Source organism: Cibotium barometz, chromosome 5 (assembly GCF_041138505.1).
Source record: "Cibotium barometz isolate CiBa-2024 chromosome 5, ASM4113850v1, whole genome shotgun sequence".
NCBI lineage: Eukaryota > Viridiplantae > Streptophyta > Polypodiopsida > Cyatheales > Cibotiaceae > Cibotium > Cibotium barometz.
The window spans coordinates 39,779,232-39,851,320 of NC_141050.1; the positions used below are offsets into that span (position 1 = coordinate 39,779,232).

At 40.6% G+C, this 72,089-nt stretch overlaps 3 protein-coding genes across 4 annotated transcripts in view; 2 read left to right on the forward strand and 1 right to left on the reverse strand.

The window, feature by feature from the left end:
* The first annotated feature begins 461 nt into the window (after positions 1-461).
* Positions 462-5,043, forward strand: LOC147638473 (triose phosphate/phosphate translocator, chloroplastic-like). Its single transcript, XM_086798384.1, has 13 exons — positions 462-618; positions 1,367-1,787; positions 1,972-2,046; positions 2,590-2,655; positions 2,744-2,822; positions 3,000-3,120; positions 3,250-3,345; positions 3,503-3,615; positions 3,709-3,786; positions 3,901-4,017; positions 4,112-4,211; positions 4,490-4,590; positions 4,678-5,043. The coding sequence occupies exons 2-13, from the start codon at positions 1,411-1,413 to the stop codon at positions 4,705-4,707; spliced, it is 1,353 nt and encodes a 450-aa protein (XP_086654510.1). The 5' UTR covers positions 462-618; positions 1,367-1,410; the 3' UTR covers positions 4,708-5,043.
* A 38,580-nt stretch (positions 5,044-43,623) lies between these two features.
* On the forward strand, positions 43,624-44,706 carry LOC147638474 (NAC domain-containing protein 96-like). Its single transcript, XM_086795807.1, has one exon. It carries the CDS (start codon positions 43,746-43,748, stop codon positions 44,301-44,303), a length of 558 nt encoding a protein of 185 aa, XP_086651933.1. The 5' UTR covers positions 43,624-43,745; the 3' UTR covers positions 44,304-44,706.
* A 16,655-nt stretch (positions 44,707-61,361) lies between these two features.
* Positions 61,362-72,089, reverse strand: part of LOC147638475 (SRP72 RNA-binding domain-containing protein) — an 11,754-nt gene continuing 1,026 nt past the window's right edge. The window contains exons 4-8 of one of the 2 annotated variants that reach the window (XM_086798386.1): positions 63,917-64,278; positions 63,096-63,192; positions 62,711-63,001; positions 61,530-62,592; positions 61,362-61,457 (exon numbers count right to left, since the gene is read on the reverse strand). In XM_086798386.1, the coding sequence (XP_086654512.1) occupies positions 61,570-62,592; positions 62,711-63,001; positions 63,096-63,192; positions 63,917-64,278 (1,773 nt within the window). In that variant the 3' untranslated portion in view covers positions 61,362-61,457; positions 61,530-61,569. Of the gene's footprint in view, positions 62,593-62,710; positions 63,002-63,095; positions 63,193-63,916; positions 64,279-72,089 lie in introns of both variants that reach the window. The other variant, XM_086798385.1, reaches the window with a different exon arrangement.

The following is a 72,089-nucleotide window of genomic DNA, read 5'->3' on the forward strand; positions in this document are numbered from 1 at the left end:
TAAACTATGTATATATTCGAACCCCCATTTCTATCTCCTCTTATGTGATCTTCCCCCTTTTTTCTGTATAAATTATGTATATATTCCCTAGAGAGACCTTCTTTTTGGCACTCTCCACTCTCTAAGAGACCCACCCTTTATCAATTTTTAGGGGGACCAATATATGACTAAGGGAGTGGAAATATTAGCCTAATTTCTTAAGAATATATATATTATCTTCCAAAGAATGATTAAGAGGATTTGGCAAAAAAAACAAAAAAAAATTCACTGTAAGGGGGGAAATGATGTGGACCAGGCAAAGTAGGGCTGAATAAATAATCCAACGTGGTAGGTGTGTGTGCCAGCTAGGCAAAGGCAGACAGCAGACCCGAGATAGGGGGGTCAGGGAGCACTGGCCCACGTGGCATGAGCCAGAAGAGGAATATGGCTAAACAAATAAATAATTAAAAATAGTTTTACCTGTAAGTGGGCAGAGTTTTTGTATTGAATGGCAAGTATCCTCGTGGGCTTCGTTTTGTGTTAGGGTTTTCCTCTTCAGTTTTGCGTCGTCTTTCAAGTCGACCCATCTTAGCGAGAGGATCTTCAATTCAGGTCGTTCTTTGGGCGATCTTCGACCAGGTAAGCAGATTGCTGTCTAGCTTTTCTTCGATTCCTTTCGTTGAAGCTCATGATTGGGTTATTTAACTACTGGTTTAGCATGCATGGGCAAACTTTCTGCACTTGCGTTCTTTTTTTTTTTTTTCCTGCCTCAGCATGCCTTCTTTGCGATTCCTCTCTTTTAGCATGCAGTCTCTTGTTGCGCTAATCTGGTGTAGCTCAATTTTCTCCTCATTCTACCCAATTTTCTCCTGATTTAACCCAATATTCTCCCGATTTGGCTCAGTTTTCCCCTGATTTAGCTCAATTCTCTCCTGATTTAACCCAATTTTTTCATGGTGTAGCTCAGATTTCACCTGATTAACTACATTTCTTGTTAGGTTTCCTGTTTTAGCAAGCACATCTTACTTTAATATCATGAATTGGGGGTATTTTCTTGTTGGGTTTTTGATGTCTTCTTTTTCAGCGCGCATGCGAGCATTTTTCTTATCGGGTGGCCGTTAAGTACTTTGTTCGTGCCGGGCGGTTTGATTTCTTCTGTTTTAGCACAACCTATAATTTTGAGGGCCTAGAACTTAAGATTAGTTTAAATCTGAGATATGCTGGCTACTACACATTTTTGTCTGTTTTCTGAAGCTTGAGCTACTCTCACTCTGCAACATCGGGTTTCCTTGTTTACGGAATATATGTCACTGTCATCAAAATCGGTCAGCTCGACTATGATCGGCCGATCTTCTGCTTGGTATGACCTGCTTCTTAATTTGTGCAGATTAAGAACACCCCCTCCCTGGTTGGGGAACGTCCAAGGTGGTCATGGCTTCTGTAGCAGCCTTTTCAAGCACTGTGACCTCCTTGTGCACAAGACACCATGATTCTTATGCCGAGGGTCTTGCATGCAAGGGTGTGTCGGCTTCTTGTTCCATGGCAAGGGGCAAGCTGTTTGCTCCTGTTTTGAGGTTGAACACAATGGAGGCAATCCGACTTTCCCTCAGGCCATCGACATCAAATGGAAACGCAAGTACTTCTGCTTCTGTCAAATCCAGCCCCTTGAGGTCATCTATACGTGGAGTAGCTTTGTTGGCTCATGGTCCCTCTTTGCCACCATTAAGAAAGCTCAGAAACAAGAGATGTGCATCACCTGTGTGTATGGCTGCTGCAGCTGATGCGGAGGGAGGAGACGCCTCTACTGCGTGAGTAGCTTGTTTCTCATCAATTTGCTCTATTTTCTAAACATTTGCAGAAATAAAGGTTTTTGCTGCTGTTTTTGGATGCTATGAATGCAATGACAATGTATTGTGAGTCTGTATCCTTCTTGGGCTTGAATGGGTGAACTTTGGCATCTGATGGCATGGTTCTACTGATTAATTCGTGCAGGGCCATTACTGAGAAGTCTGAAGGTTTTTTAGCGAAAAATCCAGCATTGGTGACTGGATTTTTCTTCTTCATGTGGTGAGTTCTTTGTTGTATAATTTAGCTGCATGCTTCCTTTGAAGGATCTTAGTATAACAAGATGTTGCATGAAACAAAAGCAGAAATGAGAATAAAAACAGCTTATGTCTATGCAACAGAAATGGTCTAAAACTATGAAATGGGAATGGCTAGGAACGGGAGGTCTTTAATTTTATCTAGTACATGTGAAAGATAGAACTATAAATGCATAATGAGGGGAAAAGTTGAGAGTAGAGGAGAAATGTGGGGTGGATCATAATTTGGAGATATCGAGGAACTTTGGGAAATATCAAAACCTGTGCGGGGTAAACCTTGAGAGGAGATTAGGAAATGGGAAACGGAAATGGAAATGGCAACTCGAGAAAAATGGTGTTCCTGTATTTTTGGCTAGGAAATGGCCGCTTCATGTTACTAGGATTTGCTTAGACTGTCATTGGGTACAAGGCTTGTAAAATTTTGCACATAGCTTTATGCATGTTGATTATGATGGTATCGATGCTCTAGCTGCTTAAGCCTCTCCAGATGTTGCACCTGCTTTTTCAGGTATTTTTTGAATGTGATATTCAACATACTCAACAAGAAGATATACAATTACTTCCCCTACCCATAGTAAGTGTTTAGCTTCAGCTGTGCGGGATCTTTTCGGTGATATTTTATCTGAAATAGGCCCATGACTGCCACCTACCTTCCCTTGCAGTTTTGTATCTCTTATCCACTTGGCGGTGGGCGTCACTTATTGTGCAGTCTCTTGGGTTTTCGGCGTGCCAAAGCGTGCTGTAGGTACCTCAACATATGAAAGAGTTTACAGTTATCTATGTACTCTTGCATAAGTATTAGAACTAATAGATTATCTTACTTTAACGGGTATGTCTGCTGCTGTGTAATAATGGCAAGCATTAAAGAGCAATGAGCACAGCAGTTGGATTCATTAGATTTCATGTTGTTATGGATAGCCTCTCAATAAGGAGCTTTTTGGGCTATTAGTTCCAGTGGCCTTCTGTCATGCTTTGGGTCATGTGATGACGAATGTATCCTTTGCAGCAGTGGCGGTTTCATTTACACACACGATAAAAGGCAAGTTTATACTTTCTAGATGCTAGCTACTAGTGCTTTGCTGTGTCTTACTTATCAAATTGATGTTTGTGGTAGTGTAACCTTATTGGACCTTGGAAACCAAAATCTAACTATGAGTTATGCTACCAGCTTTGGAACCGTTCTTCAATGCTGCTGCTTCACAGTTTGTGCTTGGCCAACAGATCCCTTTAACGCTGTGGCTGTCTTTAACTCCTGTCGTGCTTGGTATGTGGCATTATTGTGAATTATAGTCATTGCCAGTTGTCTTATAACTTGTATCAAGGCATCTGAAGTGAGTTGAAAAGTTCATGGTGTAGTGTGTAAGTTGTACGGGCTATGTTGTAAGAGGTTTCTCTCAATGTGTAAAAGTTGTTATCTGCAGGTGTCTCATTGGCTTCAATGACAGAGCTATCTTTCAACTGGCTTGGCTTCATCAGTGCAATGACTTCTAACATTGCATTTACGTATCGAAGTGTCTATTCTAAGAAGGCAATGGTAGGGGTTGTGTAACACAATGCTTTCTTTTTGACACTGATTTTGTGGGCATTAAACTTGAGATGCCAGTTAACTTTGTGGTGTCGTTTGCAGACTGGGATGGACAGCACAAATCTTTATGCTTACATCTCAATCATAGCTCTGCTGTTCTGTATTCCACCAGCTATTTTGGTTAGTATTTGGTTTAAGTTAGCAGTGTGCCGTAGGTTTGATTTTAGTGTGGGCAGAGCCTAATACATGTTGATAGAGTCTGCTTAGTCTCACTGCAACTCATTGTAATTACAGATGGAGGGTCCTGCCCTTATGCAGCATGGCTTTGCCGATGCCATTGCAAAGGTTGGTCTGACCAAATTCTTGTCTGACCTTTTTTGGGTCGGAATGTTCTACCATCTCTACAATCAGGTAATGTCATTCAGCCATGGTAATTAGCTTAGTATAAAGACTACAAAATGATGATGAAGTTTCTTGACATTTGATGTTTTTTTTTTGGCTTTAGCTGGCTACCAACACGTTGGAAAGAGTTGCCCCCCTTACCCATGCTGTCGGGAATGTCTTGAAGAGGGTGTTTGTTATCGGATTCTCAATCATTGTATTTGGTATGATTTAAATGTTAGGCTTCTTACACACAAAGGGTGTGCCCGTGAGGGGAACACCTTCATGACCGTCTGTTTGCCTTGGTCACGCAATGTTACCCATCCAAGACCCTGCTGGTGCTACGCATCGGGGTTTATGTGTATCAAGCCTTAGCTGCTGGTCAATTTTCATGGCTTTTAGTGAGCCTGCGGAAACAGCCAACTATGCATTTGAATGTTCTGAGTATGAGTTTGGTTCGATGTCCACTCACTTTAGCTAAAGGAACCTTTGGTTATTGCAGGCAACAAGATCTCTACTCAAACTGGTATCGGTACTGCTATTGCCATTGCGGGTGTTGCACTCTATTCCTTCATCAAGGCTCAGATGGAAGAAGCAAAGAAGGTAACCTTTGATTCTGTTTTTTATTGATGTCATTCACATTATACTCTTTGAAAATGATGAAATCGACTCTCTTGTGTCATCTTGCAGAAGGCTCCACCCCCTGTGAAAACTGCATAGCTTCTTTGGGTGGTTTTGCATATCCAATTAGCTTTTTGTTGACATGACACTCAAGGGAAACATTACTGGAAAATCCCTTGTTTGCAGCATTAGGTTGCAAAGAGCTCTCTCTCTCCCCTGTCGGGTTTCATTGAGGTAGTGCCATTCAAGTGTCAACAGATGCTCATGTTTTGAGGGAGCCAGTTTTGGCAAATAAAAGGTTTTGGATATCTCAGGACGACCCAATCGTGAAGAGGAAGTGAGGTGTCAGAAACAGTATTTCCTGAATTTGTGATTTTGACGAAGTTGTTTAGGTAGGCACAGAGGCATGAATAAATAGTTCCTGAGCATGTCATACATGTGGTTGTTCCTTCGGTATATTTACATGTGCAGAACTGAAGTGCTTCCCAAAAAAATAATAAAAAGAAAAGACACAGCTGTGTGTGTACATGCATCTCTGTCCCTCTCTCAATCCTTTTTGAGAGAGGATGACATCTACCTAACCTTTTTGAGTGACAATAGTAGTGAGGCTTAGCGGAATCTTCATGCAAGTTCTTGGAGGTGTCATTGATGAAGTCCGGCCTAAGGGGCAGGAGGTTTATTGTTGCATCATGAGCATCCACAAGACCTTTGATATTGTATCCTGAGTGCTTTTGAGATGCTTTCAAGAGTTGCCATTTCAGTGGAGATGACGTGGAGATGTCATGTTTCAAGAGTTGCCATTTCAGTGGAGATCATGTGGGGAGTCGTGACATCGTATGGGTTGGTGACTGAGCACCAAGAGAAATGTTGGATGTGATCACTAGCACCACACGAATCAAGCAAGGGTTGCTCTTTGGCCTTGGTGGGGTGGGCTCCACATTCAGTTGACATAGTAGTCAACTCTTAACTCATTCAGTTAAGGGGCTAGAGAGACACTTAGTGGCATTGCATGCCTCTTGTCAGCAGCGGGATGTTACTTCCCTAATTGGGCTTTGGGATAGTAAATAGGGGTTAGGATATCGTGGGCTTAAGGTAACATGCGAACTTAGGATCTAAGATTAGGGTCAGGGCTTAGTTGAGGGTGGGGACTTATAGGATTGTAATGGTTGAAGTACAAAGGGTAACGTTAACATGCCATGAGGGAGTATATGGTGGGCACCTTGCACATGAATCCACATTAAGAAAAGTATTTATTGTACGTTACTTTTGGCCAACCATCATGCATAGAGATGGAAATGTGCAATAGTGGTGCAAAAACATGTCCACATTGCTACATGTTTGGAGTGAGGAAGATGATAAATGGTACATTGCATCCTATCATAGCTTGTGATCCCCTTGAGAAAAAGAGATCTTATTTTGTTGGTGTCTTGCCACATTCATCAGTAGGTAAATATTAGTTGAACAATATGTTTTGGTTGATGGAGATTATATGACAAGGTGGGAAGAGGGTATGGCATCTTTTAAAGTTGTGAAGGTTATATTTGAAAATGGTTGCTCAGATTTGGTGTTAGGATTATAACTAACTAGGGGCCAGGATTTAGAGAAGACATTTTAAGATAAATTTTGACCAAAGTGTTTCAAACATAGGCATTTGTGTCCATACTATCCTCAGTGTAATGTCATGGTTGAGAAAACCAATGGTATCCCCAATGTAATGGCACTCTAGTCCATACTATCTCTAGTATGCTAAGGGGCTATCAAGGATGAGGTTAGGATTGACCAAGGGTTATTCTAAAGCTAACTAGAGGCTAATTATAGCTAACAGCCTATAATAAAAGCAATGGGATAATAATAAGATGGTTATTACTACATGAGTGAGTTTGGGCTCACTCATGATGATTACGGGGTATCCATGTGGAGAGAGTGCACAACCTCGGGGCTAGAGTAGTAACCAAGGTCCAGTCTTAGGGGGAATTGGCCATTCCTCCTAAGGCATGTGTATTTGACAGAGGTTATAGGGTATGTCTTGGAGGTAGGGGATGCCAAGACCTACTTCATGTAGGGTCCCTTGATGCTTTCTAAATCTTAAGATTGGGATGCTCTATACCTTTATGGATAGCTAATCTTGGATAACCGTGCGGGGTGGTGCCAATTTGTGGCATCTTATTCACTAGTGTTATGTGACTCTCTTGGGATTCCGGTCAAGGTGATTCATGAGCTAGTTAGTGCTTTGAGAGCATCGGATTTATTACATACTCTCTCTTGTGACGGTGGCAAAATGAATGTAATACCCCATGTACAAGAAGGTACTCTTAGTTGTACATGAGAGAGAGAAGTTTGAGAATTTCTAGGTTTGAGACTTTGAGTTAGTGACCATTTGGTTGTGCCCTAGGTTTTGGGACAACAGTGACTTACCAAATTTGTGAGACTTCTGCTTGAGGAACCCACAAAGCTTAGTGATGCTCTAAGGTGGCTATGGTTTCGTGAAGACATCTAATGCTCCAAGTGGATGAAATTCCATGGGTGTACTTGATGCCTTTTGATTCTACTAGTGAAAGGGAATTCCACTTATCTTTTGGGGTGCACACAATGGACATAAGATGGGTAAGTTTTATACTTCCTAAAAAATGAAAGTTTCGTTTAATTAGAATAAGGGCTTCATGGTAACTAGGGCCAATTTTGGTGGAATGATGATGGAGCAGTAGGGTATGTTAAGTGTGTTGAACCTATTTGTAACTTCTAGTCTGTTTGCGTTGTTGGCAAAAGGGATCTTGTGATTGGATGGAGGTACTTTTGGGTACCTATTGTTAGTACTTGTTTGCGGGGCAACATGGTTTACTTTCCAAAATATTTGGTTATACTAGAAAACTTTTATCGAGCATGGACACATGCATCACATGGTGGAACCATCATGGCTTTGAGAAAGATCTATTGGCAAGTTGTATAATTAGTGCTATGGTTCAAAGGTCAATGCTCGAGATGGGAGAGTTAGCAGAATGTTGTGAAGTTGTTGGGTGATGGCCCTAACACCACCAACACACACAAGAAGAAAATGTAAAGGGACCAGAATTACGGGACACTAAAATCAGAGCTCCAAGGGCACTGATCAACTCTGCACTTATCCTCAGCCTTTTAGTTGGCACAATCGGACACCTCAACTATTAGATTACCGTAGCACCACTACGGGCGCTACCACAGGAGGGGACGGCCTCTGGCTCACCACCCAGCCACAGAGGAAGAATGAGGATTGCCCCTCATCCCCCTGGCTATATAGTGTGTGGCCTGTCGTCCACACTAGCCTGGCTGCCCATGACTCCGCATGGGCATCCTCTCCCACTGAACTCCGGATGGCCACGTCCTCGGCGCTCTGGCCGAGGCGTTGACGCTAAAGCCCCGTCTGGCCATCCGGTCTGCCGTCGATCACAGGCGTTACAGCCTACGTGACATCAACACTCTCGAATCTGACCTAGCTGACTCCTCCAATTGTCCTCCCAAGTCAGATCTAACCTCCAACGCCTTTGATCTTCAACTTGCTGACCTAAATCCTCCCGACCTGTGTGTCAGCTGACTGTAAACTAATTCAAAAGGCTAATGTTGATCCCAGTTAAAAATGAGTCCTCCAGGTTCTTCTATAATTCTCCAACATTAGCTAACCTTAAACTCACAACCCCAGAAGCTTATTAGACACTTTGCTGATGCTTTGCTAACCATCTGTCGACACCTGTCTCATTGAATTGATCAAAACTGACGTAGCTGACCGAAAAAGAACCCAACTGATTCAGCTATCTGGATTGAATTAGAAACTTTCTCTCATGTGTCTTTTGACTCTACCTGGCCCTCAGGCTGCTCTAATCTCAAAGACATATCACACTAAGGACTCTTTGCTTACTGCAGTCGACTCCAATTTGATTGTTTTGATCAAATTGACTTGGTTTACTTAGCTGGATCAGACTTGCTCTTCTCTGTGTCCGTTGACACCTTTAGACCAAGGATCACATAAGAGTTTTCGTCCTCGAAAACAAACTGGGGAAACCTCTTGGAAATTGCACTACGACGTTTCCAAGTAGCTGCCTCCTCATCCCTGTTTGTCCATTTAACAAGTACCTCCTGGTACACTTTATGTCGGGTTTGTCTGTCACGATACTCTAGAATCTTTTCAGGTTCATGTGGTATCTTTGGTGGCTCTATCAAGTCCACCAAAATCTCTGGAGAAACTGCGCTCTCTAACCCGTGAACTGATTTCTTCAGTTTACTGACATGGAAGATAGGATGGACTTGAGAACTCTCCGGTAACTCAAGTTTTTATGCTATGTCCCCAATCTTCTTAAGGATTTTAAAAGGACCACAATATCTTGGAGAAAGTTTATCACACTTTCTCGTTTTCATGGTCTCTGACTGCGCAGGAACCTTGAGGAATACAAAGTCACCTTCTGCAACGGTCACCTTTCTACGTCCTTTATCCGCATAAGTTTTAGTGCGATCCTGAGCGCTACGAATGCTCTCACGTGCGGCTCTGAGCATATCATTCATATCTTCAAGGAATTCCTTGATAGATTGAATCTTGTCCTTTTCTAGGCCTACAGCCATCGGAGATCTTGGCTGGAATCCATACATTAACATGAATGGTGTAAATCTAGTCGCTGAGTGTTTGGAGCTGTTATAGGCAAACTCCAATAAGGGCAAGTACTCTTCCCAATTAGATTGCTTCTTACTAACATAAGAACGCAACATATCCTCTAGAATTTGGTTAACTCTTTCAGTTTGACCATCAGACTCCAGATGATCTGCCGTACTCATACTCAGAGTAGTATCCAACTTTTTGAAGACTTCCCTCCAAAAATGACTGTTGAACTTTCTATCTCTATCCAACACTATATCTGCGGGCAGGCCATATAGCTTGTAGAGATGTTCAATAAAGAGTTTTGCCAACTCTGGCGATTTAATAGTTTTATTCGTGGCGATCACCTTTGCCATTTTAGTTAACCTATCCACTACCACCCACACCGAGTCATTCCCTTGACTCGTCTTGGGTAAACCGGTCATGAAATCCATGGAAATGCTTTCCCATTTCCCCTGAGGAATCTCCAGCGGATGGAGTAGTCTTCCAACCTTAAGATGTTCGTGTTTATTGACTTGGCACTTATTGCATTTTAGCACATAAGTCTGGACGTCCTTAAACAAACTAGGCCAATAAAATTGTCTTTTTACTAGTGCATAGGTCTTCTGAATCTCGGGATGACCTGCACTTGGACTATCATGACTTTCTTTAGAATTTGGGCCCGAAAGTCACCAATAGTTGGTACACATACTCTGCCCTTGTAGAGTAAGTACCCGTCGTCAATAGAGTAATTAGCATATTTCTCCCCCCGACAAAGTTTATCACCCCCCTTTGAAGCCGTGGCAGTCAAAGGTGATAAAGGGCCTACGTCAGAGCTCTCCGGCTCCAAACCATACCCGGAAGACACGGCTTGTCTCTCCGGACTAACTCTTGCTTCCCTTCCCGTTGCACCTTCGGCCAGTCTTTCCGGACTAGCAATCCGTGCCAACGAGGGAGGTGGTCGCATCTGTGAAGAAGTGCGTACGCGTACAGCGCGCCAGACCTCTGCAAAAGATGGATCGTGCTCACATAAACCACGTAGTGACTCCAAGAAATCATTCTTGACGACTGTGAAACTAAGTTCATTAACCTGTGGCATGCGACTAAGTGCATCTGCCACCACGTTATACTTACCTTTCTTGTAACGTATCTGAAGGTCAAACTCCTGTAGAATCTCCGCCCACTGAGCCCTTCAGTTTACTTTGACTTGAAAGCCATTTCAGACTTTCATGGTCCGTCCGGACCTCAAAAGAAGCACCATATAAATAGTGTCTCCACTTTTTCAGTGCATGAACTATTGCTAGTAACTCTCGCTCGTAAGCCGAGTAGTTACGCTGCGCACGATCTAACTTTTTACTCTCAAATGCAATTGGGTGTCCCCTTTGCATAAGTACGGTCCCAATGGCCTCATTACTAGCGTCTGTTTCCAAGACAAACGGCTCATTTGGATCGACAATAGTCAAAACAGGACGGTCATTTTGAGTTTATCAAAGCTCTTCTGTTGGGCTTCCCCCCAACTAATGTTTTTAGTTTTTGACCGTAACTAGTCAGTCAACGGGACTGCGATCTTCGCGTAGTCCTTCATATACTGTCGGTAGAACCTCGACATGCCAAGAAAAATTTGCAATTCCTCGAGATTCTTCGGCGCTGGCCATTTAAGAATAGCCTCTACTTTTTCTGGCTCCATCCGCGTACCATCGGCAGATATAATATGGCCAAGGTAGTGAATTTTTGTTTCAAAAAATTCACATTTGCTCTTCTTTGCAAATAGTTTGTGCTCTCGCAACAACTCAAACACTAGAGCCAAATGCTCTATGTGTTCTTTCTGTGTCTTACTGTACACAAGAATATCATCTAGAAAAACTACTACGAATTTTTCCAGATATGGACGTAAAATGCTATCCATCAGCGTCATAAACGTTGCTGGAGCATTGGTTAGCCCAAATGGCATAACCAAAAACTCAAAATGCCCGAAACGGGTCCTAAATGTTGTCTTCGCAACATCTTCTGCTTTAATTTTAACCTGATGATACCCTGATCTCAGGTCTACTTTTGTAAAGTATCTCGATCCATAGAGTTGATCAAACAACTCATCCATGCGTGGCATCGGATACTTGTTCTTAATCGTTATCTGATTAAGAGCCCTATAGTCTGCACATCCACATAGATCCGTCTTTCTTCTTTACCAGAAGAATAGGCGATGCCCACAGACTTGAACTAGGCCGAATGAAGCCTTTGTTCAAATATTCCATCAATTGTTTTTCCACCTCTTGTGCCTCAGAGTGGCTTAATCTATAAGCAAGTTTGCTTATAGGTTTTGATGCTGGCATAACTTCGATGCCATGGTCTACTTCTCTAGATGGTGGTAAGCCATCTGGTAAATCATCAGGAAAAACATCCTGAAATTCCTCTAATAAATTCATTAAAGTATCTATGTACTTTTTCTTTAATGTCTCTTTCACCTTGGATTTTTTCTTGTTTGAATCGCATGCATGCCAAACAAGGTTTTCAAACAGTGGGTCTCATCCAAGGCTATTTTGTTTTCCTTGTTTGTTTATGCAAACATCATCTACAGTTTCATCTATAGAAACAGAATTTAAAAGAGGGTAACAAGCATATACCTCTACTATATTTGGCCTACGGACTGCTGTGCACAGCTCCATGGAGGAAATAAGTGGTGTGGCAGGGAGAGTACGGTCGCCTTCCTGCAGGGTAATGACTCTACCTCCATGCTCAAAACGTAGCGTATTATGTAGGTAACTCCGAGCTAGACTAGGGCCCAAGCCATATATAGCCACTCCTTGCCTAGATATACGTCTGCTCTGGCTAAGTGCATGACCTGAAAGTCAAGCGGAGCCTCGTAGTTCTGCATAGATAATGGGACCCCCAATACTACGGTATTCCATACCGTTTTGTCATACCTGTTGGCTAGGCCAACAGTATACTCATGATCGCTCTGGGTCTCAGTCAACCCCAACTTCTTGACTAACGAGTAGTTCAAGAAGTTGTGGCTAGCTCCATCATCGACAAAAACTGTGACTTTACGGATCCAAATGAGCTATTTGTCTTGGAAACAGACGCTAATAAAATGAGCAGTGGTGGTGGAGAGAGAATAGTCACCCCCCTTATGGTCGCTTGCGAGTGTCGTAGACTGTCGATTTGTGTTGCACTGCGAGCCTCTACAAGCGTCGCTACTCTGGGATGCTCCGATCCGAGAGAAAGGTGCCTGCAACTCAAAAAAAAAAATTATTCCCTGCGGGAACCTGTGCTTGAACAACCCTGGATTATCCCTTTACCTCCGGGATTATCCCTCCACTGTCGGGAGAGGTGTTCATTTGATTTTTTAAAAAAAATAAAATAAAAAAAATAAAAAATAAAAATTCTTGGGGCCGGCCGCCGGCGCCGGCGCTAGTTTGGTTGGCCGTCGGCTGCGTTGGTATGGCTGGCAACCTGTGGGTTGGCTGCCAACGTTGGCCTGGCTGGCCGCCTGTGTGTTGCTGACCGCCGCCGGTGTGCTGGCCTGGCTGGCCGCCTGTGGGCTGGCCGTCGGCAGCACCAGCCGCCTGTGGGCTGGGCCGTCGGCAGCACCAGGCAGGCCGCCTGGTGCTGGCCTAGCTGGCCGCCTGTGGGCTCGCCGTCGGCAGCACCAGCCGCCCGCTGGGCAGGCCACTGGTTCCTTTACAAGATTCGCTCCATAGAGTTGGCAGCACCAGACACACACAGTCGACCCTCAGCTCCCCATAGCTCCAGACACACACAGTCGACTTCTCTTACAGAGAATTAAACACAAATTAACAAGCTCCAAAGCAAAAAACAAAAATTGCTTACCTGTAATTTTCCGCTTGGGTGTGTGCAATTTTTTGCTTGGGTGTGTGCAACGGCGGAGAGAGAGAGAGAGAGAGAGAGAGAGAGAGAGAGAGAGAGAGAGAGAGAGAGAGAGAGAGAGAGAGAGAGAGAGAGAGAGAGAGAATAGAGGGAACCTTCCTTCCAGCTATGGCCAACCTCTTCTCCTCCACGACTTCTTGCTGTAGGACCTTTGGGATAAGGTTATCCCCCCAAATTTGATTGAGAGCCAATCATTAAACGGCTGGGCCCGCTTCGCACGCCACTCGCGATCTCGACGCCAAGTTCTGATACTAATGTTAGATTACCGTAGCACCACTATGGGCGCTACCACCACAGGAGGGGACGGCCTCTGGCTCACCACTATGGGCACTACCACAGGAGGGGACGGCCTCTGGCTCACCACCCAGCCACCCACAGAGGAAGAATGAGGATTGCCCCTCATCCCCCAGGCTATATAGTGTGTGGCCTGCCGTCCACAATAGCCTGGCCGCCCATGACTCCGCATGGGCGTCCTCTCCCACTGAACCCCGGATGGCCACGTCCTTGGCGCTTTGGCCGAGGCGTTGACGCTAAAGCCCGTCTGGCCATCCAGTCTGTCGTCGGTTTCACAGGCGTTACAGCCTACGTGATATTACTCACTAGCTTGGCCGCCCATGACTCCGCATGGGCATCCTCTCCCACTGAACCTCGGATGGCCACAACCTCGGTGCCCTGGCCGAGGCGTTGACGCTAAAGCCCCGTCTGGCCATCCGGTCTGTCTTGTCGGTCAATAGGCGTTACAGCCTACGTGACATCAACACTCCCGAATCTGACCTAGCTGACTCCTCCAATTGTCCTCCCAAGTCAGATCTAACCTCCAATGCCTTTGATCTTCAACTTGCTGACTTAAATCCTCCCCACCTGTGTGTCAGCTGACTGTAAACTAATTCAAAAGGCTAATGTTGACCCCAATCAAAAATGAGTCCTCCAGGTTCTTCTATAATTCTCCAACATTAGCTAACCTTAAACTCACAACCCAAGAAGCTTATTAGACACTTTGCTGATGCTTTGCTAACCATCTGTCGACACCTGTCTCATTGAATTGATCAAAACTGACTTAGCTGACCGAAAAAGAACCCAACTGATTCAGCTATCTCGATTGAATTAGAAACTTTCTCTCATGTGTCTTTTGACTCTACCTGGCCCTCGGGCTGCTCTAATCTCAAAGACATATCACACTAAGGACTCTTTGCTTACTGCAGTTGACTCCAATTTGATTGTTTTGATCAAATTGACTTGGTTTACTTAGCTGGATCAGACTTCCTCTTGTCTGTACCTTTAGACCAAGGATCCAACCTAATAGACACTTAGCTGACTGCAATTGACACCTTTAGACCAAGGATCCAACCTAATAAACACTTAGCTGACTGCAATTGACACCTATCTGACTGTATCCGATTGAAACAGACTTAGCTATCTGAAACAGACCTAGCTGATTCAATTGAATCAGACTTTGTCTGCTCTGTGTCCTCTGGTACTCCTAGATCCTCAAAACACTCAAATCTCACAAGGATCCAACCCTATGGACTCTCATCTAACTGCAATTAACTCACAACTGACTCTAGATCTTCGTTCTGTCCCCACTAACCTGACAGTCTAACTGACTACTGTGAGACAGTCCTTTGACTATCAGACCTGACTCAAAACCACTTCCCTCTAACTCAGATAAACCACACCTAGCCCTCTACATCTTCAGCTGATTGTACCTGATGCTCAGTTGGCCTTGTCTAACTCTGTATTCTCTCTCATTTGGTGTTCCATCTTCATGAACTCTATCAAAGCCACTCATTCACCACAACTAAAACATCAAAACAAAGGATTTTGCATCCATTCATAACAGACACAACCCAAACTTTTTGACTTCATAAAAAAGACAAAAACACATGAGTATCTCAACATCCCTGTTGGGGCAGCCTACGACTGCACTACTTCATCTTCACCACAAGGATTGCTGAGAGATCCTTCTTCTCCACCCAGCCATAGCCAAAAAATACATGACCCTCTAAGACTGGACCAAACTCCTTTTATCAGCTTATTGCTCTTCACATGTGCCCAGCCACTCTCACTAGTGTCCGGCCACTCGAGTCTGCACCTGGTCTTTTTGGCTCCCCTAAAACCCGCCTGTGACTTGCTCGGACGGTCGAGCTCTCTAGGCTCCCACTAATTCTGTTGTCATGACATTACTCCCCCCTTAAGAAGAGTTTTCATCCTCAAAAAACGAAATTCGAAAACCTCATTCTAAGTGTGCTTACCTTTTCCTAGGTAGAACCTTCTTCTGGTCTATCCTTCCACTTGACTAAACACCTTTGTTGTACAGAGTGTCGAGTTCTTTTCGCTTGGAAATCCAAGACTTTTTCTGGTTCATGTGGTAAGGATGGGGGTTCGATAAGTTCTACTAGGATCTCTTGATTGACGAGTTTATTGTCATCACCCAGCTTCTTTTTTAGTCTAATGAAAAACTGGATGAACTTCAGAGCTTTTTGGTAAAGCTAACTTATAAGCAACAATACCTACTTTTTTAAGTATTGTAAATGGACCACAATACCTTGGAGATAGCTTCGGGCTTCTCCCCGTTTTCAAAGATTCAGAATGTGTGGGAACCTTTAAAAACACTTTATCACCCTCCTCAAAGATGATTTGCCTACGATCTTTGTCGGCATAATGTTTAGTGCTCTCTTAACATTATCTTTTTTGCGATTTTAGGCATCTCCCGAAGATCTTGAAGAAAATCTTTAACCTTTTGTATCTTTTCTTTCTCGAGTCCAACAGCCACTGGAGCTCGTGGTTGAAAACCATACATCAACATAAATGGACTAAATCCCGTGGTTGAATGTTTGGTACTATTATAAGCAAATTTTAATATAGGTAAATATTCTTCTCGATTGGTTTGCTTTTTACTTACATATGCTCGTAGCATGTCTTCCAAGACTTGGTAGACTCTCTCAGTTTGACCATCACTTTGAGGATGATCAGCCGTACACATACTTAGCATGGTGTCCAATCTCTTGAACACAACACGCCAAAAGTGACTGTTAAACTTTATATCTCTATCACTAACTATATCATTTGGTAAGCCATATAGTCGATAGATATTTTCAATGAATAGCCTTACTAACTCAGGCATAGTCACTATCGTTTTTGTTGGAATAAATTGACACATTTTAGTCAATCTATCTAACGACCACCTAAACCGAATCATGGCCTCTGTTCATTTTATGTAATCCAACTATAAAGTCCATTGAGATACTCTCCCACTTGCTATTTGGGATCTCTAGTGGACTTTGTAAAAACCACCTACCTTTAGGCATTCTGCTTTATTGACCTGACACTTTTGGTAATTTAAGACATAGTCTTGGACGTCCTTACTTAAGCCAGACCAATAAAATTATCTCTTAACTAGTGCATATGTCTTCCGTATTCCAGGATGATCGACACGTGGACTATCATGACATTCATATAAAATTCGGTGCCTAATGTCTGATTCCGAAGGTATACATACTCTACCTTGGTAAAGTAGGTAACCATTATCGATGGAAAAATTCTTTCAACAATTTCTTTCATCACTCGTAAGTGACATGTCTCCTTGAGACATCTCTCGAGACTTACCGCTGGTGGAAGTATCTATCTTGTGAACAAGGCTATCTTTATTTGTAGTCAAGGGATCCCTCTTCTCTACGACACTCCACACGTGGGCATAATGCGGATCATCAACGCACTTTCCCTTAAGTGATTCCAAAAAACCACTCTTAATTTGAGTAAAATTCAACTCGTTAATCATGGGCATGCCACTCAATGAATTGGCTACCACATTGTAACGTCCTTTTCTATATCTTAGTTGATCTCAAATTTAGTACCATATAAATAATGCCTCCACTTCTTTAAGGCATGAATAATAGCATATAACTCCCTTTCATAAGCGGAATAATTTTGTTGAGCTCTGCCCAACTTTTTAATTTCGAATGCAATAGGTTTCTCCCCTTGTAAGAGGACTACTCCTACTGCATCGTTACTCGCATCCGTCTCTACCACAAAGGGTTGATTCGGATTGACAACTTGGAGAATGGGAGTTGTAGCTATAGATACCTTAAGTTTTTCAAAAGTTTTTTGCCGGGAATCCCCCCAAATGAAGGTCTTTCCCTTTCGTTTAGCTGATCCGTCACTCATGGGAACATCTATCTTAGCATAATCTCGAACATACTTTCTATAAAATCCTAATAAACCAAGAAAAAATTATAATTCTTCTAGGTTTGTGGGATGTGGTAATTTCAATATGGCTTCCACTTTCGTTAGATCCATACGAATACCATCTTATGAGATTATGTGGCCTAAGTATTGAATTTCTTTTACAAAGAATTCACATTTACTTTCTTCGGCATAAAGTGAATGCTTCCTAAGTAACTCAAATACTTGCCAGTGTTCGAGATGCTCTTTCTTGGTATGACTGTAGATCAATATATCGTCTAGGAAAACCACGATAAATTTTCCTAAATAGGATTTCAAGACACTATCCCCATGAGTGTCATGAATGTGGCCGGAGCATTAGTCAAACCAAAGGGCATGACTAGAAACTTATAATGACTAAACTTAGTTCGAAAAGCTGTCTTTTGGACATCCGCTTCCCGAATTCTCACTTGATGATATCTGGATCGTAAATTGATTTTCGTAAAGTACTTTGCCCCTTGGAGTTGATCAAACAACTCATCTATTCGTGGAAAGGGTACTTATTCTTAATCGTGATTTGATTCAAACCACAGTAGTCTACACATAACCGCATAGACCCATTCATCAATATAATTGGTGAAACCCAAGGCGAAGCACTTGGTCTAATGAATCCACTTTTAAGATAGTCCTTTAACTGTCGTTTGACTTCTTGTGCTTCCTTAAAACTAAGCCGATAAGGAGGCTTACTTATTGGCTTTGAGCTAGGTATCACTTCCATTGGATACTCAACATCGCAGACAGGAGATAATTCTTTCAGTAATTTATTTGGAAACACATCTGACCACTTTTCGTTCATCAACAGTGTAGACTTTGAAGTGGTTTGGTACTGAGAGCAAGCTTGGTTTATCCTCATTCTCACTTTTTGTTTTAGCCATGAATTTCCTGCTTGGCTTCTGCCAAAGCTTTGTTCCATTTTCGATGCCCAGCTTTTGTAAGCTTAGGTGTTTCTGGCTCTTGAAGGATGACTCTCTCCTTATGTTTCCCTTCAAGTGATATCTTACTCAATTCCTTACCCCAATCCTTAGAAAACTCATTGTGTACCTTAGTGGCTTCGAGATATCTCAACCACTAGGCATCTGTGGGTTTTCTTTGTAATAGGGCATTTTGACGCGAGCAATATATCGTTTCTTCTTTTGCCATCTTCTAAGGCGTTGAGCGCTAGTACAGCCTTGTGATCCAGTCCCTTCTATGCTAGAGGCCTCCTCTTCTGATTTTTCATCAATGGTTTGCCAATTGACCATACAGACAAAGGTAGTGGGAACAGTTCTAGATTCCACATATTGGGTCCCTCTGGGTTGCATCACATCTATGGTAGCTAGCACATGCATCCAGTTTTCACTGAAATTCGGAGAAGGAAGTGATGCAAATATTTCTATTTCCTCTTCCTCTTTGGAATTTTCTACCGTGGGCTGGCATATTTATACGAATGTGGTCCGCTCAGTTTGTGACCGAATCATTACCAAACAGTTTTCCTTCCATGGGGTGTGCTCTCCACATTCTCAGATCTATCTTTAAAATTTGTGAATCCCTACGCACATACACGATCTAATGCCCAATCGTGCACTAATTTGGATTCCCTCATGAAGGGTCTCCCCAATATTATGTCATATGAGTCTGGTTGGCCCAAGAAGTCCATTACCACAAATGTATGATGGTAGTGAAACGTAAAGAGTTTGAATTTAACATTCTCCAAAAGCCCACTGGGTCTTGAAGACGTTTCGTCTACCATTTTAACGATTAGATCTGCTGTTTTTAGATCAGGTTTTTCCCAGTTTTTCTAACACCGTTTTGTGATGATGCTAACCCCCACCCCACTATCCAGGATAGCCAGTGGTACCCATTATGATGAATCGAGATTGTAGCATTTGTGTCGTCACTTTCGTAATAACGTCCCAATTGATTAACTGGTATCTTGACAACTCTGGTTTCCCTTGTGTGTTTTAGGGTTCTTTCTGCCAAAGGTGACAGAACATCCTCTGTAGTGTCGCTTGGCCTTAGTTTGCCTTCTACCCATTCCTTTATGTCTACCCATAGTGTTGGTGAACTACATATCAGGTGTCCCAATGGCATTTGCACAGACATGGATAGTACAGCCGCGAGACTTCCTATGTCTCTGGGTTCCCTGGAAATTGAGGGTTCCTTCCATGGGTGTGACTCGTATCCATCCCCAGGGAACGAATGGATGGACTCATCCTGCGCATATTCCTCAAACATTCTTGACATTGTATTCCCTTGAGATCATTCTTCCGTCTCTTCTGGAATTGGAGTAGGTATGCCCAATTCTCTTTCCCTTGTTGGCTCGTTTCTTGAATACATTGTGTCCCTGACCTGATTAATTGGCTTCATGAAGTCGTTGACATTCTTCCACTAAGGCCCTGGTGTCTTCAAGCTTCCTTATCTCCTCTTCGGCATTTGGGTACTCCCCGACTCCCTTATAGGGATTGATGGTCTTTCCCCTTACACCTCTCGGTCAGCAGGCTCTTTTTGATTGACCGCTTGATTCCCTTCTTCTCTCGATTGGGTGGATCTGATGTGTCAATTGTATCTTCTTTGGATCGATCTTGGATTGTGATCCTGGTGTCATCCTTACCCAATTTTTTCACTCTTCTTCTCCGGCCAGTTCTGGAAGTGGTCGCATCTGCTTGGTTCTTCCCCTTGTCCCCCAATTCGGTCTAGGCTCGTGTCAGGACATTGAGTGGCGTGATATTTCCAGGCTGCACACTAATGGTCCGTATGGTGACCTGGTTAGAAGCGAAAGTCGAACCATGTTATATGCACATTATGTGTGCATATACTAGGAGGCTAACCCACATTAGGCTTGTGAGCATGGGAGCATGGGAACAAGCTCTAGTGGAGCATGGGTTAGGACTAACCTTAATGGTTAAGGTTAGGGTCAGGCATCCAAGGGTCACACATGGGAAATGGAGAGTCAAGAGTCACTTGAGGGCCCTCCTATATAATAGGGGCATGGGGCACACTCAAGGGAGGCTTGAAGGCTATGTTATCTTGAGGCTTAGGTTATGGTCTCTTGATGTTAGATTGAGGCTAGGTTATGTTATGCTCTCTTGTGTAGAGGATCATATCTACTCACCTACCATTTTACACTATAGTTACATGCTATTGGATTGGAGTTATACCTCTTGATGGTATGGGACATCAAGGTAAAGGTATGATGTACATCATTATAATTCATGTGTGCATCCCTTGGCTCGGGGGTGATCGGGTGGATGAGTTTATGCCTAATTTATGCATGCTTATGCATAATAATTATCTAGAAAGATCTTAGGATTTTAACAGTGGTATCAGAGCAATCTCTAGTTAATTGTTGTTGATTTTTCTTTCTTATTGTAATTTTTGGTATTTTTTTGAAGTAAATTTTAATATTTACTAATAAAAATATTATTTTGTTGATTTGTGTTGATAATTTGCACACTTGGATCATTGATATGGCGATTGGAACACGTGTTACTACTTTAATGGACGAATCGACATTGTGGGAGAATTTCGTGAATTTAATGCTATTTTTTTCTATTTTTTATGGTTTAAAATAAGCATTAATGGAATTTTTTTACAAAAATACCACATATGTTATTGTGGATATTTTTGGTAGAATGGATTCCCTAAATTTCTAGAATTTTTAGAATTATTTTTCTAATTTTTTAGAAAACTTTTTGAGCATTTTTATGGTTAAAAATATATATTTTTATACATTTTTGCAGGGTTTTCCGCAGGTATGCGATCAAATTTCTACCGATTTTCTGCTGAAATGCAGTAGGGGGCAGCATGTTGATACATGAAATGCTCTCCCATGTGCGTGGGACCCTCTTCGCCTCTCAAATCTGATTTTTCTCGTCTATTTTCCTCCCGTCCATGTGAACGTCTCTTAATAGGCAAAAATTGATTAAGCTTTCATCATAATTAATTGATAATTATGATTAAGAGTGGTTTAATTAAATCAAAATATCAATCAAGTTTTAATCCTCCTCTCTCTGATTACAGAGAAGGAGGGGGAGGAGAGAGAATGGAATGGAGAAGAAGGAGAGGAGAGAGGGGAGAAGAGAGAGAACTCCATCTCTCTCTCTCTCTCTCTCTCTCTCTCTCTCTCTCTCTCTCAGTTTTGGCCCACTGGGGAGGGGGATGCTATCGCTGCAGCAGCAGGCGATCGACGAAAAAATGCCATCCCCCCAAAATTTATTTTTTAAAGGTTTTTAAAACAGCAAGCTTTTAAATATATTTATTGTAGCTTTTAAATATATTTAAAAAATAGTTTTAAAAAAATTCCTAAAAAAAGCTTTTCAAGGCTTGAAAAAAAAAGCTTAAAAAAAGAGGGAGAAAATATGAAATTCGAGATAAAAATTCTTTGAAAATTTTTGAATTTATTTTCTTGGAATCTCTTGGCTTTCCGCATTCCTGGGAAACTTTTTGGCTTTCCGAATTCCGGAAAATCTTTTGACCTTTCGGATTTCGGAAACTTTTGACCTTTCACATTCCGATTTATTTTTTTTGTCTTTTCATTTTCTCGAAACTGTTGGCTTTCTGTATTTCGGAAAAACCATTGGGATTCTGAAATTTTTTAACCATTCGTGTTCTAAATGCGTTCGGGGTTAATTAAAAATTTTAAAAAATTCTCGAAAATTAGTGAAAAAATAGGCAAAGGTTATTTTAAATTTTGAAAAAATGTGGGATTGGTGTTTGACGTGTGGTGTGTCCATTCGGGCACCCATGACCATTCAAATTCATTTTAAAATATATTTTTTGATCCAAAAAATTAAAAAATTCATTAAAATTATAAATTTTCATTGGATTTGAGAAATATCGGGTAGAATTGAAAATTTCATAAACGATGGGATTCTCAGAAAAAATTAGGAATATTCTAGAAATTATTTTTAAAAATCTTAAAAATTGGTATTTTTAAAATATTAATGGTATTATGACAAATCTAATTGCTAATTTTTTTAAAGAAAAATGTAGGTTTGAAATACCATAAGATAAGTTTGGTGGAATTTAAAATTATCATATTTTGAGGCCCTATAAAATTAGGAAAATTTTGAAAAAAATCATGATAATTCTTTTTCTTGAGAATTTAATATTTTCGAGAGTTATTTAATGTTGAAGTATGTTTTCTCGTGTTGCTGACATTAGATAGATGTGGGTTATTCACATATTATTAATACGATTATATCTCCTATTAGTAGATATTTCTGATTTCATGATTTTTTACCATTGTTTAGCCATTCTTTTTGGACATGTTCCTTAATTTCTTTTGATGGCTATAATCTGCGTTCAAAGTGTGTTTCACCTTTGACACTTTTCCATGATAATTTATTTTGCACTTATTTAAGTGTGGTCTATGCTTAATTTCTTAAGCCTAAGATAAATTCTATCATGGGTCAGATGATCGGTTTGTTTTGGTGGATTTTATTGCATGTTTTCCAAGTTTTATTTGGACTCATCAGGTTCTGCCTAGATCACTTGTGTCTAGGGGTTTTTTAATGAGTGCTACACACGTGTGTTTTCACTTGCTTACTTTGGAGTTTTGCTTGAACGACACCACGTTCATATACTCTGGATTGATGAGTTGGCCACCAATTTTAATGCTTCTTTTGGCATGATTAATGACCATTAGATGGCATGCATTGATTGTTATGATCAACTATGGTTTTCATGGATTTGAGGAGCTTCTATGCTTTTATCCATGGTTTTATAAGGATCTTTTGATCTTTTAGATAATTTCACGTGCTTTGAAGGTAGCATTTACCTTTGTTTTTTGCACATAATTTTGGAGTATATTGCTTGTACTCTTGTACATATTCCAACTCGGATACCTAGTTGCTTATATATCTAGGTGAGTTACTTTTCTACGCTAACTTTATTGTGTTTTGGGTAGTTATCATTAGAAAGGCGCTAATAATTGAATTTCTTTTCTAATGATGTACTAGGAAAGAGTTATTCCTTGATGTAGTCTCAGGTATATAGAGACAGGTTTTAGTATGTGAAAGTCTGGGATAAGGCCATCTTATTTCTTTTATACAGGATTTTATTCATATTTCCTAGATGGCATACTAGGGAGTTTCAAATTGTTAAGGTATGTATGGGTGGTATCATGGTGGTATGGGACGCTAGTGATCCCTCACATATATTATCTTATGGGATAATTTGGGCCCAAGATTATTGCTTTGCTTACATCACTTAGCATGTTGACCTCAACATTCAAAGACAATCTCATTTTCTAAATTCACTAGAAGTTATAGTGTGGGCATTCTCTAGATAAACTTCTTTTATCTATAGCCTATATGTTTTGATGAGTGTAATCTTGTTGGCATTTTCACTTGTTGAAATCTCTTTCTTTAGAGTTCGAGTTTATCTTGTTGTGTTCGGATTAAGGAAATTTGGACTTTTCCTTTGTATGCATTTCTTTCTCTAGTTCCGTACTTTAGGTGATTTATATATACAGTCAACCTGATAGGTTTACGGATGAACATATGTAACTCATCGAGACGTTGATGACTCTCTATGTTGATATGGATAACTTGGGACGTCGATAATTCCATGTGCAGATGTGGGTACGTCGGGGCGCCGATGAATCCCTGGTTCCTGCTATTATAATGCCATGTTTTCCTACTTTATTCCGAATGGTTTACAACGAGAAAAATACTTTGAGTATGAATTCCTTTGATCATCCGTCGGCCACAGTCTGATGGTGGGCAAACAGAGCGTATGAATCAGATGGTAGAGGATATGCTTCGTGCATCTGGAAAAGCATCAAATTGGAAAAAATATATTCCAATCATGGAATTTGCCTATAACAGTTTTAAATATACGGCTATTGGTTTTAGTCCGTTCATGCTTATGTATGGGTATCAACCCAAGGCACCTATTGATGTCGGTCTTAAGGACATCGAATTTGATGCATCGAGAGATTTCTTGCGTGATATGCAAGAAATGCTGACCGAAGCTCGGGATTCTATCAGGCAGGATAGGGCACGGTTCTATGCTGATAGAGGACGTTCAATTTGGTCTTTTGAACCAGGAGCGTTGGTTTATTCAAAAGTTCCTAAAGATTTTAAGACTGTCAAAAGAAAAATGCTTGAATTTATCTCCTAGATATTGTGGTCTATTTCGATTTATACATCGAATTGGCATGGTTGCGTATGAATTTAAACTGTCTCCACATGTTAGAGTTCATCCAGTCTTTTATATCAATAGATTGAAAGGGAAATTGGGAGGTGAGGATAACATAGTTACTCCTCAAGAACTCGTTGAAGTCGAAGAATTATCCTATGTTCCACATGAACCTGATAAGGTACTTGAATTCAGGGAAAGAAAACTTTGTAGTTGACTAATCCCTGAGGTTAAAATTAGGTGGAAAGATAGGGAAATAGAGGATTCAACTTGGGAGTCGGTTGAGATTGTTCAGCGCAGTTCTCCTTCTTTTCATTGCAAGAGTGCAATGTTTTGAGAGAGGGGAAGTATGTTATATGCACATTATGTGTGCATATACTAGGAGGCTAACCCACATTAGTCTTGTGAGCATGGGAGCATGGGAAACAAGCTCTAGTGGAGCATGGGTTAGGACTAACCTTAAGGGTTAAGGTTAGGGTCAGGCATCCAAGGGTCACACATGGGAAATGGAGAGTCAAGAGTCACTTGAGGGCCCTCCTATATAATAGGGGCATGGGGCACACTCAAGGGAGGCTTGAAGGCTATGTTATCTTGAGGCTTAGGTTATGGTCTCTTGATGTTAGCTTGAGGCTAGGTTATGTTATGCTCTCTTGTGTAGAGGATCATATCTACTCACCTACCATTTCACACTATAGCTACATGATATTGGATTGGAGTTATACCTCTTGATGGTATGGGACATCAAGGTAAAGGTATGATGTACTTCATTATAATTCATGTGTGCATCCCTTAGGCTCGGGGGTGGTCGGGTGGATGAGTTTATGCCTGATTTATGCATGTTTATGCATAACAATTATCTAGAGAGATCTTAGGATTTTAACAAACCACTTGCATGGTATGGATAATCCTTGATTAAATGATCAATGTTTGAAACATAGGTACTGGCGTGTTATTATGTAGGACATAGAATTTAGGTGCAATCTTCGTAGCTTCCTCATAGTACTCTCCATTAAGTTCTACTTTACACACCATATCAATACCCTTTGATGGCTCTTCAATCAATACTTGGTTGATTTTAGCCTGTGTGGTGGTTGTGGTGGTAGAACAGGTGGTGGTAGAGGTGAAGTGTCCTATACCCGAAAACATCCCCCTAGGTAAATAGGAAGAGTTGGGCTGCCCTGCAGCGATCTGCACAGGTGGTGCTTGTAAGGCCAATGTATCTCTAGGTGCTAGCAGTTGTACAAGTGTTTGGAACCTTAGATATCTGCACATGGAAGTGTCATGATTCCCTAATTTTACACAGTGTGCACAATAGAGTAGTGGCCTTGCTCTTAACTATGGGCATTTGGTGGTAGTGTGATTCAATCTACACAACACCAATTCCCTACGGGGGTAAAGATGGTTATGCCCATGCCCAGATGTTTCTCTTCCCTCCTTTACCTTCAATTTCTCTAGTATTGCATTACTGAGCTCATCCACAGTCATGTTTTTGTTTGCACATGGAGCACCACACCAATTCCCTACGGGGGTAAAGATGGTTATGCCCATGCCCAGATGTTTCTCTTCCCTCCTTTACCTTCAATTTCTCTAGTATTGCGTTACTGAGCTCATCCACAGTCATGTTTCCGATTTGCTTGCTCCGAGTTCCAGTCTCTTGGTGACTCAAAACATGCGAAGTCGTTGTCGAAGATATTCTGACGCCGGTCGGGCTAATACCAAATAATCATGCAGCTTGTGGTCTCTAACTCCTCTCCAGAAGCAAGGCAATAATTGATCGTCAGTTAGCCTCTCCCGTAGTTTCACCTTGAATTTAAGTACTTTAGTTGAGACACATAGTCTCTCATCGACTCCATTTCTTGTTTGATATTGTGCAGCTGTGCCACAAGACTCCATCTGTCACCACTTCCTTGGCAAAGCTGGGTACAAACACAGTCTTGAGTCATGTGAAGTTAACCTTATCCTTGGGGTTTGGAACCACTGATGCGCCTTCCCTTCTAGGGTCAGTGAGAAAGCATGAATCATTGTTACATCATTGGCTGGCTCACAGGTTTCATATGTGGATTCAAAAATCTCTACATGTTGAATAGGATCCCCATCCCCAGAGAATTTTTGAACAAGCTTAGAAATGATGTGTCGCTTCATTTGGGAGGGTCGGGATTCCAGAGCAGTGCCTAGTTCCCTGACCATTCCTCAGCCCATTTCTGTGGCCATATTCAATAGATCCGTCCTTGTGGCTACATTAAGATCGATGGTGGGATCCACCCTTGGTCTTTAAGGAATTGCTCCCCCCCTACCTAGACCTCGTCCACTTCCTATGTTGGCTCTTCTAAGCATCTCCGGTATATGGGATCGTCCTGCCACTTCACTTTGGAATGGCTCATCATTAGCTGCCTCTGTACGACTTTGCAAAATTAAGAGTTCCATGTCCTGTAGGAACGTAGGATGATTGATCATCTGTTCGATGTCCTTTTTGGTGTACAAGCAGTCTTCCACTTCGCCCGCTGCTCTTGCTAGGTTATCCTCTTCTTCTAAGTTTACAACCCCTTCCTCTGCTCTGGGATCTTCATTTATGGGTTCTTAGTTTGGAATTTCTCCCTAACTTCTTCCCATGACTATTTTCGGCTCTTTAGCTCGTGATTTTCCCATCTCCTTTTGTTCAGATGCCGCCCTTCGAGTATCGAGCTCTTGTTTCCTAAAGCTCAACTCTCGTAGCTACAGTTCCACCTCGATCCTTTCCAGATCCAACTCTACTTCCTCTGAGGTCGGGAAGAATACTTGACCCGTCTTGGTCGCGCTTTCCATGTCTCTTCTCATTCAGGGGGTGCCAGTGTTCGACAGCCTAGAATTTGAAGTTTGGATGGGCTCTCCTTGCCTTGGACCAAGTCCAGCGCTGGTTGACGGACCCATGCTTGCAGATTACGCTTCTTTATCATTGCTAGTTTGGAGACTAAAAATCCCCGGGCGATATCAATGATACCGCTAGATTTGGTTGGAGAGGGTGGTTTCTCCTCTTCCTCAAACCCAAAGTATCGCAGCCCTTCTTCCATGGATTCTTCACTACTAGTTTCAACTGTGGGTCAAATTCCTTAAGACACTCAATTGAGTGCTTACTGAGCGGCCTAAACTGGCACTTTTTTGACAGGAAGATCGTGGGTGATTTGATGCACTATCATCAGGAGTAAGGTTATCTCCGATGAGCTTTCCAGATCTCAAGTGCATGTATGTATGATTTGATAAGCTATTTTGCTGTCCCAAGTAAATTTTGGTCAGATTTTGTTGACTTGTTCTGAGGCCTATTGAGATTGCAGAGAACAGTTCACGACGTGAAGTGTCAGAAAATAGTTCACGTCATGAACGATTTTTTGCACTTTCACGTGTTTTAAATTTTTGTTTTTGGAATCAAAATTCCATGTCACCTTGTTATGGGTTTCAATTTTTTTAAGACTTCCTTAGCCTTAATCTGACTATACCAAGTTCATGAGTTTGATTTGATTAAGGCGTGAAATTGCAAAAAAAGTTCACACCGTGAAGAGATAAGGTTTCACGTCGTGAAAAGTAATTGGTTCACGTCGTGAACTAAAAAATAGTTCACGCTGTGAAGGGTTCTAAAATGGTTCATGTCATAAACTAAAAATGGTTCATGCCATGAAGTGTTCTGAAATAGTTCACGTCGTGAAAGATTTTCTACACGTTCACGATTCTTAATTTTGTCAGACCTCATGGTGTTAGAGGTGTTAGAATAAGGCTACCTATTTTTGGCAAGGTAATCCCGTGAATTGCGGCGTTGATGCTGAGAGTGGTTCACGGCGTGAAGTTACAAAAAATGATTCACGTCATGAACGATTTTCTTGCAATTTCACGTGGGAACTTCCCACATCGACTAATGTGATTGTGGGTGTAGAATACTTATCCAACTATTTCCAAAATGATTGTGCCACGCTAGTTCAAGGCACAATCAATGGCTCCTTATTTTTTCAAATTTTGTGAATTTTTGAAAAGAAAAAAAAACAGAACACCAACCTGCTTGTTCACGATGATTCCAGTGATGCAATCATCAAAATTAACTAGAAAAAAAACAGTGAAGCTCTCTTCCAAGACCACTCCACCACACAAATACACGACAAACACAATCAATTTCTCACGATGTTTTCCCTTCCACACAAATCGTATCCATTCATTTTCTACACAATGCACTACGAGAATGCAAAGGCAATCATGAATCTTATGCAATGGGAGCTGAAACTCCAAGAGGAAGGAAGAAACAAAGGTGTGTCGCCCAGTAGCGGCGCCAAAAATGTTATGGGCTACCACACCTCCTCCAAGAGGGAACTCAATGCATTCACCTAAAGGAAGAACAATAGAACATAACTATCGTAGGGCACTTACCAATGCTTTGAACTTGAGTCCCTTCCAAGCTCCACCTCCACGCTGTCACCGTAGAGTCGCTCGCACCTCCCGCATAAGGCAATCACTCTCTCTCTCACTCTCACACACACAAGCATAAAACATACAAGCATAGAAGAGGCAAAAATGCTAGAATGATCTCTCTCAATCTCTCTCAAGACACAAAGAAGAGCTCTCAATAGCATAAAGGGGGATTGTGTCTTTTCATTATGAGAAAATGCCTTATATACATTTGGTCCTTATTCACACTTGGGCACCCAAAACTTAACTAAGGCTTGGGTGACCAATATCTCATAATGTACAACTTTTATAGTGCCTTTACATGACACTTATTAATGTCCTCAATTGGAGGAGCATACTTGTCAATCCAAAATGGGATTAACATTCCTTGAGCGCATGCAATACAAGCAAGCGAACTTTGCATTTGCAGCATTTGAGATACCAAACATGCATTTTAGTGTCTTTAGATCACCTGCAAGATGCCACTCCACTGAGTAGTCTCTCCGAAACCATCCACATGTAGAATTTCACCTGCTTCTTGATGTTGAACCACAATAGGAATCTCTGTTAGATTGAAAAACATCTTTAGGATCTCATGGTCCTCTTTTGGAACCTCAAATGCTGTGAGCCACCAAATTTCGTTTTCAGATTGAACACTAAAGTACTAAGGATCACCTGGCTTTATGGAAGGATCCAATGCCCTATTCATCAATGTCAAACTTACTCTTTCTATCTTTTGATTCTTTACAATTTCACTCTTATCAAGTTTTAGTATACAAATTTCAATGTGCCACCACATTCTTAAACAAACATATCATAGAACTTCACCATTGCAGCTTGCAATTTGCACACATCCAAGACAAAATTGTTGTTTGGATTCAGATTGAAGGTCACTTCTTTAGCACAGTTTAGGCTCACCAATGAGTTCAAGGACATTGTTATTCAATTGCTACCTTGCTTTTCTGACACTATAAGGGCACGATAGTGGAGTTACCCTTTTGTTTTGCAACACGAAATTAAAACCTACATCTATTTGTCTCTGTAGATCATTACATAGGATTCTTGACTTAAACCAAATTTGTCACAAATACCTTGAGTTCTAGTTGCAGTGAATGCATTCTTCACATCTTGTAATCGTGCATGCACGAGATCATCACTAATTGTTTTGAACTTTGAATGAGAAAGTGTAGACTTCACCATCTGTCTTAAGAAGACTTTTGAGAGTGCTCCACTATCTTGTTTAAGGTTCTTCAGCTTATCAGTCTCGGCATGTATACAATGTTTGTAGTTTCCACTATTTTTTGCCAATGCAATAAGTGGTCTCTGTTCTCTTACTCGTTCACATGCATCCAAATTAGAGGTGGGCCCATGTTTGACTGTCTTCTCTAATACCTCTTCTAATTTGTTATTCTTGGCCTCTAGATCCTTTGTTTTTTGATCCAATTCATGGTTCTGTAAATGCTGAGCATGAACAACTTCTACCAAATTGATTGTATTCATTCTCCTTGTTAGATAGTCGAGCATTTAACTGCTTGATTTGAGCTTCCTTCATCATTAGCATCCTTTGTGACGATATCCAAACGCTTTGCACTTGACTAGCAAGCCTTGTTGTGTAACCAAGCAAGCTAGCATTGCCCTCACAAACATATTTGATCAAAGAAGTTAGGCCTGAAAATTTAGGTGGTTGTTGGGTCAAGGGATCAAGTGGGTAAACTGATCCTTCCACCCATATATCAACATGATTTCTCCCTAATTCCCTAGCTTGTTACATTACATAAGGGTTGACCTTAGAAGCGTCTGTTCTCTTATAGAGAGAAGCATACTCATCATCCAAGTCCACATGTATACATCGCTTCTTATAATTATCTTTGATGTTCTACAGACCACAAAACAATATTAAAATTGCAACTAACTCCTTTCTTTGCAAAAATATACGGTGCAGTAAAACATAATCATTAATTTTAGACACTTGCATTTCAAATAGCATAAAAATTAATGCCATACCTCCATTGAGCAATGTAGCAACACTTCTTGATGCCCTTCTTGATGCAATAACAATTCTTGTAGCAAAATAATCGAGTATAGAAAATCAATGAAGGCAAATATGACTTTTTGGTTCCACTTGAAGGTACTAGAAAGCTAAATCTCTCTTCATTGTTATCCATGCATAAATAGTATGTGAAGAAAGAGGAGATTCAAGTGAAAGCTTAGAGGCTTTCTTGAGAGATTGAAGATTTGAATGGAAGAAAATTCAAATGGATAAGAGTGGCTATTGAATTAGGAAAACTCGCCCAATGACAACCACTATAACTTCATGAAAATGCAGTAGAATAGAACTTAAGCGTGTTTAATTGCACTGAAAAAAAAGAACTTTTCATAATCCTAAGTTCGCTTCCAAAGATATATTTGAGTTCTTTTAAAAAATACCACTATTTTCAATTAACATCTTCTAATTCCATGTTGTACTTATGTCAAAAATATAGTTGCATAGTTACTACATATGTTAGAAATATAGTTGCATAGTTACTACATATGTCAGAAATATCCTCGTACTTGTTTTCTTACTTTATAGAGTACTAGCTTTTCACATTTATAAATTTTCACTCGCAGAGTGGTTGAAGTTACGTAGAATTTAAGAACATTAGAATAAAATAAGCATTGAATCTTTTTAGAAAATATGAAAAAAGGTAAATTTAGATTCTAAAAGAGGAGAGAAAAACCCAAAATAATATTATTATTTTTATGCTTTTCCGGGATTCCGGGAGGAGAGAGAAAACCCTTATAGGGCCCATTTGGAGCCCGAATTTCCCCTAATGCTACAGCTGGACTACACTGACTATTCCACACCTACCCACTCCACTTTAGTGTGTTCACATTATGGACCGCTTGTATATACTCTAGTATGTGTGTTAGTCACTTTATCTCTTTTGTAGACTTCTTTTATTGAAGAAGAAGAAGAATAGGTTTTCAGCCTCTCACCTTGTGTGTGTTCTCTTCTAGGGTTTGTGTGTGTGCTTGCAAGAGCTCAAGTTCCCTTCTCCCCTGAATCTTCTCAGCTACCCCTGAGCTTCTCTTAAAGGCTCCATCAAAAAACAGAGTAAAGGCATTGGACAGATCTACTTCAGGGTCTTTCCACCTAGGTACCTTCTTCTTCATCAATGTCTCCTCCCTCAATACCAAAGGATTCTATTTGTATGTCAAAATATCTGCCAATGTAGCCCTTATACTATCCTCCACTATGCAAGTGAATTGGAACTCTTGCAACTCAACCAGCCATTTAGACAACCTCTTTGATGGAAGGTTAGATTGAATCAAATGGGGAAGTAAAGAGTAATGTGTCACTATAATGAAAGGCTTAGGAAGTAAGTATGACTTGAATTTTCTTAAGGCAAACACTACAGCTACCATTACAAGCTCTGCCAAAATGTCCAGGTCTCATATAGGCATGCTCCCTTCCTCACTGTACTGCACCTATGGCATCTTCTCCCACACTAGGATTTACAAAGAATTCCTTACTCCAGTCTGGGGGCATAACAACTAGCAGAGTACTCAGAATTTCCTTAACTTGCAGCCAGCAGAAAGGCTTCCTCTTCCTTGGCTTGCCACACAAAGGAATCCCTTTGGGATGCTTGTTGCAATGGGTATAAAGCTTGAGACATAAGATAAATGAATCTAGCCAGGTATCTTACCTTATGTGTAAATGTCATTAGCTGGCTTTACATTCTGAGGTGCCTCTAATAGTAGCAAAGCTTCCACTTTTTAAGGAGAATTTAATGCATTTCTGGCTGAGCGTGGGATAAAACACCAATGTACAGTGCCGTATACACCACAGCAAAATGGTGTGGCTGAGAGAAAAAACAGGTCTCTCATGGAAATGGCAAGATGTATGGTTAAGAGTCAAAGTCTACCACATGGTTTTTGGCTTGAGGCTGTCATGTGTGCCACTTATGTACTAAACAGGTGTCCCACCAAAGCATTACAGGTTGTCACTCCATATGAGGCTTGGCATGGCCGCAAGCCATCTGTTGGCCATTTACGTGTTTTTGGTTGCCTGGCATATGCATTAGTGCCTGTGCAACATCGCAGAAAATTGGATGACAAAGCTGTCAAATGTATTTTTGTTGGATATAGTGCTGAGAGCAAAGGCTATCGTTTGTATCATCCACAGACAAAGCGCATTTTGGTTAGCCGTGATGTTGTATTTGTGGAAGATGCAGTTCAGCCCTTGGTTTCATGTACTAAGGAGACAGATATCAGCTCACGTGATGTCTATGATACATTGTTGCCTCTTTTCAGTGGTGCACAGTCAAGTGCAATACCTCATGAGGCAGTTTTTCAGCCTATGCAGGTTTTAAATGATGGCACAGATCAGCCTATATCTGATGCAGATGTGCATGATGCACTTGAGGATGAGAGACAAGAGATTGAGGGCTCTAGGAATATGCCTAGATGGCTGGTGCAGACTTTGCGTGACAGCAAGTTGGATGCCCCTTTGTCTAGTCGCACTCGTTCTGGCTCTCATGGTGCCTCTTATGCGTCAGATTGTTATGCATTGGCTGTTTCTAGTATGTGCGATGAAAGTGAGCCTGTTTCATTTGATGAGGCACAAAGTTCAGAAAATTGGATGGCTGCTATGCAAGCAGAATACGATGCTATTATGAAGAATGGTACATGGTCTTTATGTGACTTGCCCCCTGGCAAGAAGGCCATTGGCACTAAGTGGGTATACAAATTGAAGCGTAAGCCTAATGGCACAGTGGATCGCCATAAGGCTAGGCTTGTTGCAAAAGGTTATGCTCAAGAGAAGGGCATTGATTTTGATGAGACTTTTGCTCCCACATGTCGTATGACCACTGTTCGTAGCATCTGTGCATTAGCAGCTCATAATGGTTGGAATGTACATCAGCTGGACATAAAGACTGCGTTCTTAAATGGAGATTTGCATGAGGAGGTGTATGTATCGCAGCCTCGTGGTTTTGTTCAAAGAGGGCAGGAAAACAAAGTGTGCAGGTTAAAAAAGGCTTTATATGGTTTAAAGCAAGCTCCACGAGCTTGGTATGAAAAAATACATGCATATTTGACTGCACATGGGTTTCAGAATAGTCCAACAGAAAGCACTTTGTATGTTAAACGTGTGGATGGTGTACATCTAATCATTGCTCTCTATGTCGATGACATGCTGCTCACAGGACCAAATGAGAGTCATATTGCTGATTTTAAGGCTGATTTGAATGCCTCTTTTGAGATGTCAGATTTGGGGCATTTGCATCATTATTTGGGGATACAATTTAAGCAGTGTGATGGAGGTATTGCTTTGTGTCAGACAAAGTATATTGAAACATTGTTGCGGAGATTTGGCCTTGAAGACTGCAAGCCTATTGCTACTCCAATGGAGACAGGTTTGAAGTTGAGTCTTCATGATGCTGGAGATCACTTTGATGTCACACTCTATCAGACAGCTGTTGGTTGCCTCATTTATGTATGCATTACGAGGCCAGACATTCAGTTTGCAGTCTCACAGGTGAGCAGATTTATGCATAGCCCAGGCATTAAGCATTGGCAGGCAGTGAAGCGTATCTTTCGCTATTTGAGTGGTACTCGGCATCTTGGGTTGTTTTATCCCAAGGGGGGATCATTGCCGCCAGATTTACATGCTTTTTCAGATTCTGACTGGGCTGGTTGTTATGACACACGCGTGTCCACGAGTGGTTTTTGCTTCATGCTTGGAAGCTCATGCATATCATGGTTGAGCAAGAAGCAGCCTACTGTGGCCACTTCTAGTTGTGAAGCTGAGTACAGGGCAGCTTTCACAGCTACGGTTGAGTGTGTGTGGCTCAGACGCCTTATGGCTGATTTGGGTGTTGGGCAGCCATCTGCCACCACCATCTTCACTGACAGTCAGAGCGCATTGGCAGTTGCGCGGAACCCAGTGTTCCATGCTCGTACGAAGCACATTGAGGTGCACTACCATTATGTCAGGGAGAGACTCTCTGCAGGAGAGATCAGTTTGGCTTATGTGCCAACACAGGATAACCTTGCAGACCTTTTCACAAAGGCTCTGCCTCGTGAGAAGTTCGAAGCTTTTCGCAAAGCTTTGGGCTTACTCCCTTTTGTGGATTCGTCCACATAGCTAGACACTTCCCTATACATGAGTGCTAGCTCTTGTTCACCGCATCACTCCAGGGGGGATTTGTTACCATATTATAGTAGTGATGTGTGTGAACACACTTAGGACCGCCGGGGCACTTTTTCCCTCACTAGGAGGTTTTTTCCCCCGTGCATTGTATATACGCCCATCATCTTCTAGGGCTTGTTATCTTTCATTTTTGGCACTCATAATACACTACTGTGTTGTGCTCAAGCTTCCTCATCTTCTTGAAGTTGTGTGTGCATTCCTGCAACCCTACACTTTTTCCCTCACTAGGAGGTTTTTTCCCCCGTGCATTGTATATACGCCCATCATCTTCTAGGGCTTGTTATCTTTCATTTTTGGCACTCATAATACACTACTGTGTTGTGCTCAAGCTTCCTCATCTTCTTGAAGTTGTGTGTGCATTCCTGCAACCCTAATTCCAACAGCAAGTATGGCAATATCTGATCGTTACTATTAAGATTTTCTCAAATACAAGTTGATAATTTATCATTTCAACAGTAGGTGTAATCTCCAAAAAAAGACCTTACTTGAATAGTTCAGTGACACTTGTATTAGACCATCCAAAAATTGACTGCAAATTTAGCATCGTAAGAGATGCACGCAATACAGATATGTTGGCACCATTGTATAATGAAAGGCGTGCAAGTTTACGCATGGCCTCTTCCTCTGGTTCATAATTTGACCGTTGAGAATGTCGTGGTTGATGATCTTCATGTTCATGCTCCTCGAAGAGAGCTTCTTGTTGCTCGATGAAGGCATCCAACATTTCTTCCATTGGACCTTCTTCCATTTCCTGACCTTCTTCCATTCCCTCGGGTGCTGTTAATTGAGCTCCATCTGTCACTCCCTCCTGCGATATCCTCATCTTTTGTTGGGGACGAGAATTCACAGGTGCAATGTTATCAAGATGCGGCTGCACACTTGCTTGGTTGTACGATTGAAACCGTAAATTTTGCAAGCGCTCCATTGGAAATATGCCAGCGTCATGAACATGCTCGTTGCAAATCCTTCGTTTTCGAAAGATTTGGTACTTACATCGCATGCATGGACACGCTATTCTCTCTTCAAGATTGAGAGGCTCCATCTAGCAGGATAACATGTATATGCAGCTCATTAAACACAAATCATCTTATCTCCTCTCCATACAAAATTAAATAGAATTTGAACAAGGATGGAGAGAGAAGCTATCTCTATTCATAAATAGCTGTTTATAAAGGCCTTATGCAATAATCTAAATGCATAGTATAAGTATAAGCTTGCATAATAAGGTTGCAAGACTTATGCATAAGCTCTATGCATAAGCCTTATGCATAAGCCATATGCATAAGCTCTATGCATAAGCCATATGCATAAGTCTTATGCACACGCTCTATGCATAAGTCTTATGCATAAGCCATATGCACACGCTCTATGCACAAGTCTTATGCATAAGCCATAAGCTCTATGCATAAACCCTAAACCCTCATTCAAGATCCCCACCCTTGCTGCGTGGTCTTCCCTTCGGCATAGTGAAAAATTCCGCCAGAGTCTCCTTTGCAATTGGAACCAAATCTCAAATGAAAATGCAACTTCTCAAATCACAATGCAATACTCTTTGTATCCCACAATGTCATGAAAGATTATATGCACTCTTTGTCCATCAAAGCATTTGCAATATCCACACAATATGACGGAAAAGGGGCCCCATTGCCCAAATGCATCCACAAAGTCGATGGTGAGGACTGTTGAGGACGCGCGTTGAAGCTTGCCGATCTCCCGGCCAAGCTCTTCTCACCCCTTCACCGAGTTTTCCTCCAAGGTGAAGGTTGAGGCCATTTCTTCACACCGGTGTACCTAATCCCTCTTTGTACCGCTTTACCAAGCAATCACGGCACAAAGAGTTCAAGCCATTCTCCCCTTGGCCTCTCCAACCAATGCCAAGGTACCCTCACACATTGCTAGATTCTATAGAAACTTGAAGTGGTAGCAATGGTGAGTGTAGGTACAAAATGACGTGGATAATATCAAATGATAGAACAAGTTTGTTGGCTTACAAGTATTGAGCATGACTCATGCCCTTTTACAATTTAGAACTCATCAATAAAGCATGGACTCATGCCTCAATCCATCATCCAAAAGCTCCAACACAAACCAACAATTCACAATGCCCTCACCATGGCATTTGCATAAGCATTTGTTAACCACAATCAAGGCATTTGCAATTGCATTCCAACAATCCCTTTCACATAAGCCTTATGCACACGCTCTATGCAATTACGCTCTATGCATAAGCCTTATGCACACGCTCTATGCATAAGCCATATGCACACGCTCTATGCATAAGCCATATGCATAAGTCTTATGCATAAGCCATATGCATAAGTCTTATGCGTACGCTCTATGCATAAGCCTTATGCATAAGCCATAAGCATAAGTCTTATGCATAAGCCATATGCATAAGTCTTATGCATACGCTCTATGCATAAGCCATATGCATGTCTTATGCATACGCTCTATGCATAAGTCTTATGCATAGAGCGTATGCAAGACTTATGCATAAGCTCTATGCATAAGCTCTATGCTATATGCCTTATGCACTATGCTAACCCTTAATCCCATCACCCAATGGTGTAATAAACATGATCTTGTTTTACATGGATAACAGATCTTACCTTGATAACATATATAAACTCTATGAATAAAGAGAATACCTTATGTATAGAAAAACAGAGCATAAGACTTATATGTTATATGTATAAGAGAGTAAAAACATTCAAAAAGCTTTCAACAAGAAGGCTACGCAAGCTCTATGTACAATGTCCATGCAAGCTTTCAAGAAACCTATGCATAGAGATTTTATAAGCTTGTAAGAAACCTATGCATAGAGATTTTATAAGCTTGCAAACTCTATGCATAAAGCCTATGCATAGAGCTTATGCATAGAGATTTCACAAGCTCACAAGCTCTATGAATAGAGCTTATGCATAACGCTTGCAAGAAGGCTATGCATAGAGATTGCAAGCTTATTATAGGTTTTATGCATATATATTAAATTAATCCTATGTGTAAGCTTACAAGAACCCAAAACTAACCCTAAACCATAAAACAGGGATGCAATAATTCATAGAAAATAGCATAAACAAGAAAAATCGAAAGAGGATCTACCTCTTTTTTGCAAAGCTGAAGGAGAGGATTGGTGAAAGATTGGTGAGGTGATAGAGCTGCAAAACAAAATATTAAACAAACTAATTAGTAAATTAAACACAAGAAAAAGAACTAATACAAAACCCTAAAATCTCTATGCATGCATTAGGAGATCTATGCATACATAGAGAGCTCCAACATGCTTAGAGAGCCAAAAAAACACAAAACCCTAAACGTCCTAATTCTTAAATTAAAAAGTAAAAGCAATTGCAAGAACATATTAGGAGAAGGAGAAGAGGAGAAAAGAAGAAAGAAGGAGAAAAGAGGAGAGAGGAAAAAAGAGGAGAGAGAGAGAAAGAGAAGAGGGAGAGAGAGACCTTCTTGGCTTCTTCTTGCGCCTCCTCTGCGAAAAAACCAGAAAATAGGCTCTCGGCTGTGAAAAACTTACGAGCGCCGGTATATGCTACGGAATATGCGTCGGAAGATACGTCGGAATATGAGTCGGAATATAAGTCGGTATATGCGTCGGTATATGCGTCGGAATGTGCGTCGGAATGTGCGTCGGTATAGGCGTCGGTATATGCGTCGGAATATGAAAATTAAAAAAAACCCCGCCATGCTTGTCTCCTCCAACATTGCGACAGACATACCGACGTTCGACATTTGCGTCGGTATTTTAGCGTCGGTATGCCCTCAAGCTCTTGTAGTGAGGATTACCTTGCCAAAAATAGGTAGCCTTATCCTGACACCACAGGTCTAACAAAATTAAGAATCGTGAATTAGCAAAGAACGTTCACAACATAAACTATTTCATAGCATTTCATGACGTGAACCAACCATTTTCATTTCACGACGTGAACCATTTGCATTTCACAATGTGAAACCTTTTCCCTTCTGCAATTTCATGCCTTAATCAAATCTAACTCATGAACCTGGTATTGTCAGATTAAGGTTAAGGAAGCTCTTGAGACCAGTAAAAATCATAACAAGGTAACGTGGATTTCTAGGTCCTAAGCAAAAATTTTAAACACGTGAAAGTGCAGAAAATCATTCGTGACATGAACAGTTTTCTGACATTTCACATCATGAATTGTTCTTTGTAATCTCACGACCCCTCAGAAAACAAGCCGACAGTATCTGACCAGAATTTAATTGGGACAGCAAAACAGCTTATCAAATCATATTCACATTTACTTGAGGTTTGGAAAGCTCATCAGAGACAACCTCACTCTTGATGATAGTGCATCAAATCACCCAAGATCTTCCTATCAAAAGAGTATGTGCTCAGGCCACTAAGTAAGCACTCAATTGAGTGTCTTAAAAGGAATCTGACCACCGTCAAAACTAGTACTGAGGAATCCATGGAAGAAGGGTTGCGATACTCTAGGTTTGGGGAAGAGGAGAAATCACCCTCTGCTACCAGATGATCCAGTGGTATCATTGATATAGCTTGAGGATTTTTTGGTCTCCAAACCAACAATGATGAAGAGGCGCAATCTGTAGAATGGATCCGTCAACCAGTGCTGGACTTGGTCCAAGGCAAGAAGTACTTATCCAACCTTCAAATTCGAGGCTATCAAACACTGGCACTCCCCGAATGAGAAGAGACATGGAAAGCGCAGCTAGGACTGGTCAAGTATTCTTCCCAACCTCAGAGGAAGTAGAATTAGATCTGAAAAGGATTGAGGTAGAATGGCAGCTACTACGAGAATTGAGCTTAAGGAAACAAGAGCTCGATACTCGAAGGGCTAGTGCCGAACAAAAGGAGATGGGAAGTGTGAACTTACTTCAATCACATGGTAAAGAGCAAGAAATAGTCATGGATAGGAGTGAGGGAGAAATTCCAAACTTAGAACCCATTAATGAAGAGCCAAAAGCAGAGGAAGGATTTGTAGCCTAATCATGGTTGAGCATATGTTTTTTTGACTCACCCATGCTCACATCCTTGATTAGAACTCTTTTTGGTGTGGTTGGGCTCCCTTAGCTGTAGAGATGAATTCCCCTATCTCTTGGTTCAAGTGGATGACTTCTAGATCCCTATCTCTTGGTTCACATGGATGACTTCTAGATCCCTATCTTGTAGATTATCTAGTATAGTAGTATTGCATCACAGGGTGCTTCACTAGGTAACACTCATTAAGATGTAGTGTATAAGCCTATAGAGATGGTCATGAAGCATCTTGCTCTTGAGACCGATTATAATCCAATCAATAAGTGTTAAATAAATCACCTAGTGTTTCTATCTAGGACTACACCTTATATGGAGATTTTTGGTTTTGGAAATCTAGTTTTGCATGGTCTCACCTTCCTCTTACTTGAGCTTGTAGATTTGTGTAATGGGAATCCATCTAGCTCAACTAGGTGAGAATCCGATAATGAAAGTGTATCTCAAGACCTCATAGTTGGCCTCCTTTTCAAGTTGTTTTAGTACCCTAAACCACTAACCTTATACGCCTTCAAGGCAAAGTCAAAAAATGAGTATATCTTAGTGGGATCATCAGTCCTTCCCATGGAAAACTTGATCAAACTTCTATAGAGGTACTCAATGTGATCTTCAATTCCATAAAATTAGGTCATCATCCTTGAGATATGGATTGCCCAAATCTGGGCTTCTGGCTGCTATATTCATGGCAACCCCCTTCTTATTTAAAACATTATCCTTAGTATGTTTTCAACATATTCATGTGATGGTAGAGTAACGTAAGAAACCATTCATAGCAACCCCCTTCCCATTTAAACATTATCCTTAGTATGTTTTTTTGCATAATCACATGCTAATGGAGAAACTTGTCTGAATGGACAAAAAACTAAAACTTAGCTTCATGATGAAGAAGCTTCCATGAGAAGTTGGGATTTCTTGCTTGCACTTTGTGTGCTTGTTGTGACTAGTTTGTGGATTTCCCACCCCCTGATATCTATTGTTGTAAAAGAGACATATCCCTGATTTGTGGATTTCTTGCCCTTGGTGGTACTACTATAAAAGAGACATGTCCTAATTTCCATTAGTATGGTTGTTTTGTTTGCTTGGCCATTGTTAGCTTGGGGCAACCAAACTCAGGGTTGAAACCATCAATTTCAACAATTGTGATGTTTTGACATGGTTTGAGCACTTTCAATGGGAGTGAATCTTGAGGCTTCTAGTCATCCTTCTCGTGCTCCCTCCTCTAACTTCATCCAAAGTTAGTGTGGTTTTCTAGTGCTATTCATTGATCTTGTTACACAAAATATTGGGCTTGGAGGTCTAGTGTGGCTCTTATTTTCATGGGTTCCATGTCCACATGTATTTTTTCCCAAACCCCCTCACTTGAGGTAGATCTGAGAAGGAGTCTTACCTTCTTAACCAAGAGCACTGTGTTGAGTATTGGTTGTTTGATATGGGACCAAAGGTTTTGTGGGTTTGAGGAGGTATGGTTTAATGACTATAGTCAACTAGATTAGTGTTTTCAATGGATTGACTTCACATTAAAGGATTTCTCTCTAGTGAATCAGTCTCTAGTATATAGATCTGAATGGATTCAGACACATTAAAGGATTTCTCTCTAGTGAATCAGTCTCTAGTATATAGATCTAAATGGATTCAGACACATGTGTTCTTCCCAAAGTTGAAAAAAATAAATGTTTTTTTTGTTTTTTTTAGTTTGATTTTTTTTTCCAATAGGCTCACATTAAATTTGTGGGCTCACATCTATTGGCTCATAGCTCACACTTTGTGGGTTTACACCTATGGGCTCATGTCCAGTGGGGCTCACATCTCACGCTTGGTGGGCTCATGCCTGGTGGTCATTCCTTTTTTGTATGGAAGAGGCTCACATGGGTCTCTGCTAACTCAGGTTCTGCATCCTGGTAGACTCACATCGTGTGGACACATGTCTATGGCCTGAGGGCTTGTAGGCTCATGTCTTTGTTGGCTCTCATGACTCATACCTAGCTAGGCTCATGGATGTTTTTATTTAGTAATCTTATGGAATTTGATTTTTATGAAATAAACCTACCTGGGAATGGATTCTTAGTGATGCATAGAGGTTAGGGCCCATGAAAGGGTTGGTATTATTGGATAGTAATTATACTTAATGTTATAATGATTACAAAGGATAAGAATTTTCCTTGGAATTTGTTGCTAGTACATATTGTATGATAAGAAAATGTTTATAGGACATGAGTGGTTAGTCTTCAAGGATAATTTAATTGGCTACTACCACCCTTGGAACATGAGTGTCAATCAATCCCAATGTTGTCGTGGAGGGAGAAATAGGAAACCATATTATTAAATCATGCATACCCAACTGGCACAGCAAATATGGGCATCCCTGATATAAAATAAAAAAGTATAAATCCCAATAACTCAAGAGTGATTTTCATAACAATAGGTAACTAGGGTAGAATAGTGCAAGGTTAGCACTGACTAAGGTGTTGCTCTGTTGAGGATGAGGGTTAGTGAATATTGTGTAAAGACTCATTGAAATGTTTTGTGGAGTATTTTGATCTATAATGGTTTTGATTTACACCCCATTTTGGCTTGTGCATATTAGCTAAGTGTCATTCCATAGTTCACATGTGTATGGATACTTGCATTTTTGCAGTGGTGGGCAATGTGATATTGTTAAGACTTTGGTTATTAATATTGTATTAAAGGCCTAATTTTGGAGGATGAAGCTATTATTTGCTCAAAGGGTCTATTTTTTCTTTAATCAATTTAAATATCGCATGAGGGAGATAGAGCCACTTTACAATGCATCCATATAGAGCAACCAAGACTAGTCTACACTTCATTGGCCTCTTGTGCCTTATTCTTAAGATAATATATAGAGGAGACTACTCAAAGTGCCATGCTTATAATTTTGGAAACCATGCAAAAAAAAAAGAGCACATGTTTAACAAATAATTTTTAAGGTAATTCCCTCTTTATATTTAGAGTTTGCCTTGCTTACACCTTCAGATTGAAATTTTATGTTGAGATCTAATGAGAGTACAATTGTAAGGATGATCAATTTTTGGAGTTATCCTTACTAGTTGTTTGTATGCTAATACCATTCAATCTCTCTCACCATAATATTTCAAGAAGTGTGAGGGGGAAAGAGAATGTGTTTGCATGATTGTGTGTGTAAATGTTTATTTATGCATGTTTGTGAAGTGCATCATTTAACACATCCATGTGCATCACTCACACTACAAGTGTGAGGGGGGGAGAGAATGTGTTCGCATGACTTGTGGAAGTGCTTATTTATACATGTTTGTGCAGTGCGCATCATCTAACATATCCATGTGCATAGACTTTGATCAGATATTGCTATGCAATGCCACTTGGATCATGTTTTGACAATAATAGATCTACAAAATAGGACACTAGGAACACACTCCAAGGAAATAGCTGCTAAAGTAAAGATACCCACCTTTAGACTAAAATTTAAAAGCACTTTCAAAGATCCCAAAGAGATCCCAAAGCTATCTTTTCTTATATGATGAGGAGTGGGGAGGAGGCAAAAGAATTATATAAACGTGAAGAGCTGCCTTGGTGCTCGTATCTGAGCAATATAGTGTGTGTGTGTCTGTGTGTGTGTGTGTGTTTTTCTGCACGCTTGGCAGACGAGATTAGAAGAAGAAGTGTTGATGCTGTGATTGTCTACGTTAGCTATGGATACCGAGAGGACAATGGAGGCTCTCCCGCCTGGCTTTCGATTCCACCCCACAGACGAAGAGCTGGTTGCGTTCTACTTGCGTAGAAAAGCTTCGGGACTCCACCTCCCTTCCAACATCATTGCAGAAATCGATCTCTACAAGCACGACCCCTGGGAGCTCCCCAGCCTCTCATGCATTCCGAGCACAGACTCCCAATGGTTCTTCTTCAACCTCTCTGGTAAGAAGTACCCCAAGGGCTCCCGCACAAACAGAGCCTCCACATCTGGCTATTGGAAGGTCACCGGCAGAGACAGGAAAGTCGTGGCCAAAGCAGACATGGTGGGCATGAAGAAAACCTTGGTTTTTTACAAAGGCCGAGCTCCCAGTGGAGAAAGGACTGATTGGGTCATGCATGAGTATCACTTGGTTAAAGAGCCCGAATCAATGGGAGATGCAAAGAGTGAGCTTTCGAAGCAGCCCATGGTGGTGGTTTGTAGAGTCACGAAGAAGAAAAGCTGTCCAAAAGCGTCACCTCCTATATCGCACGACGATAGCAGGTTGAGCAGTTCCTAAACAGTAAGGGAACATTTTCCACCGCTCGATGCGACATCAATGCATCCCCTAATCGTGCCCAACCACATATCATTTTTTTGGGGGGGGCGGGGAACCTTAGCAAGGTTTGAACCCCTCCCCTCGAGGCACTTACATAAGCCTTTGGGCCCTTGCTTCCTGTCCTTAATTATAATTGCAAGTTATATTCCTCACCTCCCATGCCCATCCCTGATTTTAGTAAAAGCATGTACCTCCCCTTAGAGAAAGTAAGTGGTCAGTGCTAAACTAGCCCCCATACATCTCTCGCATGTGCGCATGCATACTCACTTTGGTTTATGTGTACAAGTGTGATTCATTTCACCCGTTTGTTTTGTTGTACATAAGTCCTCCTTTTTTTAATCTTATTACTTATCAAACACATTAATATCTTGTACCTTGCCCTCGATATATCCGCAATGTTGGTGGCTTACGGAAGCTCAATAGGTTTTTAACAGATTAATATATATCGATATGTGTATTTGTGTAGATCTCTCATAAAGGGTTATATCAATTGTAGAAAGCCACATCCTATGCCAATTGATCATTATTTGTACATCCTAATGGGTAGAACTAAATGGCATCACTAAAGGCGTGTGCAAAGCTGAAAGATATGGACTGTAGCTTCGAACTATGTGCTCGGGTTGCCACTTTTGTGTTTGTAGTTTGAAATCCTATGGTAGCTTAGAAACATGTGCTAAGTTGTCAAATATGGAATGCATGTTAATCTTGCCAAACTCAAACCTTGGGTAGGGTCTACCAAAAAGAGGTGTGGTGAGAATGCATGGTGCAAATTTAAACCACTCAACTAATTAAAGCATATGCTATGGTAGGTATATCACCGTTCTTCATAGCTTGAAAGCTTGTGGCAAGCTAAGAGCCATACACAAGGTCTTAGAATTATAAGCTAAGGTTAGCAAAAGAGAATTGTTAGAAACGTAAGGTCTTACAAATACAAGCTAAGGTTGTCGAAAGAGAATTGTTGGTGGAAAGATAAGGTCTTAGAAATACAAGCTAAGGTTACCGAAAGAGAATTGTTGGAAAGATACGGTCTTAAAAATACAAGCTAAGTTTACTGATAGAGAATTGTTGAAATAAACATCAATTAATATGTAAACTAAATGTGGTTCACTTGCAAAAGTAATATTTAACAAGCTTCAAGTTTGAGATATTCTATTATGGAATGCACTTATGCCAAACACAAGTGTATGACTAATCAAGAAGATGAAGTGCAAACCCAATAATCTTATGATGCAAATCCTTTTGTTGAGAGCTTGATAAAATTAGAAAAGTGTGAAGCTTTATGAAGACATAGACAATAAAGTGTGAAGATTTGTGAAGACATCCAATTGCACAATAAAGTGCAATTGGATGAAGTATGTTGAATGCAATGGGAGTGGGCTAAAAGAACAGAGTTTACGCTTGCATATTGGAAATTATGCCTTCTTTATGTATTGTGAATATTTTTAGACTAACATTTATGTAGGTCCTAGCATGCAATAGGAAGGTTCAAGTAGTGAGAATGAAAAAACATGCATATGTGTAGGTGCTAGAATGCAATAGGAAGATTGAGGTAGCAAGAGTGAAAAAACATACATTTGAGAAGACAAGGTTTAGAAGCTAGACTACAAGTGTAAAACCACTAAATCACACATGTAAATTTTAAGGAAGGGCTATTAGAAATTGACGTGTGTATGTGTCTGTATGCATGCATCTAGCATGTGTGTGTGTATCTCTCTCTCTCTCTCTCTCTCTCTCTCTCTCTCTCTCTCTCTCTCTCTCTCTCTCTCTGGGTGTATATATATACATATATATATGTATATGTATATATATGTATATGTATATATATGTATATGTATATGTGTGTGTATATATATGTGTGTGTGTGTGTGTGTGTGTGTGTGTGTGTGTGTGTGTGTGTGTGTGTGTGTGTGTGTGTGTGTATATATCTTGTATGGTTGGTTGGCTTACATGAAGGATGGTATAAAGAGAGGATAGATGACCAATCAATTGGATCCATGCCAATGATCTTGAAAGTGGTGGTTAGTATTTGCCAATGTTTCATGGTAACGAAATCATGCAAAAGTAAATTGCTTATTGTATTGGATCTATTAAGATCAAGTTCTTAAACTTCTCAAAAAGTATATGGATTATTGTATAATAGATCTAATTTAGGTTAATGTAATTAGCATTGCAGCTCAACCATACAAGATTAGCTTTTGTTTGAATGTTTTCTTTTCTTAGATAAGAGATTCGACTCAATGCCTTCATGGTTTTCATACTCTTTGTGGTCTCATAGATCATTTGGCCTTTCTCTAAAGTATAAGAATATGGCACAGCGGAAAGAGATAGCAAGACAAAGCACAATAAACAATGCAATAGATGCACAATGGAGAGAATTTAAAATTCTGATTATACCAAAGAGATACAAGTGATGGTGTTGTCTACCCATGCGCTCTCAAGTAGCGCATGGGTGGAATCTACTCTTCGAGATCTTTCCAATGATATATAGCATGATGGGTAATTTTTCATATTTAAGAAGTTCCCAAATTGGTGATGATGTTGCTCGTCTAGAGAGTCATTAACGAGCTGCACTAAATCATCATGGGGAGAAAGTTGATGACGATGATGTCTCTGTTGGAAGAAGAAGATGATGGCACTAGTGTCAAGCTTGGTAGGGAAGATAGTATGTGTCATTAGGGAGAATCGAAGCTCATTTTGGGACCCTCTAAGAAATTTTTCATTTTCCTATTTATTTGATCTAAAAAATATATAAAAGTGAAAAACAAAATCTAAAAGAAACATTATAATATCCCCACGTACTGAAAAGGTAAAGGGTTGTTGCAAGATCAGGGTGTCCAGTTTTATCCAGTTTCTGCTGGACTGGGACAATGCTTGGAGAGCAAATTTTGGGGAGCAAGGTACTTAAAATGAAATCAAGCAAATAATAGAAAATATGCTTGCCCTTAAATTAACCCAATATAACTTAAATTAATATAAATTAGTCTAATTAATCAAAATTAATCAAAAATATGATGAAATGATAAACAAATGATCTTTCCATACCTATTGTCATCCAATTTATTTTTTCATAGATGCACCATTACAAGTACACTAGTCCGTATAGGTTTTAGATGATTCACATCAAAAATGTAATTTTACTAATTAGATTATTAATATTTGCAGGCCTTCTGATAGTCTGGAAGAATTTTAAAAAAGAGATCATTAAAAATCCAACCATTGGATTTGTAATTTTTACTAACCACCACATTCTACTAATGTCTCAGTATCTACCCACTCCTTTGATCTACAAGATTGAGGATTTTAAGTGGTAGCTATTGTGGGTACAAAAAGTGGCATATATTATAACACTTTAAAGACCTTGAAATATTTAAAGAAAATAGACAAATATCTTAAAAATTTCTCGAAAAATCAAGTTAAGCTCCATATTATGTGAAGATCTAAAGTACAAAGTGGGAATCTCATATGAGTTTATATGTAAAAGATATTAGCATTTTATGGAATCAGTTCAAATTTGGGACAGGGTGTATACATTGACTTTGTACCTAAGAAAATGAGGACTTTTGACTATCTAATGTTTAATCAAATTATGCAACTATATTTCCAAATTTGAATATGATGTTCCAACAAAAGAACTTGAAACGAAATTCCTTCATTTACTAGGAGAGATTAGCCACTAAAGGTAAACAAATGCCTATTTTTTTATTGTTTACAGGGTGCCTGAGTGGACAAAACTGGGCACCCTGATCTTGCAACCACCCTAAATTAGATTCTCATGTATTTAAGAAAATATATGACACTAACTACTTTACACATCATATAAAGGAACACTAATTATACTGTACACACCATACTAACTACTTTACACATCATATAAAGGAACACTAATTATACTGTACACACCATACTACTGAAGGTGTTTTCTATTTAATATCAAACATTAAATTCACCAAATTTTTAAATTTTGAAGGGTCACAAACAAGTTTTGTGACATTATTCCTAATTTGGTATGGTAAAAGGTCTCGTTTGTATCAATAGCTAACCAAAAAAATAAAAGGAGGTGAACATTCAAACTGGAAGAGGCTTTATATCATCTTCATATACATCTTGAAGATGATTATGCTCCAGTTCAGAAAAGGAGAAAAGGTTCACGCATTGGTGCTATGGAGAGTGAGAACATGAGGACATCAGGATTGCACCATATTGATCTATGGTGATGGCTCAATTTATCCCAAATACTCAATCACAAACTCCAATCCCTCTTTTTTCAATCGAACATCACTCTTAAGATTTGTAGGAGATGGTTACAAAGGTCTTCTCAGATACATATTTGGTCACTCGACAGTTGCAGATGTGTACAAACACTTATATCAACAAGAAGCAACAGACATATCAAAAAAGATTGCTGAGTGTTCAAAGTTGAAGGAACTACTTTTGCAAGTGAGACTGAAGAATTGCCAAAAACAAAACTTGAGAAACTTAAAAAATTAAGAAGAAAAGAAACTCTATTAGATGAAAGACAAAGAAAGAAGAAAGTTTGCAATCTTGTAGAATTAAAAGCAAACATTGGAGGATGTAAGCGTAGAGTGCGATAGGCAAGGTAAGAATTATTCTTAAAAAATAAGAATTTTGAATGAGTAATAGATTAGTAAGCTACTGTTTTGTTACATATTGAGAACACAATTGATTCTTCAAGAACATATTGGAACCAAACAAAGAAAATGTGAATCCCTACAACCTTCCAATCAAAAGATAAAAGGATTAGTACCTTCTAATAATGCAAAGGACATGATTTAAGAGAAAAAGTATAAAAAGTTAAAAAGGAATGTTGTGCAACAATTTTTTGGTACCAATAAAGTTGATGTTTATGCAATTCAAGAAGATTTAGATGAGAGCGGTGTTAGCAAAAATGGTATACTTCTCTTTTTCAAAACTGTATCCAAACAATTGCAAGACTAAAGAATCAAACACATGCTTCTGCCAACACCTACAGAAGTATGGAGAATAAGAAGCCTCTTAAATCAGCAGGTGGATGAGTATATTGGATAATTTTTCCATATCGAAAAAGAATGGTAGAATTTTGTGGTATCATTGTTTGAATAATGTAAAGTTCTTCTTAAGTTTATGATCGAATTCGATAATGTGAGATAGTAAAGGAAAAGAGGATGGAATGTGTGACAGTCACATCAATCAGTTTGTCTTTCTTTCTCTAGTGGTTCAAGAATGAACAGCCGGTCAACCAACATGTTACCTTCAAGTCTCTCAGTTGCCACCCTTAAGCTGGGTATCATGAATTCCCATGGCATTACCACCTCAACCCCAACCAATCGCAACTTTGTAAGAGGTTCGGTAAGCCCATAGAGCAATTTCTTTTTCTTCTTCTTTTTGCCATAGACTAACCTTTTCCCTTTTCCTTTTCCTTTTCCTTTTATCCTTTTTTCTCTTTTTTTATTTTTACATTTTATTTTTTACCCTTTTTTACTTTTCACCACACAAATGCACAATCGAGTTGCGTCACTCACCTCATGAAAGCTTGTTGCTTGGGATTCTCGTGTAGGAGACGATGTTGCCACGCAACTGCACACTTGAAAGCTCCACTCCACTACCACCCCTGCGCTGCACTGCAAAGGAAGCTCGACCCTCCTCACAGCTTAATCTCTCACACTCACTCTCTCACATGCAAGCAAGGAATCGCACATAAGAGCTCAAACAAGCAAGAAAGCAATAGCATTAGATAGTAGATAGAGAAGAAGAGACTACGTGGCTCGACATTCAGATGCATTTGCAACACATCCTAGTCTTGGCCTACATGATGGTTCTTTTGTGACAAGACAAGTCAACATTCCGGCCACGATTTTTGAGCCCATTTTGTGGATATCTTCACCTGCCAGATTTGCATTACAACCGTGAGGATGGGTTAGTCATTAGTCTTCCCTTCAACCCAGGAGGATTTATGGCTAGCCTCACCATCGACATTGGTCTCCCATATTTACCATTCGAAGAAGGTGGCTAGAGGGCCATTCTTATATGGAGTTTACATGGCTCAGATTCCCATTTGATCCAGGTGTTTACATGGTTAGCCTCATCTTTGACAACATACCACCTTCCTTTCCATTCGACCCAGGGGGGACCATGCAACTTTTGTGTAACATCACGTGACTCATGTTTTGACATCTATTTGCTATGACATTCACACTTAATCATGATTTTATATTTTGTATATAGCCTTTTATATGTGCCTTTTGTGCATGACCACCCTTTGATTTTGAGGATGAAATCATTATGAGGGGATGGTAATAAAGAGGGATTTTAGGATGCACTTGCAAATGGGGGATGAACCTAGGCACATGAAGCTTAGGGGCATTTACACATGTGGTGTTAGGGCATGTAGGCCTTGGTTCTATAAAAGGCACTAGCCCTAGAACTATTGTATCTTTTGATGCCTTTTGACCATTTTATGACTATTATATCTTTTATTGCAGCTCATGCTTCTGTGGCTAATTCATGGCAATCTTTCTATGTTTAGGTGGCTATTCTCTATGATGAATGTACTCCATTCTAACCCTAGATTCCCTTCATTACATGTTCTCAAATTGGTGAACACCTTTGGCACTGTTGTCGAGGATGTGCCCTAGTTTAGGACTCCCTTGCTAAACTTCACATTTGAAGTATCATCATAGCCCAGTTGGAATATAAATCTATCGGTTAGTATTATTTAACTCATGTTTTGCTGTCTAATTGATTACCTTCGTGCAATGGAGCATGGAGCAACCCTTCAAGCTCAAGTTGCATGTTTATAAAAAGTAAGTGTTCTTTTCCATTTCATTTTATTTAAGCTCTTTTTTCTTGTATTTGCTAAATTTTTGAGTTTTTGTTCATTTTAGGTATTAATCTCACCATTAATCCTTGTAGAAACACCATTAGGTTGCATTAAGCATATATCATTAGATAGATTAGAAAAGCTAAAGCATTTTATCAAATCAAAAACCCCCAAAAATGCACCATTAAGCAAGACTTAGAGGGGAAAAACTTGGATTTTTTGGGTAAAACTGTAAAAATTGCTCTGGTTTTCTTGCGTACATGCTCGATAATGTCTACGAACACACGTTCACAAGTAGGAACGTAAGTTCCTACATATGACAAGGAAAACCTAACGAGATATTCTCATTAAGGAAAGGTCAAAAATAATTTTCTCCATAAATGACCATAATGATAAAAACAACTAAAAGTTAAACCACCACGTGGCCCAAACTTCCAACATTGAAGTTACAAACATGTCAGACTCTAGCGTACACACATATCCAAGTGGGAACACATGTTCTAATCTATGAAGCATGTTTATAAGAGTCAAACAAGGATTTGGCCATGCACGTTCTTATCTTCTATGGCCACACACGTTCACACATTCCCATGCACATTCCCAGACTCATGACCGCATGTTGGCAAGTCCAACAAGGACCTCGACACACACGTTCCCATCTCACCTGGCCAGGCACATACCAAAGTGGGAACACATGTTCACAAGTCAAATAGAGGCTAGAAACTTAAAAAATCTAGGTGAATCTAGAATTTCCAGGGCCACCTCACAAGTTGTGAGATGAGCATGGTGTGCTTTAAGACTGATCACCCTTTCATGTACACAAGATCAGGAATGATTTTTGGACTCAATGCCCCTCTAGAAGTGAGTGCCCTCAAATGATGTAAAATATAGAGCACCATCTTAAGAGGAGTTACTATATGCTTCACAGTCCCTACTAGACCTCACAGGAGCCAAGCAACCCTACTTGAGCGATAGCAAAGACACTAGCTTGAGTGAAGCCTATTATTGGGAGCCTATCTGCAAAGCCTCGTATGGACCAAGAAGTCAAAGTTTCGAACTCCTCTCTACAACCACTCAGAGGAGTTCTATGGACATGATTAGAGACATTATCATGAGAGATCCGACTGATGGTGAGTGGGAGTAAGAGAATCGTGAAAACGCCCATAACAAGTAAGAGACCCCAGCCAGAAAGACCAACCATGGAGCCATCCATTCTCGATATGGACCCTGCTAGTCTAGTCAGAAGTTGGAAGCGCAACCCTGTAGAGAAGGGAGTAATCATTCCTAGAACAAAAACTAGCGTGGATGGGGTGATAGTGATTACATCTACTGCTTTTGGCTCATCTTGCTCTCAAAACATGAACCCTGGATCGTTCGAAACCGCCTAGAAGTCCTACATTGCAACTTTAAGCTTTGTAGCATTAGACCCTGATATAAGCAGTGCACTAGGGTTGCAAGTTCAATTTTGCCACCGGTGTTACAACAACAACCCAGGCTACTAGGGCTGAAGAAACAATCCAACCTACTAGTTACACTATAATAGGAACCTTACAACAAGGAGTACGAAGCCCTAGAATAGATCTAGGACTGGAAGGATCAGCCCACATCCCATAGTATGACCCAGCCTTACATGGCTATCCTCCACAAGGGCACATACAATATCTAGCATTCATATTCCATGATGCCACCAACCTACAAGTATCCCTTGCACCCATTACCTTATCCTCCACCTACAAGGTTTTATGAAGATCTTCTCTTCTTGGAAACATTTCCAAGTCTCGAATCCATAAGCTAATCTAATCAACTTTGCTTAGGATCCTTTACATACAAGATAGTTATTCTAATGTCATCAGTCTAGTTATCATATTTGGGCCTTATTCTAGTTATCATATTCTAATAGTCATCAGTCTAGTTATTCTAATAGTCATCAGTCTAGTTATCATATTTGGGCCTTATTCTATATTAGGAATCTCTAAGGGATTTTGGTTATTCCTAAGGATCTTAAGGAGTTCTCTCTTTTTGAAGCTTTCTTAAACTTATTCCAATCTTGATTTCTTTATTTCAATCAACTACATATTTCTTAAGGATCAAGCCTCTTTGAATTAAGCACATCAATCCCTACTTTTCTTGTTCTTGATTTTAGCCATGGTTCTTATCCTCTCAAAAGTCATTTATTTTGGTGTCTTCAAGGCTCTCTAAGTTTTTATTTTGAGGTATAATCCTACACTTAAATGAGGTACTCTCAATCTTGATTTAAATGTTAATTGAGACTTTCTCTCTCAAAAAATATGTATTTCCTTAGGAAAGATTGATCTAATCTAACCATATTTTATTCAACTTGAATTTTCTAGAGTCAATTCTAGGGTTTCGACCTAATTTTGACCTTAATCCTTCTTTCTTAGAATGTCACTTCTTTTTCTCTCTCTTTATGACCTCTAAGCTTCACACCAGTGGTACCTAGCTCCAATCTTCCAAGCCTTTCTCTTGCTATCAACAAGAGACAACGAATTTTAGGTAGAATCATCGAATTACACGCGTGAATAATTAAATTACCCTATAGGATTCATGGATTTTATTCAAACTCCAATTTCAAATTAATGCAACCTAGTTTCAAGGTAACACAGTAGTGTCACATCATCAACATAAATCTCCTTACACCAGGACCGTGATCGTTAGACTAGGACGGCATACACCAATGAGTCTGAACATTCTTGGACCACAATGATGACTAAAGAAGCCCTAATGTCTCACATCCACCTCAACACAAGTGTAATAATCCTAGCAGACACTTTTAATAGCTATTTATTTAATAGTGATGTGTGGACATAAGCTAATAATGTGTCGAGGTACTTTATCCCTCTTTAGAAGGATTTTTTTCTCGAGTGTATGTACAGACTCTTACGAGTGTGATTAAGTGAGCTTTTCATGTTCCTTGACTTGTACTTCACTTATTCTCATCAATCTACTTTGAGTGTTGTGCTTCTATCCATCTCTCCTTGCTTGCAACATCTATGTGTGTGTTGCTAACTCCAACAATTAATATCAGGAGTAGGTTCTCTTATCCCTCATCCCCCTTATCATCTTCTCCTTGAGCTGCTCTTTTGATTATCTTAGATTGAGCTATCCTCATAGGTAGAGAAGGTAACAGCATTTTTTCATGCTTCAAAGCGTTTCGAGGTGTGAGGACCCCCTACCCCTTACAACTACTCAATTACCTACAGCAGAAGACTAATGTAAGGGTAGGGCAAACTCACCTGGGGTCTCGACACAACACTATCCCAATCTTTAACTACCCAACAACTTTCTCTTGTAATTGTCTAGCATATGCTTCGCATTGAGAAATGTGTGTGATTCCTCCATCCCTCCATAAGTCTCACAAATAGAAGGAACGTCGGTGGCTCAGGGAACCATCACCAACGTCCTATCCCTAGATTACGGAGCAGAAAATTCTACCTAGATAATGTTTGGTTCTAATAATTGATCATATTTTTGCAAGTTTACCTAAGTTTCCAAACTCGTTCGGTCTTGATTTTTTTTCTAGAAAGCACCCACAACTCGGGTCCACACTGCCTAATAGTTTAGTCCTTTCTCTACTAGACTAGTTCCAAGGGTACAGCCTAGCCCCGATCACACCATGGGTCTAGCCACTCAAGCCGATGATGACTGGACCTCTGGAGTCAGCGTGAACTCACACACCCATAATTGATATTCTTTTTCATTAGATACACATACGCTAATGACAATCATGAAACAGAGCTCACATACACACCTGTGGAGAAAAAAACTTTTTTCAAGCATGACATTAATTAGAAGTTCTGAAATGTAGCATAATATCAAAATAAGCATATGTCCATAAAATCTCCAAGCCCGTAATCGGTGATCCTCAGACTAGAAAGGTATGCATTGTTGAGCTTGAACACTTTGGGACCACTAAGCCTCCTGGTGGCGAGGAGCCCATATGTCTCACACCCAATGTCGAAGTCGTGAATTACCATATGGAGATGCTTCTAACAGCCACATCACTTTCGAGGTGTGAACACTCCGACCAGCCATTGCATAAGAACCCTTGTAGAGCAACCATCCCATGAAGATCAATTTTTATAGTTGTTTCATGCCCAGTACAAGTGGATCCACCTCTTGTCATCACACTAATCGGATCCAAAGCACACCCACGTTCATCGAGATGGGTCAAGGTCTCGACCAACTGTCATCACAATGTGATCCCCCACTCGTGCAAGATTTATCCGACACAACAATAATCTGTGAGGTATCTTCACAAACTTCATAAACAATAAAATCCAATGAATATAGTATTCAAACAAGAAAACATGGGGAAACAGCCATGTATTACACATGCAGTCCAACGTAGAGTAAACCATTGCAAGTCTGAAGAACAAGACCATCTCACTCCTCGAGTTGTAACTCCAAATGCAAATATCCCATTCCAAAATCTTCAATGTAGCTTGCACAATCTCTCAAATTCTTCAAGATTAAAGGTATTGAAGAATAGACTTTCTATTCACATAAGAATATCAGTCAAGGAATAATACCACCTTGATCCTTCATTTGATCTTTAGCCTTCTCAGCCTAAAGTTGTCTTAGATTCTCTGATCCTAGGTTATTTAGGGGTATTCCTAGGCATCTTAAGATTACCTTGATCCTTCATTTGATCTTTAGCCTTGTCAGCCTAAAGTTGTCTTAGATTCTATGAGCCTAGGTTATTTAGGGGTATTCCTAGGCATCTTAAGATTATTTGATGTAGTTATCTTTTGAATTCTTAGGCCTTGAACTTTAAGCTTAAGTAAGAGATTCACTACTTAATTCATATTCCTTAATTCAAGATCAAGGAGTATTTACTTTGCACACCGTCTTGTTACTTTTTATTACTATCTCTAAACCTTAATTGTTTGACTTACAAATTGAGATCATCTAAGTTTTCATTCTCTTTCTAGAACTAGACTACATCAGCTCTCTTTCTAGATTTGGGACACCTCTTTCTAAGATTCTAAATTTGAACCCTTATGCTTCTCTAAGCTTGGTCCCCTTCTTAGTTTCTTGACCTTACATTTACCTTCAAAAATCCAGTTTCTATGGAGATAGGTCCAATGTATAAGATCACTCTCTCTCTCTCTCTCTCTCTCTCTCTCTCTCTCTCTCTCTCTCTCTCTCTCTCTCTAGAAATGTCTAGGTCTCTAAGGTTCATGATTCCTTTTTCCCTAAATAGTTAAGGATCTTAATGTAAAACAATCTCATCCATTCCTTTTTCCCTAAATAGTTAAGGATCTTAATGTAAAACAATCTCATCCTTTTTTACTAATTCTCTTAAAGGCTTCTAAGGTCAACCCTTATGATAGACATTCACATGATAAGAGAATATATTGGCTAAAGTATTTTAGGCATAGCTAAACCTTCACACGGAGTCTCAAGGTCTACCCTTTCTATTAAAATCTTGGATTAATTTCTAAGGCTTAGATAAACCTATGAATTCACATCTTTAAAAAATAAGGGAAACAAGACCCATAAACACCAACAAAATCTACATTAATTTGCTAATGTGATGCACCTACATTTTTAAGCCACAATTAAATTTACCCTTTCCTATGGTTTCCATTTTTCCATCTTTAGCTAAGGTTAAAATGAGGTGTAATCATTTACTATAAAGCCCCTAAAGCTTTACTAGGAAAAAATGCAACATAGTTTAAGGTTTGTAACCTAAGAATTTTTTGTAAATAATCACAGAAAACCAAACGGATAAACAATAGCCTAGATAAAGGTTTAATCAAAGGTCTATGCTCTAGATAAAGGTTGCAGTAAAATAAATCATTCAGCTTAGCTTCAGTAAAAAGGGACCAAACTCATGCATGTAATTTAAATTATGGGCTAGAATAAGGTGAGCTCAACTATCACTTAGTAAACTAATAGCATGGGGAGCCTGACAACACCAAACCACTCCTTGGCGAAACAATCTACTCAAAACCACAAGCTGGAATACTGTACCATTTTTCATAAACTATTTTCCCAAATTCTACATGATATTATAATAAACCATGGTTTTCGCTCAACCTTTTAACCTTAGCTCACAACCCATTTATTTTTTTTTACTCTTCCCCTTTAGTAATACACAACCTAAGCTTAGCCTAGGTGCATTTAAATTTGTTTTTGTGATATGTTTCCCAACATCAAAGCTAATGTCAAGGTTCTAGGGTAAATCCTACCTTCCAGATTCAATGATAATGTTAGTTTCCATAATTTTTGTCGTTTACTAGGTGTTTCAATCCATGTACTAGTCTAACCATTTAGAAGTGCTAATTTTTACTCTCTTTCCAAGGGATCTTTCTGATTACAGTTTCTCATTATTTTGTGTGTTTTTTGCCAATTCAATTTATCCATACAATTCACTAATTATGGTGTTGTGTACACACATATACATGTGCACATGCGCACATGTATATACATGTACACACGTGCACATAGTGTAGTTTTACACGTGTACTCCTAGGGTCAACATTAAGGTCAAGGCTAAAACTTCTAATACTCTAAGAAAATATGCCCCAAAATTTTTACATGCCTTATAACTTTTAATTTGTGAGGCTTTTGTGCAAAAGAGAATGCTTTTATCACTTTCTCTCTCCTCACAATTTTAACTACCTTAGAATTTATTACACATAAATACTACAAGAGGGTGGAAGGGATCTTACATCCTCCCCCACTTAAGATTCGTAGCTTAGGAAAATCATTTTCTAGGTTCTCCTCCTTCCAAATTGAATCAAAAACTTCCATTTTACCAAATACTCCCTTAGAAAAAAAAATTTAGTGGATTTTTCCAAACGTCGAGAATTCCTTCAGGTTCTAATTCCATCTGACCCTAAGCTAGTTTGATGACTTAATCATCTTCTAGAATATGCTCAGGAGTAGAAACATACTTTTTTAACAAGCTAACATGGAAATCATTATGGAGTTGAAGATGTGGGGGATAAAAGAAGCTCATATGTCTGATCTCCAATCTTCTTGCATGATCGCATGAGTGATCACATAAGGCCCACAATATCTTGGTTAACAGCTTGGTATGCTTGCCTCCCATAATATCTTGGTGATAGCTTCTTATACTTGCCTAAAGACAATGAATTTCTCTTAGGCCACACTCACAAAAATCTCCTTCCTTAAATTCATGAGGGGGTCTTTTTCAATCCGCCCGCATATTGCTTCTACCTATCATGTGCAACTTTTATATCCTTTTGATGGATTGCATTTGGTCGTCCATCTCCTTAGGCATTTGTCTTGACACGCTCACCTTATCATTGGATCTAACCAATTCAAGGGCATGAGGCATTCTTGTCGAATAGTGCCTTGAAAGGACTCATACGAGTACTTTGGTGATGGGAAGCATTGTACGCAAATTCTACCAAGTGAAGATAATTCAACCACCTTCTTGGCTCTCTCACGACTACAAAATGCATGAAGGGTACCTTCCATAACTTGATTTACCCTCTCCGTTTGGCCATCAGCCCTCCGGGTGATAGGTGGTACTGAGGTCAAGAGATGTATCAACTGCTTTCAAAGAATCCCCTCCAGAATCAAGAAGTGAACTTGGTATCTTTGTCACTGATGATTCTGTAGGATGGCCATGTAGTCTGAAGATTTCACGCAGAAATACTCTAGCTACATCCCATGCAGTGAACATCTTCTTGATTGGAATCATATGCACTACCCTGGTTAGCTTGTCAATAACCAAAAAAAATGATTCATAGTGATGAAGTCCATATTTATGTATTCCCATTTCATTTGTGGATTGTCTAGGGGATGCAAAAAATTTCCATGTAACTTTACCCTCTCAGCTTTGAATTTCTGACAAATGAGACATTGGTGTACGTGCCTTACCACATCCCTCTTTAGTCTTGGCAAGACTAACTTCTTTTAACTACCATAAAAGTCTTCACATAGCTCGAGTGTCCTACTATGTGGTTGTCGTGCTTCTACCAAAATTCTTCTCTTGAAGTTGCCTTTATTGGGGACACATAACCGATTATTGAAATATAGTCCATCCTCAATTTTGTATCCTTGTACCTTTTCATGTGCTTCCACCAAAATTCTTCTCCTAAAGTCGCCTTTATTGGGGGGACACATACCCGATTATTAAAATATAGGCATCCACTCTTGTAATGTGTGCATCCATCTCCTTTGACGCATGTTAAGATCATTATGAGTGAAAATCCACTTTAAGCTTTTGTGTTCTGTTATCAGAATAAACCTCTACCCAAGGAGATAATGTCTCCACAACCTTAATGCATGAACATCTACTAATATTTCTAGGTCCTGGACTACATAATTTTTCTCATGAGGCTTGAGCTTTCGAGACTCATAGTATCAGAATAAACCTCTACCCAAGGAGATAATGTCTCCACAACTTTAATGCATGAACAACTACTAATAATTCTAGGTCATGGGCTACATCATTTTGCCCATGAGGCTTGAGCTTCCGAGATTCATAGTCTACTAGCTTTCCCTCTTGCATGAGGATTCCTCCTATTGTAAAGCTACTTGCATTAGTAAAATGACTTCAAATGGCTTGTCAAACTCTGACAGCTTCAATACTGGATTTGAAACTATAGCAACCTTTAGTTTATCGAAAGCGCTTTGGCACATTGCGGTCTAGTTGAAAGAAGCATCCTTCTTAAGAAGGGCTGTCAAGGGTGAGGTTATCTTAGCATATCTCTGAATGAATATCCAACACCAACCCGTGAGTCCAAGAAATCCTCTGATTTCCTTCACATTCTTAGGCTCCACCCAGTCAATGACAGCATAAACTCAAGTACTCAATGTGATCAATGAAAAATGTACACTTGCTTTTCTTTGCAAAGAGTTTGTGTTTCCTCACGATGTCCATGACTTTTCGAACATGTCTCATGATATGCAGTATTCTTAGAATAAACCAAGATGTCATCAAAGAATACCAGAATAAAATCATCCAAAATTTCTTGCATTAACTGTTTGAAGGTAGCAGGGGTATTTGTCAAACCAAAAGGCATCACAATAAACTCATAATAGTGCCCATATCTGGTATTGAATGCCATTTTTGGTCTATCGTGTTCCTTTATTCTGATTGTTCCTTGATTTTTGGTCTATCATGTTCCTTAATCTTGATTTGGTAATACCCAAATTTTAAATCAATTTTGGTAAACAATTGTGCTCCATGCAATCTATCCAAAAACTCATCTATTCTAGCTATTGGGTACTTATTCTTGACTGTGAGCTAATTTAATCCTCTATAACTATGCCAAAATTAAGTTCTTTGTAAATTTCAAAAGAATTTGCAACACATTATAGATGCTTGGAATTTGACATTCCATATTTACAATGATGGACACTAAAAACTATAACTACCCTATTTACATTGTCTATGTATTTCAATAAAGGCAATGGCTCTACATCTAGTGAGTGAACTACATCATCTCTAACTATAACTTGAGGGGCCACAAAGGAGAGCTAACAGTGGCACAAACATCTCAAGCACTAGTATTATGGGATGATGCACCATTGGAGACAGAGAGACAGAGGAGCTGCTCCAAACTCCGTCAAGAGGAATCTCATGTGACATTACTCATTAGTATCAACCTTGGAACAAAGCACTAGACCAGAGACATGGGCTTCACTGGTCCATTGATAGCTTCCATTGCATCGCAATCAATCATCAATCACACCATGCCACCGAAGAGGCTTTACTTCACATGAATTTTACATTTTGTTTAGCCATTTAACACTTTTTAAATGGGTAAACCCTCCAGACTTTTTTTCCAAGTGTAACAAACTCTTCTAGACTTTGTTAACCATTTAGATGAGATACATGTTATAATTAAAGTGCTAAGGCTGTCTTAAAAATGCATTGCCCGCAGGCCCACAAGAACAAAGCCTGGTGGTGGTGGTGTGAGGGCTCTCAAGGCAGGGAGCATAGTTCAAATCAATCCCCCCACCACCAAAACACACACACACACACACACACATTTATGTGCATACGTATGTATGTACAACCCCCTAATTCACACCACAAAAACACACATATGTAGGTATTCTGTGCATGCAGCAAATTGCTTGACTACAATATATTTGGGATGAATTTATTAATGCACGTTTCAAGATATCACTTTAGCTTGTGATGCACTCTATGAATATCACTCAATGATGAAGACATTTAGAACCCTAAATACTGACCAGAAATGAAACTTTTTAATTTGTTATTGAGCTATTAGTCCAAAAATATTCTTCAGATAACTTCATCCCAGAAAAAACACAAGTTCAAAAGACTCAACACAATCTTTCAGCAAGGCTGTCTGCAACCTAATGCATGAGCTTCGTTCAAGAAACAGGCTTGCAACTGTATCAGATCTCAAAAAAAAACCTCTGATGAGCACAGCCTCATCGACGAGATTTTTTCTTGGATTTATTTGAGTTGCCAGCAGAAGCCTTAGAGGATTCTGCATTCCCTCCCCCAGCCTTACTAGAACTTCCTACTGCAGACTTGGAGGCCCCTGATGCACTGGGGCCATTAGATGTAGTTGCTGCAGGTGCACCCCTTGCAACGGATCCCTGTGCCCCTCGTAGCTGTAATCCTCTTCTATCTTTTCTCTTCGGCCTGTATGTTGATCTCTCCCTCAATGGTAGCCATCTTTCAGGATCTGGCGGAGGTCCAGGGTTAGCCGGATCAAATCCCTTGGGGTATCGAGGGCGCCTCTTGCGTCTCCTTTTACGCCTGTTCTTGCCTTCTAGAGGTATATCCTCTGCCACCCATGGCCGTTTCCCACCTACTGTGGGAGCAACTGCACTTCCTATCTCCTCCAGAGAAGACACATCAATATCCGCCGCTCCTGGTAGAGGAGGCAATTGACGTTCATACTCCTCTGCTTTGAGTATATCTGCATTTGCTGTGCTACAAACAAGCCCAGTCAAAGCTTCCGCCCGAACTGATTCAGAGGAGCTTTTGGTTAACTTCTGAAATAGCACAGAGGCTGCCTCCAGATTCTTATGCCTCAGCTTGAAAGCAGCTGCTTCCTGAGCAATTAGCTCCAACGTGCTTGTATTTTCACCCATGTGATCTTCCCACCACTGCACAGCAGCATCAAGAGTGAGCTCTGCCCCATGTACATCCCCACCTTTCTCCTTTAAAGCTACCAATGTCGCCACCATACCAGGCTTATGCTGCAGTTCTGAGATTTGCTCCAACGACTGAGCAGCCACTACGTGATGTCCTGCCAGAGCAGCTATTTGGGCACGAGCAAGAAGCAACATTGTTGAGTCATTTGGATACTTTTCCAAATACTGCCCGAGCATTTCTTCTGCTCGAGTTAGCTTACCCTCTCGTACAAGCAAAGAGGCACTCAGAATAGGTGGTATAGCACTGTTTGGAAACTTGTCAAAAAGGCTCGGCAGGAGTTCTCTAACCTGCAAATGACACAAAATTTAGGACCAAGCCACTTCAGAAAGCTTGCACTAGAACTTATCACCGTGAAGAGAACATGGCATGCCAAACAACACCCAGAGATCCTAGTTGATTACTTACCTGGTCTAGCTTGTTTGCGAGAAGCAGCACTAAGAAGCGATTAAAAGCAATCGCTTCCTTTTGTCTTGCAGAAAGCTTATGCTCCAGACCCTCCACATAGAGCAGCCCCTGCTCGGGAGAGGTCTTCTTCTCAAACAAATTCTCAAGTTTTTTAATAGAATCAGACAGCTCCTTATTGCCCTTCAGCACAACAAGGTTGTTGCAAGCTACAGCCATAGAAGGAGCATCTGCCAACTTCTGCTTCAATTGCTGGTTGTAACCCTCCAAAGCCTCCATGGTACGATCTTGAGCCTGAACAAGCACAAAGCACAAGTTATGGAGTGTTTAAGATAGAAACATAAAGAAATACGTATGAGACGCCCAAAAACACATCCCGCATCTTCACCTGTTGAACATAGGCAAGCTGTACAGAGATTGGAGCCAGCTCATTCTCTATTTCTTCATTTGTGTACTCTTCTTCAATCAGCATCTCCTGGCCAATTCTGTGAAAAAACAAACAAAAAGTGTGTTAAAGAGTAAACAATGTCTCCTCCTCCCTCAGTGTAGCCTCCCTCCAAGAGCGGCCAGCCGGAGAAGGAGCTCCCCCCTCCTTGTATTCTTTGATTCTCAGACCTCACATGAGGGTCCATTGTACCTTGTTCCTCGGGTTGCAGTCTGCACTACGCAGACATTTTCTTTTGACTAATGGAGGATCTTTTCTTGTGGGAAAAAAAGCGTTAAGAGCGTGCAAAATCCTGAAGGGTAGTTGATTCAGTAATTGCAAAAATAGAGGGAAGTTTCAAATGTGACAAAAGTGAACGTATTTTTTATCCCCATCTCCATACCCCCATTACAAGGTGGCTTTAGCAAAGCTAGGATATACACATAATTAATGGCTGGATCGTTCCATTGTGATCATGAATTAAAGGCAAAGCTGCCCCATATTAAGTCAATGTGCAAGGTTTTTGAGTGCTGGATTTTTTTGAGTAACATGTATCCAAGATAACATGGCGAGTTTAGTGAAAATATATCTTTAGAAGGGCCATGAGCAAAAAGTACAATGGTGGCTCAAATGAGTGGGAAAATTCAAATTCCTGCAGGTGCTAAATGAGCAGCCAGCTCCCATATACACAGCTTCTCCGGATCTACATCAGAATTTTCTACCTCCAACCATAATACAAATTAAAGATGTACATATTGCACAAAGACAGACAGAAACTCGTATACCTTCGAGCGAGTAATAGTAGTTCCTCTGCCTTTGTATAGTTTCTCCCCTCAACCAATGCACATGCAGCATTGTATGCCAATTCAAAGCTGCTACGGGGAGTAACCTTCAAGCTTTCCATTAGCGCAGGCACCTCATTAGACCTTCCTCCAGATATGTAAGATGCAATTAGATTGGTTTTCAGCTCGCTTGAATCAATATTGAACTTTTGAGACAAGGTCTGGTAGCTGGCTATGCATGCATCAAAATCGCCTTGTCTGTATAAAATCTGCGCTTCAAGCTGAAGTACTTCGTCGCTCCTTTCTAATCCTTTTAGTGCCAATATAGCCTCTTGTAAGTGATTCTTTCTGTATAAGCAGTAAGCCTGCAAAAAAATCATCCATGATTCTCTCTCTCTCTCTCTCTCTCTCTCTCTCACACACACACACATTTGGGCCACTGGACTCTTATCTGATTGAATTTCTCCACAACAGAGATCAACTATGCAGAGAAGCAGAGAGGGAGACCCAAGATACCTCACAGCACACCATCACAAGTTTCTTTCATCTGACCCAGGAAGGAATCCCTCACTTACGACCACGAGATAGCCCTGACCCAGATCCCCCTACTCAGCAGACTAGGCAGTGCACACTGACAGCACATGTGCTACAATTGCCACCCCGCCTCCCGGGAGTCTCCCTAGACAGAGCAATCCAGGTGATGAAAGATGGATGGACATATTGTAATCTTTTGGTCATAGACCCTTTGATTGTAACATGCAACCAGTGTGATCGTGTAACACCCAGCAAGGCCTTCTTTATACCTTTATGTTAGTGAGCATGAAGCAATCCACTTTAATCTTTATTCACAAGAGATAGAGCTGAAGAGAGAGAATGTAGAGACAACGCCAGATTGGGTCCCAATCTACCAACTTGAGGGCCCCCTCCTATATGCAGGAGTATTTGCTTTCTTGCTTTGGAGAACTTCTTTACAATGCAGAGAAGATGGTTGACTAAGGATTGCCAAACGCAAGGACCCAAACCATCAAACGGATTGAAGACAACTCTAAAGCCACTTCGAAGAGGGGAGATGCAAAAATGAAGGCTGGATGATGAAGAGAACTTCGGACTGCCTCCGGATACTCTTGGAAGAATTCCTCGTCGAGCCAAACGGCTTTGTGAGTGCCTCGGTCTTTGAACTTGGTGTAGAACTACCAGAGTCATTGACCGGAACCATGCTTCCACTTGTAAAGGAGAATCTGCTTGGGCTTGATAACCTTTGCTTTGTCAACCACTTCAGGCTCCTGCTCATCCGGAACCTCTTGCAAGGATGGTCCAACATAAGGCTTTAACCATGAGATGTTGCATAGTCCAACTATCTAGTTAACTTCAACTTCATGGAGACATCACTAAGCTTCTTTACAATAGGAAATGGACCAAAGCTTCATAAAGAGAGCTTGGGACAACACTTGCCCACTGCTTTAACCATTGCTTCATGATTCGAAGAAAAACCCAATCTCCCTCCTTGTAGTTGACGTCTCGTCTAGAGTCGTCGGTTGCTTGGTGTATGCTTCATGTGTTTTGGCTAGGCACTCTAAGCTCTTTCACGAACTCAATAATCTCTGAAAATGTTTGTGGTCGTTGGCCTCCAATGATAACGACACCATCCTCGTAAAAGGAGACGAGAAACAACGACCAAAAGTTGCTTCATATGGAGTCCTACCAATATTGGATGAATGAGTGTCGTTGAGATAGCCTGCACCAAAGGAAGATATTGTTCCCATTTCGACTGCCTGTCATAGCAACCGATTATATATTTATGTCTGACAATCTGTTTGTGGATAAAATGCACTAGACAACTACAACTTAGTCCCAAAGTTATCAAATAATGCCCTCCAAAAATGTGAAGTAAACTTGAGATCTCTATCTAAAGTAATTGTCCATGGTAAACCACAAAGGGGGTACAAAAGTCAAATAAACAAGCTAGCAACAACTTCTGTTGTGGCCGTCTGCTTGCACAGAATTAGCATGCAAAGTTTATTGTACCGGTCAATGGTCAAACACTATATTCTTGGTTCCCATACCTACTGGAAGAGGGCCCACAAAGTCCATGTTGACATCATGAAATGGTCCCTCGGGAACAAGCAAAGGATGTAGAAAACCCGACATGCTTCGAGTGTGGAACCTTCACTTTTTGGAAAATTTGGCATGCCTAGACATATTGGTAGGCATGTCAAAAAAAATAGAGGTTTTAGTGCTGGTTGGATTAATGTGAGCTTAGAAAAAGAGATTAGAAGTTTGACCAATAGAACAACCGCTCCAACTTCTCCAAGGTATTGTTGATACCACGACGACCCCCAAACAAGAGAATCATGGGCACCATGAAGAAGTGCAAGTCTTTTCTCCCTTAGTACACATAGCTGATTTTTGTAAAACAACGAGCCAACTTGAACTGTATAGTGACTTATTTCTGTATTGAGGGCCAAATTGTATGGAATCTCGAATTAAATCTGGTCCCTACTTGTAGAGGAATGAATGAATAAGATGATGAGCCTTTATGCCTATTTATAGGCCTTCAACAGGACTTGGCAAACTAGCCGACCAATCAACAGTTCATTAAATACCCAAGGCACTGCCCGACTAGGCCTCTTCATGCGCCTGCAGCCGACAGTCTCCTGAAGTGCAGCTGCCGCCTCTTGATCAGGTACAGCCGACAATCACCTGCAGCTGACTGTCCTCTTTTGTATCCGACAGGACCTCCTTCCACCTATCTCCAAGTCCATACTGCCAAAAGTGCTCTGTGCTCCATCATCCTGGTTCTAATACTCTTTTTCTCGGCTGCCCCTTTTGGATTTAGCCCTGACAATGTCCATGGCATTTATCATACACATGACATCCCCCTCTGCTAAACTTGATGACGGGATTCCAACCTGCTCTTGGATGACTATCATCATCCCAAATCTTTTCCCGAAGTCCCTCTGTCATCCATCCATCCCTGGCAACCCTTTTCTCTAAAAGCCCGGCCCGATCTCCAAACCACTCTGTCACAGACTAAGATCTATGCATATGTTTCCCTCTAGTCCACAATCCATTCCTGCCTTGACTCTGAACACTGTCTTGGTCTTCATTCCTGAGAAATGAGTCTGGCACTCTCACATCACCCTTGGAGGATAAACCTCCCTTGGGACCATTGCCCGAGAACCTATCTGGTTTACAGGACTGCCATCCCCTCCGGCTTTGTGGAACACCACCAACAAACCTCCTGGCAGCTCTTCCCGATTCTGTGTTCCTTGCCTTGGGCTTCGTATCCGTGTACTTTCCTATACCTTGGACCTGTACACCATCATATGGGACTGATTCAATGTTTAGTTTTGCTGAGCCTGATGCTCTGATACCAATGTAACACGCGGAAGCTTTGGGGTTCTTCTTTCAGCCCTAAACACTCCTGGAAACATGCTGATGCAAAACACAAACATGAAGAGAGAGATATGCTAGAAATTCAGTATATATCATATAGTACAAAAAGGTACTCTTCTACAGCCCTAGGCTGTCTTCATAAAAAGGATGATAAACACCAAAATCTGGTCCGTACTTGGACCCTAAGGACCCATCCCCATAAAGGAATGAATGAATAAGATGATGAGCCTTTATGCCTATTTATAGGCCTTCAACAGGACTTGGCAAACTGGTCGACTCCTGGTCGGCCAGTCAACAGTTCATTAAATACCCAAGGTACTGCTCGACTGGGCCTCTTCATGCGCCTGCAGCCAACAGTCTCCTGAAGTGCAGCTGCCGCCTCCTAATCAGGTACAGCCGACTGTCCTCTTTTGTATCGACAAGACCTCCTTCCACCTATCTCCAAGTCCATACTGCCAAAAGTGCTCTGTGCTCCATCATCCTATACTCTTTTTCTCGGCTGCCCCTTCTGGATTTAGCCCTGACAATGTCCATGGCATTTATCATGCACATGGCATTAAGGGACTTGGACTGACTGACTGACTGACTGTCTGTGTAAGGCTAAGGAATGACCTATGTAACTCGTGCCTGACTTATCCTGGACTGAGGATTACAATGGGGTCACGGCGTACGACAAATATCATCATCCTAAAAGGGTACTAATAATGTACAATGTTGCACTAATGATGATGAGCCATCTTGTCACCATGCACTACAGTGCAGAGTGCATGTGACATTCCCTCCTGCTTAGCTTGGCGGCAGGTTCACGGCTTCCAAGTAGTCCGCCAATAACTGGGGGTACTCTTGAAAGAACTCGTCGTCTAGCCACACGGCTTCATGGGTGCCTCGATCTCGGAAGTTCGTATAAAACTGACGTATCCGTCGACCGGAACCATGCTTCCAACGATGAAGAAGGATCTGCTCAGGCTCGATGACTTCTGCTTCGTCTACCACATCTGGCTGCTATTCATCTGAAACATCAAACACTTTTGGTCCAACATATGGTTTTAGCCAAGAAACATGGAAAACATCATGCATCGTCCAACTATTAGGCAACTTCAATTTCATGGAGACATCACTTATCTTTTTAACTATTGGGAAAGGTCCAAAACTATGGAATGAAAGCTTGGGACAACATTTGCCCACTTGTTTCAATCTATGTTTCATGATGCGCAAATAGACCCAATCCCCTTCCTTGAAGTGGACATCTCGTCTATACTTATTTGCATGTCTGCTATAAGCTTCCTGTGCTTTGGTCAAGCGGTCTTTGACTGACTCAATGATTTCGGAAAATGCTTCCGTCATTTTATTAGCCTCTAGACATGGAGACACCAATGATCCAATCTCGTCAAAAGAGAAGAGAAACGGCGACCAAAGACTGCTTCACACAGAGTCCGTCCGACACAAGATGAATGAGTATCGTTCAAGATGGCTTGGACCAATGGAAGATAATGTTCCCATTTGGACTGTTGGTCATGACAATATAACTTGAGAACATCAAAGGCCAACTGGTTATAGAATTCTGTCTGGTCGTCTGTCTGGGGATGGAATGCACTAGACAACTATAACTTAGTTCCAAAGTTTTCGAATAATGCCCTCCAAAAATGGGGTACCAATGTTTGAGAAAAAGACGGGCTACGTCCTCAACTGTGGCCGTATGCTTGCATGGGATGAGCATGCAGAATTTACTGAAGCGATCCACAATGGTAAAACACTGAGTGTTAGGAGATCCAGTGGATGCTGGTAGAGGCCCTACAAAGTGTCAGAGTGCATGCGGAAGCGGTACGGATACAAGAAAATGAGAATGAGAGAAACACGATAGATATCTGAATATATGAAGCAAGTACAACAGTACTGCGTGGAGCAGTTTGTGACTTTGTGGGTAGGGCTTGTGCTGTGGATGGAGAAGAAAGTGATAGATAATGAGTGAGAGCATGGGGGTACTTATATACCCCCTCTAGGAGCTGGCCGACTAGTCCTTAAAAGAGGACAAAAGGAAATAATCTAGAAAGCCCATAAAGGTTCCTGATAAAGATCTGTGCATCTGTTCCACTTTGTCCGCTTGCCTTCTTGCCCTGTCCCTGAACACTTTCTTTGGTCTTCTTTTCCTGAGTATTGACTCTGGTACTCTCACTCCACCCCTTCGAGGATCATCCTCCCTTGGAACCGTTTTCTTGAAAGCCTGTCCTGGTATATCCCAAGGGCATCTATCACAAACGGGGGCGTGGTTATATAGAATTAAGTACTGAAATCACAAGATTTATCACCCTTTGTTCACTGCCATATCCCACATACATAGCCATAACAATTGATTATACAATGTGGAAGTACTGAAAAGAAATGATACTACACTAGTGACCAGAAGATGGGCTGGTCCCCCCCCCCCCTTGAAGGATATGTATTGAGTAAGAATTTTACAAGTACATAAAACGGGTGGATTGGCCCAACCATACACCACCGTTTCTTCCAAAATGTTTGAATATGAAAACAACTTACAAACACTATACTCGCCTACAAGTAGCCCAGCTACAAGTTAGCAATATGGTGACCAGCACCCTTCACCAAGATTGCCTAGCAATCCCGACACCAAGATTGCCTAGCAATCCCGATTTCTACAAATGTAGCTTAACTTCAATAAAATCAACCACCTAATGACTAAAAATCAGCCTTAGGAGAATGCCCAGCGCTTCGCAAGGGTTCTCCCGCATAGAACTTGTAGCAACCGGATCCAAGATGATTCTTCCATAGCTTCAATCTTGGGAATAGTCTTCTTCTTCTTCTTCTAGCTTGAATGGAGACTTTCGATTTTGAAAATTAGAATTCAACCAGCTTCTAAGTGATTTGGGAAAATAAAAACACTATGGTATGGCTGGAAAAAATACTCTAGAATACGTGCATTAGATAGAGTAATAAACAAAGGCCAAGAAGTACTCTTGAAAAAGGTTGGAAATCTGAATTTATAGAGTTCTATTCAGCCTAGAAGGGGCGCCTAGATGAAGAGAAGGAGTGGAGGATGACTATTTGCAAAGTAGCTACTCGTGTAGCTAAAAGAGGTGGAAAAGTTTACTTTTTATCTTTTTCTTTTGAGTTAACTAGCTTGCATGACTCTTTTTGGAGAAAAGTGAGCTTGCATGCTTTACTTTTTAAGAAAAGTAATCTTGCATGGCACACTTTTAGATGCATGAAAAGATAAAGCATTGCATGATGCATGCATGTAGCTGAAAAAGCTTGCATGTCGCATGCATGGTGGTTTCTAGCCATGCATGTCGCATGTATGGGAGTTTCTAACTATGCATGTCACATGCATGAGGGTTTCTGACCATGCATGTCGCATGCATGGAAGTTTCTCATCATGGAGAAGAAGTTTATCAGCCATACTTAGCTAGACTGTCATGCATGCATGATGCATGGAGATAGAAAGCCCGCATAAGAGTGGACTGCCTTCAAAATGCCAATTATTCCTATACAAATCTATCGATACAAGTTAATTGAAGACAGGTTATGCAAATACTAATCCATGGGTGCAACCCACGCGTCCCCAGATCCATGAGCTTCTCATGCAATAAAATACAAGCATTGTCCAAGCAAACAAAACAATACACGCAAATAAAAATAAGCCATGCACACAAATGTATGCATTTAAACACATATTTTGGAAAAAACCCCATCTATTCATATGCACTTGATATTTACAAGAGCTATGGTATTTGGCTCTCCAAGATCCATCAAATATCCATGGCATTATGTATTGCATTTGGTTCTCCAAGACCCATCAAATGCTTAATATGCTTCTATGCAGCCAGGATCTCATAGTTACAGCTAGCATACACATACATGGGAAGCTTAACCATAAACAGTCCATGACTACATGTAGTGTCCAACACCCATGTCCATGGATAATAGAGAATTTACAATATGAATCCCGAGAAATTAGGAAATAGTTACAACATCTGACTCACAGGACTGCCATTCTCCTGGGTCTTGTGGAACACCACCAACCGGAAACTTCTTCCATGTCTTGTGTTACTCCTTGGACTATGCACCTTCATCTAGGACACCATCAATGTTTAGCCTTGTTGAGCCTAATGCTTTAATACCAATGTCACATGCAGAAACTCTCAGAATCTTCTTTCAACCCTAAACGCCTTATCAGGAACATGTAGATGCAAAATGCAAACTGAAGATGGAGAGAAGAGAGAGAGAGAGAGAGAGAGAGAGAGATTTTATTAACGTCTTCTTAAGGCCAAAAAACGGCCTATGAGACAAAACCTGTGTACACCATCATCATGTCTCAATGAACATCAAATGGATACAAAAGAAAAAAAGTACAAAGCACTCTATAATGTGGAGATAAATCACATACAAGGCTCTGGTTAACTACTGTGGGGTTGGTGGGTAGGAGGGAGGGAGGGAGGGAGGGTAAATAGATCCAATAAAGCAACTAGCTCCAACCAGTGCCAATGCTTCCAATCTGTGCTAGATCAATCTAGGTCTGTCCTCTCTGCTATGTCTCCTCAAGATCTCATCTCAGGTGGAGACCTAGGGGGCGAGGGCTAGGTGGACAAGGCGTCTCCTGGATCGTAGCTCTCTCGCTCGGACTGATGTCACTCCTCTACTAGTAGATGTAGAGATAGTGCATCTCCGAGTGACCCGGGTTTGGACCGAAGGAGCTGTGGAGAATGTCCCACCACTGAGTGGCTGGAAGAAGGTAGTGATCCGTGTCTCAGATGTAGTATCCCTC

Coding starts and splice junctions, on each gene's coding strand:
- LOC147638473 (XM_086798384.1), top strand. CDS start 1,411: ATGGCTTCTGTAGCAGCCTTTTCAAGCACTGTGACCTCCTTGTGCACA. Junction 2,047..2,589: donor GGATTTTTCTTCTTCATGTG/GTGAGTTCTTTG, acceptor CTGCTTTTTCAG/GTATTTTTTGAATGTGATAT. Junction 4,212..4,489: donor ATTCTCAATCATTGTATTTG/GTATGATTTAAA, acceptor TGGTTATTGCAG/GCAACAAGATCTCTACTCAA.
- LOC147638474 (XM_086795807.1), top strand. CDS start 43,746: ATGGATACCGAGAGGACAATGGAGGCTCTCCCGCCTGGCTTTCGATTC.